This window comes from Vicugna pacos, unplaced genomic scaffold (assembly GCF_048564905.1).
Source record: "Vicugna pacos unplaced genomic scaffold, VicPac4 scaffold_19, whole genome shotgun sequence".
In the NCBI taxonomy this organism is placed as follows: domain Eukaryota; kingdom Metazoa; phylum Chordata; class Mammalia; order Artiodactyla; family Camelidae; genus Vicugna; species Vicugna pacos.
In genome coordinates, this window is record NW_027328740.1 from 34,263,139 (window position 1) to 34,335,227 (window position 72,089).

Below are 72,089 nucleotides of genomic sequence, written 5' to 3' on the forward strand. Positions count from 1 at the left end.
GGCCTCCCAGATTCTCCTCCAGAAGTGCCCAGTGCTGGCTTGGTGCTGCAATGAGGCTATATTTGTTAATAAGGCCCTTTCCTCATCTCTTCTGAGACTCTGTTTCTTTCTCTGCACAATGAGGGCTTAGACTAGATAAGTGCTTTTCAGTTTCTTTTAAAGCCATGTTTCCTTTGAGAAACAGAAAATGCAAATCTCTTCTCTCAAACCAACCCTTTAGATTTTGATAATTCCTCCAAGGGGTGACATAGCTCTTTGTGGAAAATTGATGTGATTGTGATTCCAGGTGGCACAGAAAAGACTCTTCAGAGATTTATTGCAGGGAGAGGGCAGGAAAGGGGCAGTATGTCACACTTTCTAGTTTGAGCACTGGAGCAGGGGCTTCGATTTAAATACGGTGTCTGACATGGCCTCTTTCTAATCTTGTACAATGAGATAAAGTTCTCTACCTCTGTTTCTTGATGTGTCAAGTTGGGGTGATAATTTTTTAGAGCTTTTTTGAAACATTATACACATAAGCCATTTGTGTCTTGGTAGAAAAAAGACCTGCTAGGGATCTAGGGATTTGTTTAAAAAAAATAATCTTGTCCATAGCACTCTGTCGGTGTGTATTTTGAAGTTCCTGGAGGGTGAGGGTTGAGTCTAAAGTCCATCGTGGGACAGGTGGCCCATAGTTCTCCGTGCCTGAGATTGCCCCCTCCTCCCCAGTCCTCTTCCTCAGTCCAGGATGAAGTTCCCTAGTAGATTTACACAGAGATCTTGTGGAAATGGCTTTTCATTTTATTGTTTCACCAAGAAGGGCTGCCATCATGTTCTCTGTGGTCAGGTTTTGAAGGGCTGCAATCATGATATCTGGTCAGGTGAAGGCTATGCAATTGGGAGTTTCTATTTAATAAAAAAAATTACAAATAGAAGATTAGAACAAGGGTGGTGACAGGGGCTCTTGGTAGTGGGCACCATTAGCTTTCTTAGCTTCAGGTGCAGTGGCCTATTGCCACGAGGACCCATCCTTGTGCTCTGAAGTTGAAGGGACCAGTGGGTTCAGTGGGAATGTTAACCGAGTGTATCTCATGGGCTGGGCATTGTCCTATTTGTACTGTGTGTTCATTTTTTGAGACAGTGAGCTCACTTAACCTCAATAACCTCTTTAAAAAATTATACTTTTTATTTGAGATGTAATGTAGATTCCCATGTGATTCTAAGAGATTATATGAAAAGGGCCTATGGACACTTTGCCCAGTTTTCCTTAATGGTTCCATCTTGCAATGTTGGGGTACAATTCATTACTGACTCACTAACAATTTGAGGTTTGTGTTATTGCCCTCATTTCTATTCACGATTAAACTGGGGCTTAGAGAAACACACAGGGTTAGTGTAGAGTCGGGTGGAACGTGGGCCTGGGATTTCCAGGTATTACCATTATGATGGTCTGTGGCAGGGAGCAGCATTCACTTTTTTTGTTTATTCATTCATTCAACAAACATTTATTGAGTAACCTCTGTGTGTCAGATGCTTTCTTAGGGTTATCTGATTCTTCAGCAGTACTGAGAATCAGGTAATGTTTGTTTTTTAATCTGAGAAAATTAACTCTGAGAGGTTATAATCCCCCCAAAAGGAAATATAGCCCATAAAGGAGAGATAGTAAATTTGTACAGTCCCTCCTTTTTATGAAGGTGGTACCCTAGGCATTTTACATTTGCAAACTTGTGTAATCCAGATATATTCTTGTAAGTCAAGGAGTTTTTTTTAATTGAAGTTTATTCAAGTTTACAATGATGTGTCAATTGAAGGTGTTTTTTGAATTTTTAATTAAAAAAATTTTTTGAGAAGGATAATTAGGTTTATTTATTTGTTTAATTTTTTAAAATGAGGTTCTGGGCTTTGACCCCAGGATCTCGTACATGTTAAGCTTGTGCTCTATCACTGAACTGTACCTTCCTCCCCAAGGAGAGTTTTCTTATCCATTATTCTGCAGCTTAGGAGTTCAAATAATTTGGATAGAAATCCAGATCTTTTGATCTTTATATTTCTTTATATTCTGCTGAAGGGGGTTGGGGAAAGCAGTTCCTTTGTTCATTTATTTATTCAGCATTTTTGAGCAGTGATTTTCCATCAGGGCCTTGCTAGGTGCTTGGAAACAGAAAACAAGAAATGACCCTTCTCTGCAGGGGCAGGAAGCCTGGACCAAAAGCTGGGTAATGTGATCCGAGCTACGGTAGCCATGTGCAGACTCTGAGGACAAACTCTACCCCCGGATTTGCTTTGGCTTCCCTTGCCTTGTGACTGGTACACACCAGGTCACCGCAACCCAGATGGGCCCACAGCCCACAGCACAGTATGTACCTCGATCTCCTCTCCCCTCTCAGCAGGGCCTGCAACATCAGCATCCCTGACTACGTGCAGTGTGCTGAGGACTATGAGACTCTTCCCGTGGTGTTCCAACCCGTGGGGATCATCTCAGAGGAGAATTTCTTTTGCATCTATAAGCGAATCTCCTCGGTGAGCCAGACCAGCCCGTGCGGCTCCCAGTGGGCACTCTGTATCCACTACAGGCACCACTATGCGCCCGAGAATGGGTGGAGCGACTTCCAGACCCACTGCAAGGTCGTGGGCCTTGTCACCATTACTGACTGCCTCTCGGCCAAGGGCTTTGAGAAGCTCCACATGCAGAGGAGCTGAATGACACCACGCTTAATGACTCTCAGCTCTTTGTCTTTGTGTTGCATGGGGAGGTAGCCGAGCAGTCGCTCACCAACGTGGCCTTCAATCTACGAGGACTGCAGGGTGGTGGAGAAGAGGATCGAGGACTTCACAGAGTCACTCCTCATCTTGCCCAAGTCCAAGTAGCTGGATGGGGCCCCCGACATATCTGGGAACAAGATCACCCTCCTCTGCATCCCGTTTGAGAAGGAGGACGTCATGGGACTGAAGACAGACAGCAGGTAAGTTTCCCTGGAGACCAGTCCACCCTGGCTGTGTGCCAGGTTTCTTCCCTACATCCAGAAAGGGATCAGCAAAGAAGAAGACTGTCTTGTAGCCAAGGGGGGAGGGAGGGGCAGCCCGCCGGTTTACAGACATTTAAAAGTGAATCTGCCTTTGTTTCAGAGAGATCCTTTTAGGGTTAGTGTGGACACTTACTCCCGCTTTTCAGCCAGGACCACTGGTGGGACCCCTGGAGTTGCTGTCCAATATAGTAGCCACAGTCACTGATGCTAGGAGCACTGGGGAGGAGGCTGGTCTGTGTTGAGATGTGCTGTAGGTCAAATGCACATCAGACGCTGAAGCTTGTCTAGTAAAAGAATATTAACTATCATGTTACTTCCTATATTGATTACATGTCAAAATGTTAGTATTTTAAATACAGTAGATTAAGTAAGATCTGTTCTTAAAATCTGTTTCTAGTATTTGTTTTTTGTTTGTTGGTTTGTTTCTTTGTTTACCGTTTTAAATGTGGCAACTGGGAAACTTTCTTTACATGGCTCTCATTTCATTTTTGTTGGGAAGCCTGTCCTGAGACAGTGTCAACCCTTTGTTTATAGATGAGATGCTGAATCCCGAGAGGCAGAATGAGGCGCTGGTTGAGCTGGGGCTTTAGCCAGTGTCTCCTGCCCCCCAGGCCCAGCACCTGTTAGGCTCAGGCCCTCTCTTCCTGCCTGACAGCCACCATGCCAGGTTTGGATATCAGAAACACTGCCAGGGACTTCCGAATTAACTCCTAATGCAGGGAAAGGCGTATCACGGAGTATGGTAGAGAACAGAGAAATGCTCATTCTCACTTTGTCACTGTGATTAAGTCAACGGCCCCACTTTGCCTTGGAAGTGCAGACGAGCTCTTCTGGGCTTCCCACCTTCTGCTCTGTTTCCCCGTGTATCTATCGTGCTGTCCCTCATGCAGAAGAGGGTGAGATGCCTTTGCCGAGAGGTGGTCCCCCTTTGCTGGGGAGAGTGAGAGAAGCTGTGTCCCCCCAGCCTACGGCCTCGGTCCTTGAGTCTGGAGATCGCTCATGGCGGTCCCACAGGTGACAGTCGGAGGACCTGGTACATGCTGCCGGGCCCGCTGTGGAGGCGGTGCTCTGTGATTCTTGAACTTAACTAAGATCAGATTCTACTTTCTGGTTGTTGGTAAGTTGGAGGAGAAGATGCCAGATAATTGATAAAAAGAATGTCGAGACCAGCCCTGTGAGTGATAGGCAGAGGGGACCCGAGTCCCACCTGCGTGAGGTGCCTATTGGGCTCTGGATGAATTTTCTGTTCCTCCCGAACATACCTCTATGGCTTAAGGAAGGGGCAAGTCATTTCGTGTCCATGATCTGTGCTTGTCCTCACAGGGCCCTGTGATCTACATGCCCGCACTCCCCTTCTTCTCCTTGGAGATGAGGTGTCAGGTTTAGGAACCTGGGCACTGCTGAGAGCATAGCTGCCAGCACCATGGTACACCAAGGCTGGCTCCGTTCACCTCACCTGTCACCACCTGCTGAGTCCCAAGGCGTCAGTCAAGGTAGGTGCATCGGTGCAACATAAGCAGGGACCACCTTCTCCCCCTGGACAGACTGGTGGGTGAGCAGTCGAAGCCCGGAGCCCTTCCCCAGCCCCCAGGCCAGTGCCTCCTCTTTTGTCATAGGAGGCACTGGTGACATTTTTGCTCAGCAACTGCTTTGCTCTGAGTCTAAAAACACACCAGAGAATGTCAGCTTGATTTTGACTTTTGAAGTCTGCCCTTGGGATTTGGCGGAGTACCTGGATATGTGCTTAGCCCATAGTGGAAGACACTGTCACCATTGTTTACCCAGAACCTCGTGTACCATGCATGGCTCCAGGCATCAAATACAGCAGCGCATTAAACCTCCCTCCTTGTGGGTCTTTCTGTTCTGGTACCATAAGGGCTCAGCCAGCATCTTAATGTCAGTGAGTTAACGCGACCAGTGAGCTCGGGTCAAGCACATTCTCTTCCAGTCATTTTATTCCATTGTTGCTTTTTCTATTCCACAGTCATTAATTTATAAAGCAATGCTTTGGTTCAGGAGAAGAGCCTAATTCTCTCCTGCTACTCGTGGTGGAAGTGAGCCTGAAATGTGACCACAATTTGTAGCTCAAAAGCTGCCTAGATGCATGTAGGTGGAGTTTTGGTTAGGGGCGCTGACCACACTTGGGTCCCCCGGCAGCGCCGCTCCCCTCAGGCCCCTGCCTCCCCTGGAGCAGGAGGTGAGGGTGGGTCTCACCGTCCCCGCGTCCCTGGCCTCACACACTCTCGTAAATTCATGTACATGCTGTAAAAATCATTTTTCTTCTTGTGTGTTTTTAATTATCTCTTGTTCCTCTTCTCCTTTTTCTTCGTTCATTTTTCTCTTGTACTGCCCAGTGAGCATGTTGTTGCTTCTGAAAATGTGGGCTGTGCACACGCTGCATTGGGAATAGCCAGATCGCCCTTCGTGCTGTCTCCATCGCTTTAAAAAGCAAAAACTTAACAGATGCCTTGATCCGTGTATTATCCTAGTCATCTTTTTAATTTCTAATTTTTTGGAATATTTGCTTTGTTAGCACATCACCCACTGGTGTTTGATACCTGTTAAAATCCTTGCTTTGAGGGACATGTTTGGTCCTCCTTATATTTGGTGACAAATGCGCCCTTATTAAACTTGTTTGATTGTTTTGAAGAAGTGAGATGCGAATTGATTAAGGCGGCTGCTGAGGGATTCTTTTCATGGAGAATTTAAACTTGTAAGGTCAAACTCTGCAGCATTTTGCTCGATTCCTGCTTTTACACAAACGTGCTCGGCACGCGGTTCCTGGCTGTCGCTGTGTGACGTGCGTGACGGCGCTTCCTGGCCGGCGGTCACTGATGAGGAAGTGGCAGGCTCGGGATGGAACAGCTGCAGGGGACGCTGTTGGAGGAAGCAGTCAGTTTTTTTTTCCTTTGCATTCAACTTCCCCGTGCCATTTACCTTACTTTGCCTTCATAAAGGGGCAGAAGTGGGTCTAAAATCCATGCCACTCTTTTGTTCCCTTTATGAGGCTGGCTTTTCTGAGTATCAGGACAACATGACCTTCTCCTAAGTACCTGGCTCACCTGGATCTTTTGGACACAGGGACTGCAAAAAGGGCCGTAGCTTCCTCTCTGCTCCAGCCAGTAGGCATTCACAGCTGGGTCTGTGGTTTGCCTCAGCAGCCGTGCAGACCTCCCTGTTGTGGCCTTTACTTTTAACCCATGTTGGCAGTAAAGAGCTGAATCCGTGTCTGTTGCAGTTGGCGTCCACCACTGACGGCTTCTTTTAGTTTGTGGTAGTCAGTCTCCAACACCCCAGTCAACCGTGAAGGAAGATGCTTTGGCTGACCTAGGACCTTGGATTCTCACCCCCACCATGGTTCTTCTCACCTGGTGGAAGGGTTTGGCCACCACCATCATGCTGACCATGAGACATTGTTGCTCCTTTCATGCTCTGGTCCAAATGTGGACACTTCATTTTTCACTGAATTTGTCTCGCTTGGGTCAGGACAGATTATCTGAATGAGTCCATCACATTCTGGGTGGGGAACAGAACAGAAGTAAGTGTCGCAAGTAGATGGAGTCTATGCTGTCCAGGTTGGCAAATGCAGACTGGTATCTGTGATGGCCGGGCTGTACTACCCTGGACACAGGCACTTCCCGTGGCTCCCGAGAGCCCAGGGGTCGGAGTGAGAACAGTCTTGCCTAAGTTCCTGCATCCTCACCTGCTCACTGGCAAATGTGTCTGCTTATTAGGAGCTCCCCCGGACCTCGGGCCCTTCAAAGCTCAGACCACATGAGAACTTCTCCTGGGCCTCCTTTATGAGAATCCAGTGCCTTCTGAGGTGACCCGTGCCAGGAGATGCCTCCCCCTCCAGGGAGTAACCTACGGAGGACTGTGACTCACTGCACCATGCTGTGAGCTTGTGGGGTTCCGGCCATGGTCCCTGCAGAACTAGACTTGAGATGGGCTTAGTGAAGGAAATTACATGACAGATTCCAGGGCAGGGCCGGGGGGAGGGAACAGGGGAAATTGAATGTGACCTCAAACACATAGATGGGTACTGGGGCTGTTACTAAAATGGGGAGTCTGGGAGGTACATGCCAGGAATCAAATTCCAGAGTAAATGGTGGACATGAGGCATTTTTAAGGTGCCATTTGTCATCCAAGTTAGGACTTCAAAGAGACACTGGTGTCTATGAGACTGGGGCTCAGGTGAAGGAGCCGGACTAGAGACACACTTTGGGGGTCGTCATTCTTAGCTGGTGTTCACAGCCTTGCATGTGAATTAGATCATCTTGAGAGGTGCAGAATTAGGCTGTGGGGGGCAGGGCTGTGCCTGGTTTGGAGGAAAGCCCAGACCATGCAGCTTTGCTGTGTCAGTCAGCGGCGTTTGCGATTTTTCGACTAATGGCATTTATCCTTAAGGGGCCGGGCGGTGGGCAGGGCCAGCCAGGAAGAAATCTGAAGGGAGGGTCGTGGCTATGTGTGTGTCTTGGGAAGGTGCAGAGGCTGCAGGGTCCGGGAGGGTAGACTTCTTAGAAGCTGGATTTGGAGTGGGGACAAGGTAGTCACACTCACCTGTGAGGGAGGGAGGGAGGCCTATGGAGTCCCACCCTACCGGACTTGCTTTCCCATGAACAGAAGGCAATCATACAAAGTATCTGAGGTGAGAAGGGATGGGCGCTGTGAGGGGAGCCAACCTGGAGAATGGTGCTTGGAAAGTTCTCGAATACTCTCCCTGCAAAATAGAGTAAAAAATACCCAGACCCTTAAGAACATTGATAGTGTCTTGGGAGGAGGCAGTTGTTTTTCTTGGCTCCTAAGGGTAAAGCATGTATCCGGGGATACACAGAAGATACGGGCAGTCTGTACCGGGGGCTTGATCCTTACCGGGGGAACAGTGTAAGTTCAAAGGGGGAGAAGGGCAGTGGAAGGCAACTAGCCAGGCCCCGTGTCAGGTACCAGTCGGCCGCCCTACTTGCGTGTTGCATTCACATCCATGCCTCCCAGGTGGCGGTGGCAGCCCCCTTTTGCGGATTGGGAAGCCTTCTCAGAAGGGTTCAGAAATTTGTCCATTTAGTGGCTAGTAAGTGCTGTAGCCGAATTCAAGCATGGCCTTGTCAGACTTCAAGAGCATGTACTCTCTATTAATTCCGGTACCTCCCTGTTGAACCTGGAATGGTGAAGTGGGTCAGTTTTGGAGCCTTTCAGAAAAAGTATGATTTAAGTGCCTCAGGACTGTTTCACAAAGCTCAGTGTTCTCTGTTGGTTCGGAAGCACCGCAGTGCTTTTCTCCCCACAGATGTTAGGTTAGGTCTTACTCCTAGGTCGATGACGTGGTTGCAAATGACCTACAGGTGCAAAACCACACTTAGCAGCTTCTGAAGGGAAACTCTCCAGTTCTCCCTTGATTGGCTTTATTCCACGGGCTGTAGCTGTGCTGCAGCATAAGCCTGAGCTTTACTTATGGAGTGAGGGTTTAATATCCAAATTTAGCATAAAACGATCAGATGAAGAAAATCGACATGACAATTTATTTTTGGGTTTCATTAGTCAAGATATACTATCAGTTAATGGCCCATATAGCAAATGAAATTGAGTACAGGACATTGCATTTCTTCCTTTCTATTTAGTGTTCTCTTACAGCATAAGGCTGCCTGCTTTGGAACATCAGCTCCGCCACCACGGCACCTATCAGTGTGTTGGTGTGATTGCATTTACACAGTGCATGTAATCTGGGCTTCCTCAGCCTCAAAAACTCCAGTGCATAATCACGGGCTGTAGCCATCTCTTAGTCTCGCAAATACTTCTAAAATTATATGATGCCAGAAAAGAAAGAAGAGAGAGAGATTGTCTTTATCAAAGTTCCTTTCAATTCTAACTGCAAACTGTTTTTGAGCAGCTCTGGTTTCCTTTGGATATGAATGTATACATTTCTTTGCATGAAACCTTGGTTCTGGACTAGAACACCAAGTTCTTGCTGTCCACAAGCCACAAAAATATTAGCCAAATTGCACACGTGTGAAATAGTTTATATTTTTTCTGAGAAATTGTCCTTGAATTTGGGACTTGGGCTGTGATTTTTGCTTTTTGCTTCCCCCAGCCCTCTTGCAATCTCTCACTCCTTCCCACGTGGCCCCCAAGATTTCGTGGTCTCAAAGGAGGGGGCAACTACCCAGTTGGTCACCATGTACTGCTGCTGTAGACGGAGCCCAGCCAAGACCTAAAGGACATTATCAGAGAGGACTTCCTGGAAGAAATGTGCTTTACATTCAGTTGTGATGACAGAGTAAGAATCAGCCAGGAGAAGGAGTCAAGAATGTGGCTCAGGTCGCAGGTGCAGCCCGGGCAGGCGCTTGGAGGCTTTTGGCGTGGGGACCTGGGGAGAGTGCCCTGTGTGGTCCAGAGTGGAGGGTTCCCCTGCTGGGGAGGACACTGGAGAGAGTCTGGGGTGGAGGGCTTTGGAAGAGGTTGGGTTTTACTAGAACTGACACAGTATACAGTGAAGGGTGTCATCAGAAAGTGACCCTTAGGAAAGGTACTTCTGGTTTTGCTTCTGATATTCTACAGACAGAAGGGTCGGGACGGGCGAGAGTAGCTATGTCTGTCACTTTGAGACTCACCCCGTCATTTATTTATTCATAACACACGCACTTCTCTGAGTCTAGGGGAGAGAGGATGTAGCCACATTAGTAAGCAAAATGTATTTGCTTCTTGAGAGCTTAGCATTGTCAGAAGTTTACTTAAGCCTATAATATTCTAGGAACAGAGGAACAAATTGTGGATTTTGGAGGGAGGGAAGGCTTCCTTGGGAAACAGTCAAAATGAGCCTGGAGGCAAGTGGGAAGTAGGAGCAGGTCAGGGGGCCCCTGAGGTCACTGGGGACCTGGGTACTGAGGTGAGGCTGGGCGAGCAAGGTCTGGAGTGGGGATAGAATTCCACCAGGGAGCCTCTGAATGGTTTGAAGTGGGGTGATGTAATCAAATTCGTGATTTGGGAAGGCTGCCTTGGCTTTGTGTGTGTGTGTAGCGGGGAAGAGGTGGAGGGTGCCACCAACTGGGGGATCATTAGAAGACCATTCACAGGCTCGGAGAAGGGCGTCGGGGCTGCTTGGGGACGTCAGGGGCAGTGTGGATGCCGGATTTCCTTATGGGGGGCCTTGTTAGCGGGGCCGCCCTAGAGGAACCTTGTGGCTGCAAGAAAACTGATGGAGGCCGCCAGCTGGACTTCCCTCTTCTCTCTTTCCCTGCCTTGTGTGATGATCTTAGCTCAGCCAACATTTGGAACTGATAATTTCCATTTGGAAATTTGGAAGAGCTAATTTCCAGGGTAGCCCAGGATGCTGTTGAGCTCGTTCGAGTGAGATCTGATAGGATCTAAGTTTGTGTTCAGTTCTGTATGTTCACTTAGCTAGAAACGTCCTGTCATTTTGATTTCCAAAGGGGTTTTTATTCTTGATAAAGATTGCTTGGTGAGAGGAAATTTAATACAGCTGTTGTCTTTTTCAAACAAATCATATCTTTTAAGAAATTTAATATTCAAAAGAATAGGAATATATAAAATTGTTTAAGTAAGTTTTTGGTGTAGTTTCTTTGCTTTCTGAGCTACTGTGGAGTTAGAGCCTTTGCATTACTTAATAGCACATCCTTGTCAGTATTTAAAGAGCTGTCAGTGAGCCCCCCAGGCCTCACCTCTCAAAGAATCGTTAAAGTTTGCTCTGAAATAGTGAGATCATAAAGGTCTTGTTTGCAGAAATCAAACAGTTTGTTTAAAATCCGCAGCATAGCCCCATTTATAAAATAATAGTAAGTTCAAAATTAAGAAAGTGGAGGATAATTGACTTTTTTTAAACCTGAAGCATAAACTTTCTTGTGCTAATTTTGCAACTGGAAATTTTGAAAAGAAAAATCCTACTGCAATATCATCTACGTGAAATACATATATGAGTTTCACATTTGAATAGTAAATGCGCAGTGGTTTTCGAAGTCAGGAGCATTCCAGCTCAAATACTGGCAGTGATGGTTGCTGGTTTTCAATGGAAGAGCCTTAATTTTCCTTCTTACCTTTTTTTTTTTTGTACTGAGAGGGTTGAGTACTGCTTTGCCAGCATGATTTTGGGGCAATTTGAGGGCAGATGTCGTGTATCAGCAGTGAGATATTTCCATGCATTTTATTTTCCGGACATCACCAGGGCACATATGGGGTTTGTGCCTGCATGCTGGAATGCTGCAAGACTCCCTGATCCATCACCGTTATATCCTGGAGCTGCTCTGGTCCGTGAATGATTTTCTGTGGCTTGGAGGTAATGCGGTCTGATGGAGATGTTCAGATGTGCAGTAAATTGCTATTACTTGAAATAAGAGTAACCTAGAAACATTGCTCTAACAATACAGGATGAGGGAGGAGAATTGGTTGAGCTGCTTGCAGTGAGGAGTCTTCTCAGGTGACTCCCACACCGTGATTCCTGCCAATATCCGCCCCAGCCCTGCACGGTAGTCCTGCCGAAGCAAGCATGCACTTTGCTCAGAAACGCAGTGAATTTCCTTGTGCCTCTGTTGGTTGGCTTTTTTTTTGAAAGCACATTTTGCCCTTTGCTTAAATGCCATCCCTGCTAGTCACCACTTACACTCATTCTTCTGAACCTCGTCCATACATAGCTGTTGAATGGATGAACAGAATGTAGTATCTCCATGTAGTGGAACATTATTCACACGTAAGAGTGAATAAAAATGAAAAAAAAAGAGGAAAATGAAAAGGGCCACCTGTTTTGGAAAGTCCACCCTGACTGTTCAACCCACCCTTTTCCCTTTGAAACCCAATCACTTATGCTCCACTCTACTCTTTTTGATAGTACTTACCACCTTCTAATAATCTTTAACGTTTTCCAAAAAAAAAAAAAGAGAGAGACGCTGATACCACTTCAAAGTTGACAAGCCTTGATAACAGCACATTAAGTGAAAGGAACCAGACACAAACGGCCACATACTGTTGAATTCAGTGATCTGAAATGCCCGGAATAGGCACATGCAGAGGCAGAGAGCAGATGATGGTTGCAAGGGGCTGGGTGGAGGGGGGTTGTGGAGTGACTGCTAGTGACAGGGGTGTTCTATTGGGGTGATGAAGTGTTCTGGAAATAGATGGTGGTGAGGGCTGCACAACCGTGAGTGTGCAGAAGACTGCTGAGCGCTGTGTCTGGTTGTGCCTGTTGTAGGGCGGCTTTAATTTGTTCTCATCCTGCCATGTCAAGAGTCATCTTGTGCTGTGGCCGTTCTACTCCTGTGAGTGGTGAGGGCCAGAGACTTTGTAGAATCATGTTTCATTTTTCCCCCTTGCTGAGTGTAGGCAAAAAAGATTTAAGCCTGAAGAAGTGCTCCATCTGCAGAAATGTCTTTTAGTTTTGCATGGTGTAAAAATCTTGACAGCTTTTAATCGTTGAGGCCAGTGTGTGTGGGGAAATAGCCCGTGAATCCTGGGTGAGACCGGGAAGAGCCACGCTTCCCTCCCGGACACGGGTGGGGATTTCACCCCCGTTCAGACAGTGAAGGGCCCAGACCCATGAGCGGAGTTGACAGTCGTGAATATTTACGTGTATCCACTGCTTCATCTTGGATATTAATTTCTAGCTGAGTCATTTTGTGGCGGCAGCCTCATCCTACATCAGGAATTTATAGCATCTGCTCTTTGAGGTGAAGACCTGACAGACTTGATTATTTAACAGTCTCCCTTGAATTGATATCTCAGGTTCCTTTGTCAAAAGCAAAACAGCAGAAATACAGACGTCCTTCAATGCCAATGTGACCTGGAACGGGTTTAGTCTCTGTGCCTCAGTGGCCTTGTATGCGGGTGGGGAAGATGATAACAGTGCTTCCCTTAGAGGGAGTGGTGAGGGGAGAGTGAGAAACGCAAATGGAGGACTTACATGAGATGCTCATGTATGACCGAATTTAGTGCTCTCAGCCTGGTGAGGCCTCAGGGGCAGAGATGTCAGAACAGAGCAGTCCTAGCCGGAGCTCGATCCGCATTGGCAGCTTTTATGATCAGTATCACCACTGTGGGTTATCAGGTAGTTTTAAGACTTGATAATATGAATTCATGAATAATGTTAGAAGACTAGACATCTCAGATCCAGGTTACATAGTTCTCAAGATTTCTTCTGAGAAATGGATGGTTTCTTCCCAATCTAAAATCTGAGATGAGTCTCTAAAAATTCTGTAATCCTCCATCTTTTTGCTTTAATTCTCCATTTCTTAAAAAACTTAGTTTTTAAATGGAGTTAATGGGGACTGATCTGAGGGCCTCATGCATGCTAAGCACATACTCTCCAAAATGAGGTATAATCTCCCCCGTAATTTTTTTTAAACTTTATTGTCTTAGTATTCAGAGGTTAGAGGCCTCTAATTCTTTTTCTGGGGACTTGTCATGAACCTGTAAATCTATAATTAATGGACAAAACTTGTTTTATTAAAAAAATCAATAGAATATTCTGCAATCCATCCAAAAAGAAATGCTCATTGACATAAAATGTTTCTCCTTTAAGGTGATTTCTCCTTTTTGGCCTAGCTTAATTTACTAACAGCCATCCTCATCATCATAATGACCAAACTCGCTCTGAGTGGACACCTACCTAAGTCTAAAATGCTATCCTCGTGTTTTACTTCATAGCAGGTGTTTGACGGTAGGTATCAGTGTCTCCTTTTTTGCAGCTGAGGGATTGAGAGATGGAGCAGTTTGTCCCGAATCATGCGCAGCTGGCAGTGGCTAGCTCGGTGCTGGAATCCAGGCTGCACACTATGCATTCTCAACTGCTCCTCTAATCAGCCTCCCATTAAGTGGTTACCCTTATTCCTGTGGCTCCATAAATGGCCGATTTTAGTTATCTTAGCCAGATGAGGACTTCAAAGGAGAGACACCATTGAGAATGTGAGACAGAGTGGCATAAATTAAAATTGTACATTTTCACAAATGTTTAGTTCTCAGGTAATTATATAAAAAGTTAATTATTTTTTTTTTAGTGCTCTGTAAGCACTAAAAACCCAACATTAAAAATACTTATAGTGAAAAAGAGAAGAGGGCTTTGAAAGTCCAACCAGTGCTAAGGATGTTACTTGTTTTTCTCTAGTGGCCCTTATTGACAGAAATACTTACAAAGACTGAGTTGCTTTATGTAGTCTTAATATGGAAGAAAAGATTGTCAGTGAATATTGTAAGTAAAATCTTTACTCTTCTCTTTCCTGTTGATGAAAATGTAAATTGTTTTCATGGCTTAAGTACATTTCCTCATTTGTGAAATTTGAGTAATATCTTTTAAATTGTCTGACTGTGAGAGTTAGGAGCCTTGTATACAAAGAACCTAAGAGGTGATTAATAAAAGTGTGCTGTCACAATGACAGATATTTTAGAAGGATCAACTCTGAATACTAAAGAGTTTTCCTTATTTCTGATGCATATTCAATATGTATATATGATATATTTGAATATGGTTTAAAGTAACAAGGATTCAGTTTTTTTTAGTGTAGTATGAAGTTTTAATGAAATCTGTATCATTCTAGTGAGACAGGGACTAGTTAAATTGCCTTAATCAGATGACCTTGAAGATTAATTACACTGAATATGTATTGTTACAACTGAGAAATTATGTTGCCGTGTAACCATCCACTCAGACATTTAAATTCGTGGGATTCTGACCAGATCCATTAAGTTTAGTAAAATCCACATTGATCATTTTTAGGGAATAAGCTTCTCTCTTTTGCGATTAAATTTTGATTTTATTTCCTGCACTCTTAACAGGTTTAAAATATCAAAATATTGATTTGACATGTCACTTTTCTAATAGAGAGAATAAAGCTCATGCTGTTTTATTATGCAAATAAATGTTTCTGTATTTCAATAAACTTGTATGATATCCTGGCTCTTTCAGAAGTGTTTTGCAAAATACTTAGATAACCTACTGTTGGAAAAATACAAACGTGACTTATGAATATAGTGCCTAGTACAGTGCTTTTGCTACAGTGCAAGACATGAGGCCTAGGAGAGCTTTGCTGCCGATTGCCAGGAGGACAGATCCCATGTCTCAGTTTCCCCTCCTGTAAAATGAAGTGGCTGGACTGGATTCTTTCCTTTTCTAAGACGAGTTTCCATGAGCCTATGTCTTTTGTTTATATTCAGGAGTATTAGCAATATCAGATTAAATACTGAATACCCCTCCCTTCCCCGGAAGCAAAGTGCAGTATGTGCTACATAAGCTTTTAGTTATCTGATTCTCGTTTCTGATCCTACAGGCAATTTTTTTGTTGCATCTTTCCCGGCAACCTGGAAGGTCTTTTTAGCCATAGGTGGCGCTGTTGCACTTTCTTACAGTCTTGATTTTCCTGTTTGTAAAAGAAGGCTTAAACAACGTTATTTTATTTTGATTTCTTTGCTTAATGTTTCAGAATAGCCCAATGTCCATTATGTCTGTCTACCTGGAAAAATTATTCTGCTTATATCTTAGTTTTATTCTGTCATGTCACTGTGAACATTTCAGACTTGCTTTGCAAACAATGGCAAAATTCGTCTTGTCTTCCAGTGTTAGAAACCAGTGAGCTGGGATTTTATAAAGCAGCTAGAAGCGGCCTCTGGAGCACGTTAAAGCTGAAAAGTGTACTGAGTTCCCTGAGTATTGACTCCACCCCTGTGTGTTAATTGGTGGTAGGAGATTTGGTGCATTTACGAAGGGGTGTAGTTTTTGACTTGGGTTTGCGTGCACGCGCTGCCACTGAGCCACGTGAGCCTGAGTCAGTTCATTTTGAGATTTTCCCTCATCTGTGAGATGGGGACATTCATATCTGCTTTGTAGAATTGTGAGAATTAGAAATTTTGTAAAGTGTTTACCACAGTTGGTATGTCAAGAGGGCTCAAAAACTTTAGCTGCTGTTTTGTGTGAAGCCATCATTTGAGAGTCTTTGGCAATTACTAAGAAACAGGAAAATAAGAAAAGCTGGTTTTATGATGAGAGATATTTGAGGAGGTTCCATATTTCCTATACCCATAATTAAGCATCAGCATAGTAAGAAATGTTACACAGTCGTCCTGAACCAACGTTAAGCCACAGAATTATTTGTTACTTCATATATGTTGGGGCCTAAGGAGATCCAATACTTATACACATGTTCTCTCCAGCAGCCAACTGAGAGATGACACAAAAAAGTAGGCATGCTATAAATGTCTTCTTTGTTACTGATGAAGCCACATTCTCCATGAACTTCAGGGCTGTGGGAAATGCATGTCATGACACTGTGTCCCAGAATTAGAGACTCACGCTGTCCCAGATATCTCTGGGCCACAGCGAGCCTTCCCTTGAGAGGACCTGCCCCTTCATGCACAGGGCTTTACTGCCATGGAACTGAGCATCCCGGGTGCTTCCCAATGGTAACAAACACTGGAGGGAAAGGAAGGGTTTCAAATGCTCTGCTTGTCTTCCCAGACTCACACCTCACTCTGTTACTGTGATGAAGGCTAGCTGTGGGCCAGGGGCCAGGGGTGTGAAGGGAGAAGCACTCTCCATAGCCCAGAGGAGTGGTTAGGAGGCATCCCCTCACACGGTTTTAACAGGTGGTGAGATAGAAGAAAAAGGTGCTCCCCAAGAGTTTATAAAAGTAGAAATAAGGATTTTCTTTGTGACTTAGACTAACCAGGAAACACATAAATGATTAGAAGTGAGACTGGTAAATCACTTTGATATTAATTTAACATTTGTTGAGCACCAAAAGTGTGCCACATTCTTTTCTGAGAGTTTTACAGAAATGAATCCTTCAATCTTCTCAACAAGCGAGTAAGGAAGATTTGATTGTTGTCCCAGGTTTACAATGTGAAAATTGAGGCATACAGAGGGTAAGTAAGTTGGCCAAAGTCACAGAACTAGTAAGTGGCAGAGCTGGTATTCAAACCCTGGCTGTCTTGTTTTGAGGCTACCAGAGATGGGCTTTGGGTGTTTAGCGTTATCTGTATCCCTGAATCTATGTACCCCTGTGCATATGTTAGCCCAGAAAGGACAGGGAAAGGAGAGTTACACAGGTGCTCATAGTCGTATCTTGGCCACTGTCCACGGAAAGTGCACTGTGATTAGCGTTAATTGTTTTCCAGGCAGTATATCAGTTCTTATAACAGAAATCTAGTCCATTGAGTTAATCTAGAATCCCTTCCTGCTCTGCTTCTGTCCATGTTTGCCATGTGACTGCCTGCCCGTGATTGGGCGGTGGAGGAGAAAATGTACTCATGGTTGAACTCTCATATTTCAGTCTGGTTCATAGTTTCACATCTTCTGTTACATTAGTAATTTAAGTTTCTGGTTTTCTTTCATCAGTGTGTGATGAGTTTGGTTAATGTGAAATCAGTCCATTGGAGCCCAGGGGTGCTGACGGTATAATTTCTGAGAACGTGTGTCACTTCAACTCGAGCAGACCTGGCTGGAGGATTTTCACCAACCGCACTGATTTCCCCCAACAGCGGGGTCCTCTCCCACCCCCGGATGTGAGGCTGGGTGCTCTCTGAGTAAGCCAGTCAGAGGCCAAGTCCACCAATCAGAAAATGATGAAGTACCTAGAAGTGGGTTTAATAGAAGAAAAGGGCTTCCAGGTTGTCTGATGGGATGTTCGAGTCCGTTTGGTGAAAAGCTGTCCACTGTCTGTGGTTGAGCTGCTTCTTTGCTGTTGAAAACTCTCGATTAGATGAAGGGATTTTAAAAAGCAGAAAGGAGTGATTTCAGGTCTTACGTCCACACAGGTGAGAAGTGCTGGATGACCGCCCATGTGAGGCATAGACAGAGTCTTACAAACTTCATAAAATAACTTTAAAAGCTCTTCTATCTGAGTGCGCTTCATATGGGGTCCAGTTCATCACTTGTGATGCTGAGAGGGCAAATAATTGATGATGGCAGAAAGGACACGGAGGCATCAAAAAGGTCTCAGTCATTTTCCCTTTTTAAAGGATGCGGCACAGTGTAATATATTTGAGCTGGTTTTCCACTGAACAATTTTTAGTGTTTTCTGGGGCCCCCCAGTGCCCCAAACTTCCGTGCAGCTGGGTGTCCCCTCAGTGCAGCTCTGTCAGCGCTTGCCCTGGGCTGACGCGGCGTCACGGGGAGCAGGACGGTCAGCGTCCCCGGCTCCTCCGAGCTCCATCTCCTCATCCGCGGAGCCGGGTTCCTCATCCGTGTCTACTTAGTAGGGTTGCTGAGAATCACAAGTGATGGTGGTCAGGTGTGATATGTGGTTGTCTCTGTGATTGGCATATAGTCAATATTTGATACAAACACTTTTTTTGTATAATTGTAGCCCATAGATTGCAGTGGTTTTTAGTCTGCATTTTTTTTATAACTTTATTATTTTTAAATATGCACTTATTTTTATTTATTTTTTGGAGGTAATGCAGAATGAAGCCAGGACATTGTGCATGCTAAGCAGGTGTTTTACAACTGAGTAATACACACCCTCCTTGTCTGCACTTGAAAATAACTATTGCAATAAACAAAATAGCTCTTAAACACCATCAAGGTACCTAGTCTCGGTATAGACAATTGAACATGTATGCTATTTTAATAAGAATAATTGTTGTTGAGAAATAATTTCTGAATCTGTTAATGTGCTTAAAAACGATCATAGGTAGTGATAAACACGAATCTTTGATCCAGTAATTCTTAGGGTCTGTTTTGCCATCAAGGGAAATTACATTCTACAGAGAAGGCTAGTTGGGTCTCTTTGGTATTTGGATGGTTTAGCAGATGATCAAGTCTTTCAAAAGCTGACAGTTTTGTATTTTAAACTAACTAAAAAGTTATCTTTTAGAAGTTGTAAGGACTAAGCTTGTGAAGTGCCCAGTAATCCAGGGGTAAGTGTCTGTGTCTGTGTGAACGTTTGTGTGTGTGATTTCAGGAAGGTAGAAATAAGTTCCATATAGGCTTCGGATACCTTTCTCCTCCAGTTCAAGGTTTAGGCATATATATACACAAATAAATTGATATTGTTTGTCATTTGGCATATTATTGGGAATAAGAGCTTCTCATACTTGTTTCAGAATGTTTGGGGAGAATGAGCTTAGAAAATGGGAGGAGAAAGAGTCAAGGAGGCACTACACACTTTGTGCAGGATATGAGAAACAGTAGCTTTTCATTTCTCTTTTCTTCTAAAGCAAATTGGTACTGAATTGTAACCTAGTATTACTCAGAATTGCTTTTCTGATCAGATACAAGTGCCTCAGATTTTTCAAGGCAACATGAATGATGAAATGTGTTTTAGCAGTTATCTTTAAAAGTAGTTTTATTTTTCAAGTAAAAGGCTATTGCCTGTTCTTTCTTCCAGCAGCACAAGAAATTCTCATTGATCTATGTACATGATCTATGTGCTTAGTTTCTATGGCTTTTTTTTTAAGGGCTTGTTTCATTGTGGTTTGAATGAATGTTTAAAATTTCTGGATTTTGATCTTTAGAACATGCTGATTTATCAGAACTGTTAAAAACCTGATTGTTATTTGGTCCTTGTTTGTTGGGGCAACCTATTGATTTCTTTTGTCTGTTATAGAGGGAAATTCTTCCTGTAGCCTGCAGATCATTAAGTGAATGGTTAGCAGTGTGCCTTTAATATTATTTGAATGCATTGAGCATGTCTGTCCAGTGAATTTTGAATTGACTCATTATAATGACTTTGCTTTGGTTCTGTGACTTTTGCTCTTCTCCACAAGAATTTGAATTCTCTGTTGTATTTTGTATACGTGTTCTTAACAAGGGAAGAAATTTTGCATTTTTTACAGAGGTGGGTTTTCCTACCCCTCTGAATGCCTTCTTTAATTTATACAATAAATGTCTGTTATTGCAGTGCATAATTATTTCATAAACTACTTTTTGGCATAATCAGAAGCAATGACAAAGAATTATAATAAAAAATACGAAAACCTTCCTTCCTTTGAAGAAAAAAATCAGGTGGTCAGGCTCCCGCATGCTTTGTGCCTGACACACTTACTCTCATGTCATTGTGTATCATGATTCGGAGATGGGGTTGCTTCAGGTTTATAGATTTTTGTTTTAACATTTGTGTTTAATTATTTCTCCAAGCTAATGTTTCCTGTTGGGTTTGTGGAAAGAGTAGAAGGGAAAAAAATTCTTTGTTATGTTTTCAGGAGGCCTGAGTTGATGAGAAAAGATTTGAGGGTGGGCTGAGGAAGAGAGTGACACTTCCTCTCCTCCCGGCTGAAATTGATAAACAAAGAAATCAATTACGTTTATCGGAATTTGACTAATAGGAGTTAGCGAGCCCAAGCTGGCTAGATTTGCCCAATGGGAATTACTGAATTCACCTGCAGAATTAGGTGCTTTACTAAGTAGAAACAGCTTAGAGCAATCAGAAAAATCAGTAATATGATGAGATATAATGGGATTATAATAACTTTTATTTCTGAAACTTTTCTTCGGTAAGTTGTGTAGAGCTACTATTAAGTTTCAAGCACCAGGAGTTAAGTGTGTCGGTGGTTATGTAGGATCGTTATTCACGGATGTGTCTAGTCCCTGCTAGAGTGGCTGCAGCTGGCAGAAAAAGACTGACAGCCAGGATTTGTCATCCTAGGCTGTCCTCCATAATGGTTCCATGTGAGAGCCCATGATTGCGTTAACAAATTGTAACACACCCCAGCCGCCTGTGAACTTTAAGAAGAGAAAAGTATGCTTAGAAACTGCTTAGTAAGCAAGTACCTGTGCATCCTCACTGCAGTCTCCTTGCCTTAAAAAGCAGAGACAATGCTTTGTTTGAATAGCTGAGGTTTTAGATAGCACTCTGCTGGTTGCAAAGCAAGGACCGAGGCCCTCAGCTATAAACGCTGGGCTTGTGTGCTGTTAGAAAGTCAATTATCCCCAAAACAAGGACCTGGCTGGTCTGGTGGTCTGCTTTGTAATTCACATATCTAAAAATGTATCTTGTTCCCTTCACCCCATTACTTCCTTAAAATTAAACTAATCCTTTGTACTCATTGTGTATTCTACAATCTCTGCCTCACCCTGTCTTTCCCGAAGTTCCTCCTTACTATCACACAACTGCTAATGAATTTTCCTTTGATTATACACAATAAATATGGGAGCATTTGAGAGTCTCTTGGAGTTGACTCCCTACTCCCTCTCGATTTCTTGACTTTTTCCACAGAGTCTTGAATAATCATTCCATATCGGTAAGACTTCTGCCAGCCAGAACCCACAGTTCCAGGTGAGAACGATGCAGGCTTTATCTCTCCTACCAGATGAAGACAGAGAAGAGAATTGAGATCTGTTCCCTCGTGGTCCCTTCCTGCCCCAGGGCCACTGCAGTTCACCTTCAGCCTTCTGGCCTCTGCTCAGAGGGCCTCTGTCCCAGGACTGACTGCAGCCTTTTCTTCCCTTTTCAACATTTCCTGTGCCTTTCAGAAGTTGGTCTCTTCTCTGTAATACAACGCTGGCAGATTTGATGGTGGTCAGCGTGCTGATGGGCAGTCCTTTGGGGACTCCCAGGAGCCATGCTGATTTTCCTGAGTCTTTCAATCGGGGTTACAGAAGAGTCTAGCACCAGAGGAAGCCCATTCACGTGAGGTCAACAGAGAATTTCATCAGTTTCATTTTATTTTTAAATTTTCAGTGGAGAAATTATTTGTAGCAAACTGTTCCAGATTTTCGGCCGCCTGCTTTCCTCACCACGATTTCCTTGATGGCTCTGGTGCTTGTTTTAAGAACCAAGTTTCTTCTCTGTACTTTTGTAGCTGCTGGGCTTGTCCAATACTTGATCTGCATTTGAAGCAGAATGTTTCTTCGTAATGTCAAACTGATTTTCGTATTTCTGAATATTTCATGTACACTCAGCTACTGTTTCAAGTGAAATGCTCTTGTCCAACTCCGGTTAGCTCACATTTGCTGATCTCCTGCTATCATGCTGAGGACAGTTTCTTCTTCCTCTAACAAAAGTTAGCAATTTGCATTTACTATGGAAGGTACTGGCCAGAGGTGCTTTTTTTCTTAACAGTTTTAATACAATTCACCCATTAAAATGTACAGCGGTTTTTACTCTATGCCCAGAATTGTGCATCCCATTCAATCTTAGAACATTTTCATCCCCCCAACAGGAAGCCCCATATGCATAAGCAGTCATTCCCATCTTCCCCATCCTCCCCCAGCCCCAAGGAGCCACTTTTCTCTCTGTGGATTTGCCTGTGCTGGACATTTCATGTAAATTGAGTCACTTCTTGTAAGTGGAGCCGTCTATTGTGACTGACTTCTTTCACACTGAGTAGCGTTTTCAATGTTTGTCCAGGTTGTGGCCTGGGTCAGTGCTCTATGCTTCGCTATTGCTGAATAGTATTCCACTGTATGGCTGGGCCCCACTGTTTACCCATTCATCACGTGATAGGCATTTGGGTTGTTGCTGCTTTTTGGCTGTGATGAGTAGTGTTGCCGTTAACATTCCTTTAGGAGTTTTTATGTGGACATTTGTTTTCAGTTCTCTTACGTGTGTGCCCAGACATCAGAATTCTGGTTCATTCAGAAACCAAATGTTCAACTCTCTGAGGACCTGCCAGGCTGTTTTCCAAAGTGGCCACGCTGTGTTACGTCCTCACCAGCAAGGGCTGCGCATTCCGCTTCCTCTGTGTCCTCATTGGTGCTTGTTATTCTTTTTTTTATTATAACCTATTGTAGTGAGTGTGAAGCGGTTTCTCCTAGTGGTTTTGACTTCATTTCCTTTACAGCTAATGATATTGAATATCGTTTCATTGTGCTTATTGAACATTTGTATATTTTCCTTGAAAAATACCTTTTCAGATCCTTTATTCACATTTGAATTGAGTTGCCTTTTTAGTGTTGAGTTGTAGGAGTTTTTTTTTTTTTCCTTACATTTGGAGATACAAATTCCTAATCAGATAAATGATTTGAAAAAGTTTTCTCCTGTGTGTTGTTTTTTCACTTTCTGGATGGTGCCCTTTGAAGCAAAGTTCTAAATTTTGATGAACTCCAATTTATCTCTGTTTTCTTTGTTCCTTGTGCTTTTGGGGTATTATTTAAAATCTGAATTATTTTATTTAAACTTGTATATCTAAAATGACTTAATTCGTAGGACCGTTCTAGGAGATGGGTGTGGTTGTTCTCCCCAGTCTATGGATAGAAGACTGAGATGCAGAAAATTTCACTGAAATATCAGTGTCACAGCTACCCAGTGCTGTGGGAGTTCAGACCCTCATGTTTGTCCCCAGCAACTGTGCTCTTCACCACCATGCTCCACTACTGCCTGGAATCGTGAATGAAAACGTCTTTCCTTTTTTGATTTCTTGTTAGTTTCTTTTCTCATTGGGGACCTCATCTCCTCATTTTCCTTTCGGAAACCAGTGTAGGTTTATTTTAGGTCTCATGTAGGCAGAAGCATTGCTATCAGTTAACTTCTTTATTATTCACTCTCCAGTGATGATTGTTGCTAGTTGATCTAATCAAGTCATGCTTAAGTCTTTCCTGCTCATGACACTAAAAACAGTCATGACTTACAGAATGCTCAAAGAAGGAAGTATTTGATTGATTTTATTTTGCTACCCAATCAAACCAATCAAATAAAAACCCCGGTGTTGACACAGATTATAAGCCCTCCAGAATAGGGTCACTGTCTTCCTTGTGTTTCATTGGTTCGGTCACAGTGTCTGGATAGTGCATTTCAGTCCAGCAATTTTGTGAGGATACGGTGCTCGTGAATCATTGTAAGGACAGAATTTTGACAATAGACTGTGTTGTTTATTTTATAAGGGAATAGATAATATAGAAATACTGCTCAGATCTATTTTAAAATTAAGCTTGGAATTTTGAGAAGAATTCAAGGAACCATACAAAGATCTTTTTCAATAATTTTAGATCTATCTTAGACAATTTGTGGTTATATAGCAGAATAACTTATCAAGTAGATTTGGCAAGAGGAGTGTAGTATTGATTATTTGTTTTAGTTGAAATATTCCAACTGGGATAATTTAATCAGTGCCTATAAATGAACAAATATGTTTGTATTTCTATGCAACATGAGAGAAGGCTTCATATGTTTGTATATAATATATATGATTGTGTGTTTTAATCTGTCTGACAGTGTTTTTATAGTTTTTAAGCAATGTTGTAACTTTAGAATTCTCCTGAGAAATACACTCCCCTAATACAGCAGTTTGTACTGTGTATCCTGCCTTATGAATGGGATTCCACTGTCCCCTCAGTGAGGAATTTCCTCTCCTATTGAGTTAGTAGCAGAGTTAAAGGAGCTGTGATTTCTAGGCCTTTGCTCTCCATGTGTTTGCAGTTGGCTGCCAATTAGGATTTTGCCTTTCTTGAGATTTCATTGTTCAATTAGAATTTTTGAAAATAACTATTAGTATGTTTCACTGGTCTCCCTAGAAACTTGATGTGTTTGTGCTTTTCAGTTTTCAAATTATGAAAATTGTATATGCACACTAGTTTTTAAGTAGTCCTTTTTCACTTGATATTTATTTACCTCTTTATATTTAAAATAATTTTTTTCCCAATGAATCAATTGTTGTGCATGTTTTAAAATATATCTTACTTTTTATTTTTCTTATTCTAACAGGTATATTCATGGTACAGAATTTAGAAAATAAGGATAAACACAGTAATAACTTAAAAATGGCCTCTAATCTCACCTGGAGATACAGTTGTAAGGTTTGAAATTGAAAATTACAAGTCCTCTCACATTGTTCTTGTTTTGTTACTGAGACCCTCGAATTCCCATATGAATTGTAGCAGCAGCTAGTCATTTACTGCAGAGGAGCCCACTGGGATTGTGATCGAGACCACGTTGAGTATACGGATCGTTCTGGGGAGCACTGCCATGCCAAGAGCTCTGTCATTTGATCCATGAATGTGTGTGGTGTGTCTGTCCAGGTATTTAGGTCTTCTTTAATTTTGTTTCAAAAATGCATAGAGTTTACATAGTATTATTTTACTTTATTTTTTTACCTTTATACTGAGTACAAGTGTGCAAGGTACCGGGATCAGAATTGTATTATTGTCCCACCACTTGCTGCCACCATGGACGCTGCGGTCTTTCTTTGCCGTCTGTAAAATCTTGCACAAAATAGGATGTCAGTAACTCTCTCTTGAATGAATGATTATATGATTGTTGGATGATGCTTGAGAGTCCTTGTGATAATGTCTTTTTCCCAAAATTTCCCCTCTTCTTATCTATGCCCTTTATCTTCCTTTCCTCCAGCCTGGGTTTCAGCCTGCCTGTGGCATTGATTTTCCCTGCCTGAGGACTCTTCCTTTCACTAGTTCACGATAATGTTACATATGGGCTGTGGAAATATTTAGATATCAAGAAAGAGCAAATACATTGCATGCTAGTATTTTTAGAATTTGGTATTCTTTTATCGAATGAAATTAAATAAACCTGACCCCCTGAGCCCTCCCCTGAGCTCTTTTTGCCTTCCTACAGATGATACTGCTCTGGTTGCTGCATGTGCCTTTCCCCAGCCTTCATTTTCGAGTTGAGTAAGTCACCATCACTGGAGCCCTCTCTTTAAAATGAAGAGAATACTTGCTCCTTCTCCAAGGTTGGGGACTTGGATGAGATGAGGTAACAGATAAAGAATGGAGCCCAAACTCATTCTGACACGTGCTCTTTCCATTCTTTCTCCAGGGGAAAAGAGTGCAGTTCAAAAATATAATGATTGTGAGCTAATGAGATAGACAAAACAACCGAACATTTATTACATATCCTTTCATGCCAGAAACAAATGTATTATACACACAAAAAGGACATAATGTACGGTAGTACTGTGGATACAAATGTGGGTCCGAGTTCTAGTCCTGCTCTGAATTGACCAGTCCTGTGAGATGGAGAACTGGTAGGTCGGCTTAGCCTCTCACGGACTTGTTTTCTGTCCTGCAGAGACGGGGCTCGCTAGGCGTCCCCCCCACCCCCGTAGAGGTGCTGTGTGTGATAAATAACGCGCGTTGGCAGCCCGAGCACACCTGCTCGTTCCTCGTAAGTGCAGGATAGCATAGCTTTTGTGGTGACGGCTTTGTGACCGTCCCGTGTTGACTCTCTGCTCCAAAGGGATGCCTTGTGGTTTGGAGATGGGATTCTCATTTCTGTGAATACCCAATGATTGTGTTATTGGGCCCTGCTGATTTTAATCTATTCATTATAAAGTACATATTGTAGGTATATTTTTCAACCATGCATGCTATTTTTCTTTTATTATTTATAATTCTACCCTCTCATCTCTTGGTGTGACTTTTCATGGAATCCAGGAAACAGTCCTAAGCTACCTGCCTCTTCACAATTCTCCATGGTGGTTTCCTTCCCTGACTAGAAGAGGGTTTTGCATAGGAAATTTTCTTTGTTCCCCTTTCCTTTCTTCTTTCTGTTGACCTTTCCTTCAGTCCATTTACCTACCCACTGATTCTTCTGACTTGTTCCAAAACACATTTCAGGCAGCTTACAGAAAAACAGATACCAAAATAAACAGGTGAAAAAATGTGGCCAAGTTCAGACAGTGAGGCTAGGAGGCGAGCCTGTGTGAGGGTTGCAGGCATGAGACACTCGCCTCTGCCCTGTGACTTATAAGATCGACAGCAGCAGTGTGCCTCAGCCTCCCAGCAGACACAGGGAAACAGGGTTTGTGGGAGACGCTCACTGGCTGTGAAATTAATAAGTGGCTGAGGAGAAGCCCAGCCTTTCCATCTACTAAGGCTTAGGAGAATATTTTGACTGTGTTCCAATACCAGAGTATTACATCTTTTCTTTTGTGAGAGTTCTATGTATAGTTGGTTACATTCTATACCTGGAAATTTCTCCAAAACTGCTTCCCACGTGAGTCCCATGGCTCAGGAATGGGGTGGTTCTGCTCATTGACGGGTGTTGGCCAGAAGCAGAAAATGACAGCCTCCAAGGAGCCTGGGATTTGTCAGTTATGTTTTGTCAGTGCTGTAGATTTCAGAAAATGCTTTCACCGTTTCTCTCCATCTGAGGAGGCAGCGTGCTCTCTTACCAGCATCAGGAGCTCAGGGCCACGGGATGATGGGGGATGCCTGCACTGCCGTCAAGACAGCTGAGCTAGTCACTGCAGGCGCGGTGGTTTTACATAGTGCATTTCATGTTCTTTAATGGGTTTCAACAGATAGTTAATTAACTGAGTTAATTAACATTTAATAAATATGATGCTTTATTGAAAAGACAGTTTAAAAACTGTTTCATTACTGAAATTTCAGTAGGGAAGATTCTTTATCTTATTTAAGCCTCTCTTTTAAAGTAACAAAGAAACAAGACAGGAAAAGCAGAGGATGATTTCTGTTCTTCCTCTCGGCTTGAAGGTGCCCTCACCTCCAGTGGCATCCATCCAGATACCAGCACTGACACTGGCCGTGCTCAGAACTGCCTCAGCCCTGAAGACACAACTGACAACTAGAAGGGGGCCACGCCCTGTTACAGCAGGTGCTCTTACTTTGTGGGTCCTTATGTAACTGTGTGGTGTTATTCAGGATCGCCCGTTCTACATTGTGTGACGCTGCTGTGGTGTCTCCTAGTTATTTGTTTCCGTAAGTACTCGTGCATGTTTATCAATGTGTTTTACTAGACATCTAAAAATGCTTTTTTCAGATGAAAAATAATGTGTATTTAATATAAAAGTCTGAAAAAAGGGGCAAAAGTGTCTATCATGGTCCCACTACTCAGAGATAATAATTAACAGTTTAACATCTATTTTCTGTTCTTTTCATCAATGTGTAATAACTCTGTCATAAAAACCAGCGAGCACTCTATGCCTGATTACTATGTGGAGACCTCCATTTTCCATTCGGCTTATTACACGTTTTTCTACAATATTCTATCTCCCCTGGCATGATTTTTAATGACAAGTATAGCATTCTGTCTTGTGGAGGCATCGTCCATTTTACTTCGGACTAAATAAACTTTTAAATTCCAAGTATACTTAACTGATATACTGAAAAGAGAAATGTGGTTGTACCGAAAGGCCCCTACATCACTTCCCCTTTTTTCCTGAGAGTAAAAACTGCTGACAATGTGGAGTATATATTTCATGACCTTTATGACAATGTCATATATATATACACATACATACAGACACGTATATGAGAAATCTATGTATATGTGTGTGTATATATACTTTATTGAAAAATAAAGCCATACTATATGTTTTCTGAAGCTCGGTTTATTCACTCAGGTGTATATCATAAACGTCCTCCCACTCCAGACTCACCTGGTCCTTTCAGATAGAGGGGTCTCCTGATGTACAGGTTTGGTCTCTTCTGCAAGGACAACTTTGGTGGGAGAGTGCTGTGGACAAGGCCTTGGGCCACGCCGAAACGCCGGCCCCTTAGTGCCCACAGCTCGCCTTTATTTGCCACATGATTTTCTTTATGGTGGACACTTAAGGTTTCTCCAATTTCCACTGTCAGAAAGTATGTTTGACTGGCACCATTCTCGTACAAACATTCCTGTGATATTGTATGAGTATTCGTTTAGTTAAGGATTCTGAAAATTTAGTCCCTGGATGTGACAATTACATACATCACAGGCTTCTTTCAAGTGACTCTAGAAATTCCTTCTCCAGTGGGGAATGAAAAGATGTAAAATAACTTATGTAACCAATTCTCTATTGCTGGATATGATTTCACTTCAGCTTTTCTTCCCACCATTGTATACAGTGCTGTGTAAATGCTCTGATGAGTACATCTTTTGAACTGATTTTTTTCTAAACGAAACGATTCCTAAAAGTGGAGTTGTGTCTGTGTGTACACACGTTTTTCAGAGTTTACATATCCATTGACATGTCATCCTCTAAAAAGATCTCACACAGTTTTTTCTCCCACAGATGGACACTAGCTAGAATATGTTTGAAAAATGTTTGGCAATATGGTGAGCCAAAGTGCTTTTTCATTGATTTAGTTTGCATTTGATGACCAGTGAAGTATTGAGCATTTTTCACTCATTAGCCTTCTGACTTTTAAAAAGTGAATGATCCCTTTTGTCCTTTGCAAACATTTAAGTGAGGGAGCTTCTGGTTGCTTTGTGACAGCTCTTTGTATGTTATCAATATTAACCACTTGTCTTCATCAACATGTATCACAGAGATTTTCCTTGTCATTTCTTGCCTTTCATTTTGTTCAGTAGGTTTATTTCTGTTGTGGCCCAAAATAATCTTAAGCTAGTAAATGTCTTCTTTTTGGTTTTATCCTTGATAGTATTCTTAGAAATACTTTCTAATATTTACATCAATATCTGTAATTTTTCTAGTGGTCATTATGACTGGAATAGAATTTGCTTTTTCCAGGTGATTCTCTGATTGTCCCAAGACAATTATTGAATTCATACTTTGCTCTTTGATTTGAAATCCCACCTGTAAAAAATACTTATGCATACTACAGTCTCTTTTTGAGGTCATGGTTTATTTCTGTCAATCTTACTTTCTTACTCCAGTTTTATATCTCACATATTGTAAAAATTTATTTAATATCTGACAGTGTGATTTTTTTCAATTCTTTCTTCCATCCCTAATTTTCTTGGCTAGTATTATGACTTTATTATTCCTGAAGAATTCTAAAATACTTTTTTCAAGCTAAAAAAAAAGGATAAGGGTTATCATAGGATATTTTAGTAAGTTTTGAATTATCTTTAGGAGAACGTACATCTTTACAAAACTGCTTTCCTCCACAAAATATGTTGATGTCTCTAAATTCACACATCTTTCTTTACCCCACAGTACAGTCCTGTACTTTCTCCATGTACAACATGGGCATTGTTTTTGGGTGTATTCCAGATTATTGTTGATGTTTTTGTTAATTTTGTAAGTGAGAATTTTTTGCTATTATATTTTGTAAATGTTAAAACTGACACATAGGAAGGCAGAATCGGTTTGTAAATACTCACTTTGTAACTTGTACTTTAAAATTGCAAATATTAAGTAATTGTTACAGAATCCTTTCTTTTCTGTTTTTAAAAATTTGTTTCCAAGATTCTCAAAATGGTCTTAGCTAAGTAGTATAGGTGGGGAAACAGATGGAGCGAGGTAGTGGGGCTCATGTACAAACTGTGAGCAGTTTTATGGCTGTCTTTTCGCTGGAAAAGCCACGGAAGATCCCAGGTCAGACCAGGCGTGGTTTTGTATGCACTTGAAAGCCAGCATTCCTGCATGTATGGTGAAGCCTGGTGGGCGAGGCTGGTAGATGATCAAGGTCGAATGGAGGTTATTGGCTGCAAAATGTGCTGTGTCTGAGAACTGGAGACCATCGCCATGGGAAATGCTTGGTGCTGGAAACAATGCAGGGGAGCTGGGGAGCCTGTGTGTTAAGGATTTTCGAGCCCTGGGAGTGGGAAGTTCAGACTCTGCATTCAGATCTGAGTATGAATTCATCCTCTTTAGTTTACTGGTCCTCTGACTTTTGTCAAGTTATATACCCTCTTTCAATTCCTGTTTTCTTGTCTCTCAAAATAGGAGAATTACCGCCTGCTGCTAAAGTGTTTGATCAGGGTAAATAATTTGTTTCTATAAGATGCCACGTACAGTCACAATCTCAGTGAGAAATGGGCTGTCGCCTCTTCTTCTGCAAGTTAGTGCTTGACAAGACATGGGGGAAGCCAGCCCCTAATTTTTGTGTGATGCAAGTAGGAACAAAATTAACGTCTTGCCTTTCCCTAGCAATATTCTTACTCCTTTGCTTCATTTACCTCTTTCCTTTTTTCCTTTCCCCGTTCCCCTCCTCCACCAAAAGAGAATGAGACTCTCAGAACACTAGATTCAAATTACTTTAAATGTTGGCTCATCCCCATGAAATGACAGTGACATTAAAAAAAAAAACCTGTACACATCCCAGACTTGATTGTATTTGATTTACACACACACACACACACACACACACACACACACACACACACACACACACAATCAGGCTACATTCCACTTGCAGAGGGAGAAGGACTACTTTTTCTGAGTTTTCATTCACTGAGCATGAGGACAAAGTCTCTTACGCAGACTTTCACCAGGCTTCGTGCATGGTGTTTTTAATTGGATTTCTGCTTTGTCGCCATAGATATAGTCTCCTAATAGAAGAGAGAAAGTGGAGACATAGAGATTCTGGTGAGATATTGGTGTCATCATATTTGAGTTGGAAAGGGCTTAAGAGAGCATGGAGTCGTAACTATTTATGGGTGAGTATCCATGATGGTGTAACTTTGACAAGAATTTGGGTCTTCTGCCATTGTGTCCACGTAGTTGAAGAGGCAACTGGGCAGGGGATGGCAGGGTTCCTTCTTGCTTGAGTTCCAGGGTCATGTTACTTTTTATTGCTCAGCTGCCTTTAGTTTATGTCCATGAGACCTCTCATGGGAAGGTCACTCTGTCCTGATAGAATGAGTTTGTTATCAACAAAAAGCTCTGGACCCACTCATATTTCCCAGAGTTTTCTGCTGACCTGCTGACACTTTAAATAAATGAGAACTAAGAAACTACTGAATATAAAATCCTTATTGTTATCATTTGCCCTCGAGTTCCATAGGAATGAGGTGCTGTCTTAGGCTGTCTAAAGCTAGATCTGAACAGAGATAAGGTGATAGGCTGTGCTGCTGGACCTCTCCAGTCGAAGGGTTTTCCACCTTAGTTTTTAGAATCAGGCAGATGAGCTCAAATCTTGCCTTTACCAGTTATTATCTTTGTGACGTGGGGGAGAAACTGTTCTTTTTTGTGTCCAATTTTCTTTATCTGTAAATAAGTTCTGTATGTATTTTAAGGTTTCTCGTTTAGAATTGAATGAGGTAATTCCCTCATTTATACCTGAAATAGTGATCGTGTGGTTCTATGCTGGTGATTTGTTAGTTGATTACTAAGGGACTCGGCAGTGAGAATGGGGGTGGGGGACCCCTGGATAATAGAGCTTATATTCCAGAATATGCTTGTAAAAGACTGGATGTGCAGTGGATTTTTAGTAAATATCCACTCATTTCCTAGTCTGCATTGATTGTGTATATATCTTTATACTAATATATGAACAATTTTTATTGTAATTTAAACCTTATCAGTATTTAAATATGTAGCTATAAAAATATGTGAAATAAAATGATTTGTCTTTTATTTTCTTTTCAATAAGCAACAAAATAAAATAGAAAAAATTAGTTTTGAAGGAGTAGAAATAATTTTATTTCCGTGGAATCAATTCCGTATAATAGGTTTTTTGGTCGTGTTGTTAAACAGCATGTAAAATTGATAGGGTGTGACATACTGGAAATGAGGAAACAATGAAGACATACTACCTCCAATGCAGTCATTTTGTTACCAAGTCCAAACTCGTTCTGCTTGCTGCATGACAGGCCAATAAATCGGGAGTTAAGATGTTGGAGTTAGGAATAGTGACTTTATTTGAAAAGCTGGCAGACCCAGAAAATGGCATACTGATATCCAGGAGAACTCTCTTCCCCAAGTCAGAATTCAGTCTCATTTTATAGTAAAAAGCAGCGGGGTTGTGGTAGGTTGTTGCAAACTTCTTGCTGTACCAATTGTTTGTCCTTGAAATCCTTTGATCTTGCAGCTGTCCATGTGGGTCAAATCATGGTGTCCCCGTATTACCTCTAAAAAAAAATAGGTTATTCTCTATTTTGCAACTTTTCATCTCTACGTAAGTGTAGAAGAGCTAACATCCTTAAAGATCAGAGCCCGGAGAATAGGCTCCCCTGGATATTTCAGGCTAAAGGCAACTATCTTTTACAAAAGGTTCAGAGATAGCAAGTCTGAGCCTAGAAAACAGGGTACAGGTCTAAAGCCAAACGAACATATCTAACATGGAGTCAAATTTGTTCTTTTGTATTACAACTTCTTTTTCCACCTCATAAATAATTTTAGTAAGAAACATGAGCAATTTTTTTGTTTTTGTTACTTAATTACGGATATGTGGGCCAACTACAGTTTTATGAGCAGGGATTCTGTGCGTGCCTTGGGGTCACAGCAAACTCTTCTTGGGGGTGGCCTACCCTGCAACATGTCTGATGCCCGATGAGTGTTGGTGAGGGTCCCCCTAGCCAGGGGCTCTCTTCAGGTACCAGCATATAGGCATTGCCCTCTGGAGACCTCTTTTTCAGCTGCAGGAAATTTTTTCAGATACTGTGATGGAAAAATCACTCCAGCTGGGGATAATCAGGGAAAAAAGGAAGAGGAAAAGGGCTGGGAGTAGAGTAGATGAGAAAGACAGAAGATCAGGGAGCCTGGGGACCTGGGAGCGGGCCCTCGGGAGAGAGAGGAACATAGGTGGGGAGGGGCCCGGCTCCGGAACCAGCTCCTGCACCTGTCCCCGCACCCAAACCACACAGGCATTAATTGGGCCCAAGACTCTCTCCCGGTCTGGATGTCACCCTGGGCAGAACCTTGAGAATCGAAGGTAAGGCGTGAGAGGCACTCATCTAGGGGGTCACTGAGGACTTTGGTCAAGTCCACAGTGCCTTTTCTAGTCATGTGCCTTCACCGGTTCTTTATCTCAGCATCTGAGAAGCAGGAACAAGGAACTCATGGAGAGATCTAGGAAGACATCTGACTGTGTTAAGAGACGACAGTCACAGCGACACGGGGAGTGAAGACACTTGCAGCAAACTAAAATAACTTCACAAATATTGCATCACAGCTGCAGGTGTGAGAGAGCCTAAGCCTGTCTCAGAGTGCAGGGGACAAGAGGAAAGGAATGGTAAAATTAACACTGACAATTGAAATTTTGTTTAATAGCCTGCTACTGTTAATTGTATCACTTGAATGTATGCAGGTGTATTTCAATGAGCATTTATATGTTCACACAACCACACCAGCCCCTGTTGCTCCCATCGGAGATGGGATTTCTCAAACACAGTGCCCCTCCTGCTTGGGTGGGCCAGGCTGCGGGTCCTCGCCTGGTGCCAGGCTGCTACAGGGCACTGACTCCCCGAGGCACGGCCTGGGAGACATGACAGGAACATCTCTGCTGTTGAATGGGGGCCTCCTTTTCCCCCTGCAGTGCAAGAATGCCGGTGAGTCAGTTAGAAGCATGCATCCAAGCCGTCCTACCATGTCATCACCATCTTGAAGTGGTGACAGAATCTTTTGAATTTCTCCAGAATGTGGTTTACAATCACCTTCGTCAAGTGAGTGTGTGTCCCCTTACAAGTAGAGGAATTACTGCCGTTTCCCTGGAAAATACTCACCACTAGTCCTTCTGATTTTTCTGTGCTAGGATTCAGTATGGCATGCTAAAAATTCTTCAGTCAGATCTTGAAACCCTGATGAAGAGGATTATTTATTTCATGTCTTTATATGATAGAATTTTACTTTCAAAATTCAGAGTTTTCGGTTCTTGGAGGAATTTTTTCGGGGGTTGGAGAAACAACTTTTTTCTTACCATGTTTGTGACCTGTTTCTGTATGCCTCTCACCTGTCTTCCGTCACTTGTGAGGCTGTTCCATTTGTGACCCTGTCCGGGATGTTCATGTTATAAAACATAAAGTTTGTAAAAGTACATTCCCTTTACTTGGAAGATATTCCACAAATATTATCTAAATCTGGGTGTGGTTTTAAGAAGACAGAATCATTAGAACATGTCCTTGCAGGTTGCTAGTGCAAAATCCTCAAATCAATAGTCTAGCTCAACATCTAAAATCTTTCTAATCTACCTTGGATTTGTATGGATAAGTGAAGCAGTTTGCTAAGAACTCAAAACCAGGTTTAGAATACAGGCAGGTGTAGCTCAGCAGGTCCTCCCAAGCTGATGCTCTGCCAGAGGGTGGGTCCGAGGGAAGAGGGTGTGTCCTGCCCTCCCTGAGCTGACAGTTTCATAGCAAAGACCTTCACCAGGTAAAGAAATTGGAGTTTCTTCTAAGAAGAGTGGGTTTGGAAAGACACCAAAAAGCGCGGGAGTGACACAATCCCATTTGTGTCAAGTAGGGGAGAGTGGCTGTGGGGCCACTTGGGAGACTCGTGAGTCCAGGTGGGCAGTGTTGGTGGCTTCCACTACAGCGGTGGGATGGTCAGTGGGTAAAAGCGAACAGATTGAAGGCATGTTTAGATGGTAAAAAGGAAAGAATGAATGCTGTGTCTGAAGGTAGGATGGAGTAAGACCCAGGTTTCTGGGTGGATTAATGAGGTAAATGATGGTCCTGCTGTGCTCTGAGGAGGGAAAGCTGCAGAGGGATTTCTGGGGGAAAACTGATGAGTTCAGCTGTGGGTAAAGTGAAAGGTTGTTAGATGTGTGGTCTGGGATCTCAGGTGAGAGCCAGTAGTGAGTAGGGGGAGGGGAGAGAGACCTTCAAATCATTTTGTCTTGTGAACATACAAATAAGGATGAGTAATGACACACTTAACATTTCTATATTTTGGATTAAAACCCAGTAACATTTTGCTATATTGACTGCAGAGGTTCTTAATTATTTTTTAATAGAAATAAAATAAATAGAAACAAAATAGTGGATTTAATGAACATCTTAGAGTTGATGTGTGTCCTTATATTTATTTTGATACCTCATCTGTTTATAACCATAATCTACAAAAAGTTACCTTGCTTATCATAAGTGTTAAACAGAGGGAAGTGACACACACTGTTTGGGGGTTGAAGCTGATCTTCTTGGGCAAATTATGTAGCCTCTCTGTGCCTTAGTTGCATCTTCTGTGACTGCCCCAGGCCCCCTCATCACAGCTGATTTCCTAGACTAGATGTTGGGAGGGAGGCTGCTGAAGGGAGTAAGAATAGGTAACTGCTAGGGATACTGAAGAGAGAGACAAAAACAGATTAAAGCCGATAAACTGAGTACAAATACCCTCAAAAAAGAAAAAATCCTGCAGTGCTTTGAGCCACTTAGCGTAAGGGAAACAAAATCACGTGGACGCAAATCTCTTGAGCATGTGAATATTGTGGGTGGGAGGATGTCATTAGAAAAGTGTTGAGAAAAGGACTTTTGGTTTCCCTCGATGTTTCCAGTAAGGATGGGGAGCAGAAGCGAAAACCCCCGGTTCACAGTAGAAGGTGCTGTTTTTTGCAAAACTGACCAAAGTTTGGAGACCAGTCATCAGCGGTGCTGGCAAATGAAGAGGCTTCTGATTGGGTGGGGCACTTGCTGTGACTTCTAGGTGACCTGCTGGCTGGGGGCTGTGAGGCGGGCAGTAGGTTTGAACGGTGGCCCGGGCATAATCCCTGGGTCTGAGGCTGCTGGTCTGACTAGCAGACCTGGGCACCCGCAGTCCTAATGGGGCAGCTCGGGATGTGGCGTGGGACACCTGCCCTGCTGTGGGCGAGAAGAGGGCTTCCCTGAGGGGGTGTCCCTGCAGAGAGTGGAAACGTCCCCCTGCAGGGGAGGAAGAGACTCTGAGCAGGAGGCCGGATGCACAGGCAAGACCAGCCTGAGCACAGAGGTTTTGGGAAGCCGGAAGTCATACAGTGGCCCGAGCAGCCTTCTTCCTGCCAGACTGGAGGGAAAAGGTGCCGAAAAGTCAGGCTAGGATCAGACACTGTGGTGGGTTATGAGTGACAGGGAAGGACTGGTCAGGCAGGCAGGAGATAAATCTGTAGGCCTCCCAGCTGGGGCATCACGCCAGAGGGAGGAGCAGAGTTATAGACTTTGCCAATTATTAGCTGTGTGACTTTGAGCAATATCACCGTCACCCCACATCTCTATATATATATATCTTCATCTGTAAAGTGATAGAGTGACAAGCTCATGTCATCAGAGGCTTAGTTTAGCTATGATCCTTTTGTCTAGTTCCGTCAGTGCTGCCCTGCAAGGTTCTGCTGCGGCTGCTCTTACCCTGAGATGGGAGGGCGTAGAGGGACATTATAGCACCTGAGGGCAGGGGGGGTGCTTTAAAAATGGACATGTAACCGCCTGCATCTGCAGACCTGCAGTCAGTTTTGTTGACGGTCGTGGAGAGGACATTGGAGGCCTTAGCATCGTCTTAAGACTTGTTTTCCCTTGGGGACCTGATTTGACTTTGCAGATTAATGTTGAAGATTTGGGCTTCTGGCAAGGCTGTTTTCCGAAATGAGTATATACGTAACATAGCATAAAATAAAATGTTTTTATTTAATGTGTGGGGCTTTGCAGCTGTTGGAGCAATTCTGTTGGCCTGGTCTCCACGGAGGACACTAGGGGTCAGCAGAGCGTGCGGGAGGCAGGCAGCCCGCCGTGCTGCTGCGGGGGGTTCTTCCCAGCAGGGCGCTCTGTTGAGTTGACTCTTCTCTGAGTTTGGTTGCCAGAGGAGCAGACAGCAAAGTAATGAGTTCTGGTGGGATTGTATACTGACAGGAAGAAAGAGGAAACCGTAGTTTTTCTGGACTAGAACACGCGTTTGGTTCTTGATTCAGTGCGTTCCATTACAGAATTGCTGAGTTGTGTCTATTCTGGCAGTTCATTGAAATAATCTTTCAGACTAAAATTTAATAGTTATGTTTTATTTGGCGGGAGGGCTCGAGCCTGGAAGGCAGCCCCTCAGATCACTCTGGGGGAATGCTCCAAGAGGTATGGGAGGAGCTAGGATAAATAGTAGCTTTACAACAAAGACCAGGTACTTCGAACAATAAAAGATTGCTTGTTATCTAAAGAAAGCCAGATATCTCAAGTTCAAGTATTTAGTGCTTTTCTATGTATGGGATGAAGCAAACATATGGGTCATTGAATTCATTTCTTTGGCAAGCACCTAGCTGTCTAGGGACATTATCCTGTCCTTCCTTATTCTGAGTCCACTCAGAGGGCACCACTGTGAGTTGTTGAGAGGCTGGGCTGCAGGCGTGTCCTCGCTGCGGGTTGACAGCAGCCGCTGATGACTTGGTTTCAGCATTCTTTATTTACTGACATTGTTGTAGTACTTTCATTCACATTGTAGTATTTTCATTCACAGTGCTCCCCCTTTTTCCTAAATTCGACCAATATTTTGAGAGACATTTCATGACGAATTTTGTCCCACGGTGCTAGGATGGCTCATTCCTACTACAGGTGAAGAATTTTCTGAGCTGCCATTCAAGGTGTTAGGTTTTTTATCAGGCCCTGTTGATACTAAAAGTTCTCTGGATCGCCTGTCTTACTAGTCTCTTCTGATCCAGGAAATGTTTACCCTTCGTTGCTAATTCCCATACCCAGAATCACACTATTACTGTTATTTTATGCAGGGTTATAAATTTTATCTATTTCTTCAAGATGTTTAGCCATCATCAATCTTGTAGGCCTAGTTACACATTGGGAAATGTAAGAGACAACAATTTTATAAAATAGACAGTATATAAGTAATACAGCTAGTAACGTTAATGAAGTCACGAGTAAGAATTTAATAGTCTAGAAGCTATATTTTTGGGTTAAAATTTTGCTTGTATTTCTGATTGAGTTTGAGTGCTTTTATGAGAAATTTCATATTTATGGTCAGGGTCAGAGCAGGTATTAATTGGCCAGATGAGGTCTCTCACCTTGTAAGATCAACATTTGCCTAAACATAACTATAATTTCTTTTAAAATAACGTTTCTGAGGGCTATCTAGTTGGAGCGCTGGAGTAAGGAAACCCACCAAGGTAACACAGAAGTACTATACATAGGTAATTTACCATAAACTTAACAATTGGAGTAGTTCATAAACAAACTTAGGAGAAATTGTCAAAGTAATTGTTATACAAACTTGGTCTGGTGTCTTGGGTCAGCTTTCTACCTCAGATCTCGTCTCCTACTGATCCTGGCCTGGTAGCTTTTTCTCCATTTGGGCATTGTTTTAAGGTGAGCAGTGCTCTATAGGCCAGTGCACTGCAGGGGCTGTTTCTGATAGGAAATGAATCCGAAAGTCCGTTTCCTTCAGCTTTGGTGTGTATGGTCTAGTTAAGAGTACCTGAAAAAGTGTCCTTCCGTTTAGGTTGGAGACAGTTCTTTAAGTCATGCCTGTTCCAGTGTGTATAATCCCCTGGCTGCAGGTCATGGGGCATTGGAACTTAACCCAAGGATAGATTACTGAGCTTCAGAAACAAACCTAGTGTATCCTTTTCATAATTCAATTAAACTGTACAGCAATGTGACATAACAGCAAGGAATGATTTGGGAAGTGTCTTAGTAAATATAGACCTCGATTAACAGAACTAGAATTTAATATTCACTAAAATAAAGTCTTTTTCTCTCTCTAAAGTTACACTCATTTTTCTCAAATACAGCTAAATCAAGATTAATTTCTTTACATGTAAAGTCTGATTATTTGATCATATAGGGTTTTTAAAATTGGCTGTGTTGGAAGTTTTAATACGGTGTCTCAGGGTAGAATGTTAATAAGATTTGCTAAGGCCAGGAAAGCCATTTCAAGTGCTTGTCATGGATTTCTGCCTTACAGATTTAGGTAAATTCTTTCCTCTTTAAAATCCTTAAAATAACTTGAGATTCCTATATCTGTTAGGAGATGATCTTCCTCATTTGTCTCATAGAGCCACTGGGGACCTAAGAGTTTTTAGTCTCTTGAGGGATCATATAGAGAGAAAAGATAACTGTTTCAAGTCTGCTTACATAGGTATAATTTATCAAATTTCTGTGATTCATAACTAGCCTAAGAGGAAGAGTTTCTTTATGAATGGGAAACAGGTTAAAACCAGTAGTATTTCAAACAAAATCAAAAACTGTAACCATATTCATCAGTTTACTCAGTCCCACAAAAGTAATCCTTTTAATCATAGTTTTCATTGCATATTAAAAATTTCTTACCCTGTTTAGTTCAGTGCTATAGTTTGAAATTTATTAGAAATCAGTAAATCTCCATGAAGAGCAAGCATTTTCAAAATCATGAGAAGAAAACAATTAGCTGTCTATATATGACAAAAGATTTAAAAGCATGGTTAAACACCGTTACACAATAATCTATAAAGAAACCTCGTCACTATACCCAGAAATATCACTTTTAACATTTCAGATATACCTGAATTTTAGGGAGTCCATATAATTTCTACAGTATTTATATTAATAATATTTTCTCATTCAATATAACCTTAGAAGATTTATGATTCATTTGACAATACCATGATATTTAACATGGCAAATGAAACTTACTAGTTCAAAATCTCTCCTTGGGATGTTTCAGGGGCCCTCTGTAGCATCCCAAACTTAACTGGAGATTAAAAGAACTTTAATTAGAAATTGATACTTGGGGATCTTTTTAAAGACTTCAGAACACTTGGTCAGATAAACATATAGATCACTGTAAAGTAGTACTTATTCATTAACAAGAAAATACGTCAAAGGTAAAGGCAGAACATACCAGCTAAGTGGTATAAGAAGTTTTACAATCTGTTATTGAAGGTGGATTAACATTTTAAGAAAAATTTTTCCTCTTAACAGAGAGAAAACCAAATCTATTCTTGTACCAGCTTACTTCTAAGATTCATTTACTTTGCCCAATTTGATTCTAAACTTAGCCAATTCTAACCACGTACAAAACTCTTTCCTCAGGTTTCCTCTTCCACAAGCCTTCCACAGATTTCTATACTCATATTAGTGTGTCCCTTATTTTCTCTTCCATTCAGAAATAACCAGCTTCAGGAGAAATTCACTATGTTTCATTAACAAAATATAATTCCATTGTTATGTCTTCCTTTACACATTTACATTACTTTGGTAGGAAACTGAGATCATTCCCTTACTAATAGAGACTATTTCAGGGTGGCACCAACCATTTATTAATATTTCTAAACACCTTTAGTTTCACTGTAAGAGGAAGTTAAATGTTAAGTAATTCATCTTTCAATTTTATTTTATCTGAAAATGGCATAGCTATTTAATAAAATCCTATCATTTAACTTAATTTAGCACAAATCTAGAATTTAAAGATACCAAACATTTACAGATTATCTTAAGCATACATTTTAATGATATATTTTAAAAATTTACCCAAAACTCTCATCTCATTTGCATTTAATTTCCTTAAAATTTTACCACACCCCATTACTGTTATTTTTTTTTTGACAAATCTGCAACAGATATAACAGGATCTTATTTGACTTTCATTTAACCTAGGTACAGTAAAGTTATTATACTTAATATTGATGACTTTAAAGATGTCTATATTAATTAGAACATACTTAAACTAAACAATATTAAATATTACCTTAATATTGAATATTTTCCATTTCACGTGATGCTGAAAGTGAATTTGTTCAGTTTTTATTTTAAAAATACTTAACTTTTAAGCTCTTATTTTTTACATCAATTAAGCAGAGCTCTTTGACTTTGATTTTTCTTTTTTAGCAGTAGAAATATCTCACATCTATAATGTGTACACAGGCTTATAAACAGACAAAAGCAAGAGATCTCATAGCTTAACTATTAAACTTACTTATAAGATAGGTGTAATAATAGTTGGAGTAAGCTGAATTTGCTGGCTCAAATCACTAAGGCTTACTATTTATGAAATAGACAGTTAAGATTGCTTCACAAAGTCTGAAGGACCCGTCAGAGTTCTGAGTTCTCAAATGCCAAAAGTTTCTTGGCCTTAAGTTTTATTTTGTTGAGCTAATTAGGCTCAATCCTAGGTCACTGTTTGTTGTATTTATATTTCTGATCTGCAAGACAAAGACACACGCGTCCAGGTCCCCAGAGAACTGCTGTCACCCATACCCAATTTTATCTCCTTAATTGGCATTTTAGTATCAGTGAGAAGAGCAGTAAACGAAGAATTCCATGTTTTAAAACTTTAAGGTTTACTTTATCATGTCTTCCAAAGCTTGCATAAGGCATTTAGTAAGGTCTCTTTTCCTTGAGTTATAAGTTAAACCCAGGTTAAAACATTTATTATATTTTTTATTAGCCACTGAATATTAGATTTCAGTTTTATGTTATATTGAATGGCTCATGTAACTCTACTGGTTTCCTTTACTTTGTTCAATTAATATTTTCTGAGGGACAGGTATGTGCCCAGCCTTATAATACCAAGAAGGGGAGGCATATTTCCATTGAAATATATCTATCCCACAACATAATTAAGCAAAAGTTTTATATAAAGACCGTTTAAATATACCAATTTTACAAAATTTATCTCAATTTTATTAAATCTTATACCTTTAATTTTTATATTTATTAGGTTTAATCAATAATTCTTATTTCTAGAAGGAGTGCCAGAAGCATTGTTTTTTTTGTGCATTGTATCTAATTTTATAGAACAGTCTCTAGGATGCCCAAGTTTCAGCCAAAGAGCTTAGGCCCTTCTCAATTTTTAATTTGATTAATTGGTCTGTTGTCCCAATCATTGATCAAGTATGTCAATCTATATATACATATATTTTAAACTGTGGTAAATAAAACGGACTTGTTTAAACTTTAATGTTGGGGGCAATAGTTGATCTCTTTGTCCCTTTTTTTTTTAGCTTTAAATAGTGTAGTATCAAAACTTTGTATCTAAATCCAAAAATATGCAATTTATTTACCTCATTCAAAGTAACCATATAAAAATATTTATCCATTTGGGATAAGCCCTGTTCTTTTTTTTTTTCAAAATTTTTACGATCCTTTTTCCAGTTATTCAAACTAATTAACATTAATTATTCTAAGTTTTTATTAGCATCTCTAGAACCATTTATCGGAAAGGAAAAACATAAATGTAGCTTTTCAAACCAGGTTTATTTTTTTAACTAAGTTCTTAGGTTAACCATTAGATATAATTTTCTACCTTTAAACTTGATTTAATAGGTACCAATAAAACAGCTGTTTATAATGAGATCTCATTTCAACTTTCACAAATTGAAAAGTTTTTCCAAATTAAAGGATCATCATATGGCCATCAATTTATATATATATAATATATATATAAATATTTTTATATATATATATTTTTTTCTATATATATAGAATATATATATGTAGTGATTGTTTTAAAATCAATTGAAGAGGCCCTTCCACATGAGAGTGGGGTGTTGCCTAAATAAATTTCAAAGGTTTACTCTCCAAAAGCTAAAGGCCTTTGTGGTCCAGGCTGATGCAACAAAGTTTAAGATGGTAAAATATCTGAATATTGGTACAAAGAATTGCTTAGAATCCAATTTATTTGCGTGGCCACCATATGTACAATATACTTCTACGTTTTGTATGGCAGAGTCCAAGGTTTCCTTTAAAAAAAAAGTACACATATATACACATACATACACACACTTAAAACACCCAGAGAAAGATACAACATTTACATTTCAAGGACACAGGAAGAGAAATCCAAGTTCCCCCTAAAGGGGATTTTGTTTTTATAAGTTCAGAATTGCGAAAAATGTTTTTATCGGGCCTGGTTAGGTACATTCAGAGTGAGTTTTTATTTTTTCTAATTCCCAATTAATGTTGTAAGTTTTGTACGTATATAAACCTGGCTGGGGTAACAGTTGGAGCCTGGCAATCTGTCATTTCTTTTAATTACTTTTCTGTTCTTCTTTTTTTTTTCTTTTTGAATGTTCTATTCCCCATTGTAAGGTCGGGTTCTCAGAATAAATTTGCTAGTAAGATTTCCCACAGGGACAACTCTAATGGCATGAAGTCTTTGCATATACCACTCCTGCAAGGTTCTCTGTCACCCGAGAAAGCTGTTACCAGCCAGGAGGAGGGCCTCATTTTTGGAGTTGAAATGTTCCTCATAAGAGTTTTACTTTTATCCTGAAAAATTCAATGGATGTAACCAAATTGAGGAAAACATTAGACCAGGCTCTTACCTGACCACTCAGTCCTGAACCCAGTGTCTTTCAACTTGGACCCACTCGGGATGTCTCCACTTGGTGAGTATTTTCCTCATATGTTTCCAAAACCCCACTTCGGACGTCTCCTCAAGGTGGGTTTTTCCCATTATTGTACAACCAGGGCCCACCCAGTATGTCTCCACTGGGTGGGTAATTCACCCCAGTTTCTTTCAACTGGAGGGCCATGTACCTGGATACACCACCAGATGAAACTCAGGATCATCAGCCAGTATGTGAGATCTGAGAAACAGGAGAGACTCACCCAAATTCATCTGGACTCCCCGAGGAGGCTGATGGGCACAAAGGGCCACTGCTGGTACCAAGGCTTCAGTTACTCGGAGAGTCCAGGTGGAGAGAAGTCTGCCGTGGGTCCCTTCATGGTGTCCAAAACTGTTGACTGAAATACATGTGCAGCCTAAAAGTTAAGAGTTATGTTTTATTTGGTGGGAGGACTCGAGACGGGATGACAGCCTGTCAGATCTCTCTGAGGGACTACTCCAAATGGGTTGCGGAGGAGCTAGTATATATAGGGGCTTTACAACAAAGACCAGGTTGTTGGAACAATAAAAGATTGCTTGTTATCTAAAGAAAGCCAGGTATCTCAAGTTCAGGACTTTAGTGCTTTTCTATGTATGGGAGGAAGCAAATATTTTGGACTCACTGAATTCATACTTTAGACGAGCACCTAGCTATCTAGGGCAAGTATCCTGTCCTTTCTTATTCTGAGTCTGCCCAGAGGGCACCATTGTGAGTGGCTGAGAGGCTGGGCTGCAGGCCTGTCCTCGTTGGGGGTGGTGGCAGCCGCTAATGAGTTGGTTTCAGCATTCTTTGTTTACTGACATGGTTGCAGTATTTTCATTCACATTGTGGTATTTTCGTTCACAGGCTGATTATGGATAATCTGCAAACTTGGAAAGCAACCGAGATGGAATTACTGCAGGTACCTTCTACTTTAGTAAGCCGTGTGCATACATAAACATGGAGGAAGCATACAAAAGGATTTAGTGGTGTAGGGAAGGGTTTCTGCACATTACAGGAGAACGCAATGCAGAATTCCTTAAGTCCACCTTTCTTTTCTGTAGTGGTTTCTGAGAACAGTTTATGGTAATTAACCAACATTGAGAAACGTTGGCACACATTGCATTTAAGAGCTGGCCGGCTGCAAACTTGTGTGTTGGACAGGTGGAATTCATAGGCAAGTGGTCAGGTGGATGGGAGAGAGTTGGAGCCAAGGCCTGGGCCCAGATTCCGGTTTAAATCGCCATTTCACCAACATAGGGCCTTGGACTAGAATGTAACCTCTCTTAACCTGTTGGTGAATATGTGAAATGGGCGTGATAATATTCGTTTCTTCCTGGGATTGTTGTAAATTCTAAAGAGTATTATAGCACACATGAAGCACTTAACAAACTGGCACTTAGCAGTGTTTACTGTGTGCGGCCGCCACGCTTGGCGTGTGTCAGAGCCGAAAGGCAGCATTTGTCTTTTGAGGACGCACTGGCAGCCCCTTGGCTAGGTTGTGAATTTGGTGATTTCCTTTAATCCTTGAAACTCTACGTGCCATGGGCAGTTATTTTCATGGACTGATGAGGAATCTCAGGGTAAAAACACTGTAGTATTTGTCCAAAGTCAGACCATAATTTTGGGTGCAGGGGCCTCAGTTCAGCATGGGTCCCTGGGCCTTCTGCCCTCTCCGTTCAGCACCAGAGCCAGATGTGGGTTCAGCTGTCTCCCAGCCCAGAATATCCGGCAGGTCACAAGAAACACCTTGCCCTGCGCTGTTTGAGCAAAAACTCCGGAGGAGAGGCAGTTAGAAAAGGGATTAACATAAAAACAGACGACTGCAAACTGTGATCAACTCTGAGAAGGAAAGAAACAGGCCTTGCCGTGCAGAGCTGGGGGTTTTCCCGTCAGGGCTGCTCTGGGGGCGTTCATCTCAGCTAAACAAGTTCTGCTGCTGCACCAAGGCAGGAAGGCAGGGCGCATGTGGCCAGGTAGACAGGGCCTTGTTAATCATAATCACTCCCCATTCAGCTGCAGCTGTCACGGGCAATTACCTAGTAAACACATGTCGGCCATAATCATCACGCACTTTGCTTGGTAGTTTTATTGCCCCACTTTTGAGATGAGGTAATTGAAAATGGGGAGTTTGCTGCATGCCCGTGATTTCCTTGGAAATACCCCACTGGTCTTTCCACCTAGACTGGTGTGGCTGTCATATCCCAGCCATGTGAATGGCATCGTGTAGCTTCTCCGAAGCGGCCCAAATGACTGACATTGATATTCTTAATTCGTAGGAAATGGTATGTGACAATAAGAGAAAAAGGTAGTAAGAAATTGTTTTGAAAGCTAGAAAAAAATCCAATTCTTCCCCAGCTGGGGGAGCTTACCCTGTGTCCCTCACCCCACTCACTTCCTGGCATCTCCTCCCTGCCAACTCCGCGTTCAGAAACCACTCTGAGCGTTTGAAGAACATTTTGCCTCATGACACTGTTGACAACGACCTGCGACCTCTCTGTTCCTGGTTAACTCTCTCTTCAAAGCCATTTTAATTTTATGCAGGCTCCTCCGCTCAGATGTAAGACTAGCCTCTTTAAACTTCTTCATGCAGCTCCTTAATGAAGATCTTGGGAAGGAAACCCAGCCAAAACCTGGGAGGTATTTACAAAGTGACTGCAACCTCAGTATTTTGTGAAAGTCAAATCAGAGGAGTGGGTGACTCAGGAAAGGCTTTTTTAAGGTAGAAAGGGGAAAGTGAAAGGACACAGGGTGTGTGAGAATGAAGCATCTCGGGTCCAGCTAGCAAGGCACCTGCGTTCAGGATGGTGTTTGGAGAGTGCAGAATTCTCACAAAGAAAGAAGTGGTGGGATGGGAGGGAGGACAGTTGGGTACTTTACTGGGGAGGGAAAAAGTGGGTTGAACATTTCCTGGTTGAACAAAAGGATTGTGACATGATATGCTTGTATTTTGGAGAGAAGGGTTTTGTGAGGACAGGCCTAGGAGAACGCTCTCTGGCTGGGGTGTCATCACAACAAACACAGAGAACCGGGCCGACCCCCAAGTCCCCTGCTGGGGGAGAGGCTTCCCGCCAATTGGAGCCCTGTTGGCTGCTTCTGTCCCTTAGCTGGGGCCTGAGAGCTCCCTTCACAACCCAGTCCTTTTGATACAAGAAAAAAAAGTAGGGCATGAGAAGGGCTGTGTCCCAGGCTTTGATTGAGGCCCTGGGATGTGCCCAACCAGATTTTGTTCCTTGGCTTCATGCAGTTAAGTATTCAAGAGCAAGCCAGTGTTGAGTAAAGGTAGATTTATTCAGAGAGATACATTGAAATGCAAGAGAAACGTCACGACGTGTGGGGGTTTGATGCTCAGATTAAAAGTGTGTACACACTCCACAGACTGAGTGTGGGCCTTCTCCAAAGAGGGAGAGAGATGGGTGCCCGCGAGGTGGCACTGTGTTGCTCATTTTCTTGGGCTTGGTGGCTTCATATGCTAATAAGTAGAAGGACCAGCCTTAGGGCAAGGGGCCGGGATTCCCAGTGAGTAAGCCATTTCCCACCCTGTGACCTTTTGTGGCTAGCCTTGCAATTGCCCTGGTGCCTGGGGCCGGGTTATTCACAATGTTACTATTACAATGGGTGTTTAATGAAGCTCAAGCTCTGCTAGAAGTTAAATCTCTTCATCCTGAGCCTCAAGGCCTATTGGGGGGTTGAATCCTTCACCATTTTGTTGTTAATTGCTGTGGCCTTCCTTGAATGGCTGTTCTCTGCCCCCTTCCATCCTGTCTCACTGTGATGACACAGAGAGGGCAAAGTCCGGGCCCTGCCTGTTCTCCTGCATTTAACAGTTGGAGGTGTGGGGTTGGCTTATGATGACTCTGAGTGGTGAGAAGGATGTTTCAGATTTTCCCACGTGAGACATGGGGACCTGCCAGCAGCCACCGCAGATTTATGTCACGGGCATTATCGCTTGTGTTGTTGTGGAAAAAACAGACCAGCCAAGACACAAGCACCACTCGGAGGGTTGGAGTACTGAGATTTACAACGCCAGCGGGCTCAGAGCGGCTTCTGTTCTGAAGGTCTGAGCACCTCCAAGACCTGCACATGAGGTTTTATAGGCTTAATTACAAGTATGGGGCTCTTAGCCAATAAGGCTCAAACAAGAAAAAGCAAGGAATCAGTGCACTGAAGCTTATCAATTTGGAACAGATCACGTTACTGACAATTGTTGACCTTGGATTTACGAGTTAGCCCAGCAAAACTTAGGTCAGTAAACCGACACTTATCACACTTGGATATGTGACTTAGCTTGTTAGCCCAGCTGGGCTTTTCCTTCACTGTGTCACTTATCTTTCCTATTTTTCTTCTTTAAGTATTTAATCCAAATTTAATATCAAGGTTTTTTCGAAAAGAATTTCTCTTTCTTTTCTTTGGGGCTCTTTTGGGGTGGTAGGTAATTAGGTGTATTTATCTGTTAGTGGAGGCCCTGGGGCTTAAACCCAGGACCCCGTGCACGCTAAGCACATGCTCTACCACCAGCCCTATCATCTTTTTCTTTTTTCTTTAGCTGCCAAGAATTTTACAGGTGAATTTCTAGTCGGCCTATAACACTTGCCCTGACTTCATGGAATCCATTTTTATGACTTTATCTCCCCCTGGTATCATTAAAGCATTGAATCTCCATTTTCTCTTCACTTAGTTTTGCCTTTTTGTTGTTATGGTTGTTAAGCTGTGTTGAAAATATTTGATTAATTTCTCTTTTAGCAGGAGGCTCTAAGTAAATAATATGTAAACAAACAGCACACTTAAATGGTTTTATACATTCTAAGCTGTTTAGTAGTTATTTAAAAACCGAATTGGCTATTACAGTGATAAAATTTTTAAAATAGTTTTTAAATATTTATAATTATATAGCTGATTTAATATATGATATATGTTTCAGCTGTACAATAGATGCTACATTTACAGTTACTGAAAAATATTGGCTGTATTCCCTGTGTTGTATGATACATCCCTCTAGCGTGTTTACATTTCATGTTGCAGTTTGTATAAGAAATTTGGGTAACGCAGAGTCTGGGACGTGGATGTGTCTGACCCAGGTTCACACAAACCCTGCCTGTCAGAGCTCAAGCCCTCACAACTGTCTGCAGGGGAGCGAGTGGAGGCAGCTCTCATCAGCGCTGGCACCACCCTCTGAGTGGCAGTGACAATACTGACTGTCTGTGGACGTGCAAAATGTTGTTCCAAAGCTTTACATGCATTTCTGCATTTAACAATTAAAGCCCTCCTGTGAGGAAGTGTTTTATGTTTTTAATGAATAATACATTTTATTTTGATATTGATAGAATCCAAACCTACGGAAAATTTACAGGAGTAGTACAATAAACACTTAGATACTGTTCACCTTAAAGGGCACTATTTGGCCTTTTGTGTCTGGCTTATTTTAGTATAAAGTTTCAAGGTTCATCCATATTGCAGCCTGAATCAGTACTTTATTCTTTTTGTTTGATAATATCCTTTTTCTTTTTTTTCGTTTTTGGTCTATTTAAAAATGTTTTCATTGAAGTCTAGCCAGTTTATAATGTGTCAGTTTCTTCTGTACAGCATAACACTTCAGTTAAATAGGAATATTCGTGTATTCATTTTCATATTCTTTTTGAACATAAGTTACTACAAGATATTAAATATATTCTCCTGTGCTATACAGTGTAAACTTGCTGTTTATTGTATACATACTCAGCATCTGCAAATCTTGAACTCCCAATTTATTCCTTCCCACACCCTCTCCCCTCTGGTAACCATAGTTTGGTTCCTGTGTCTCTGTGTCTGTTTCTGTCCTGTAGATAAGTTTATCTTATTGTTTCTTTGGTTTTTTTGTTATGTTTTGTTTTGTTTTGTTTTGTTTTAGATTCCACATGTGAGCGATCTCATATGGTAATTTTCTTTCTCTTTCTGGCTTACTTCACTTAGAATGACATTCTCTAGGTCCATTCTTGTTGCTGCAAATGGCATTATTTTATTATTATTTTATCGGTGAATAGTAGTCTATTGGACAAATATACTGCAACCTCTTTATCCAGTCATCTGTCACTGGACATTTAGGTTGTTTCCATGTCTTGCTATTGTAAATAGTGCTGCTATGAACATTGGGGTGAAGGTGTCTTTTTGAATTACAGATCCTTTTGGATATATGCCCAGGAGTGGGATTGCTGGGTTATATGGGAGGTCAATTTTTTGTCTTTTGAGGAACCTCTATACAGTTTTCCACAATGGCTCCACCAAACTGCATTCCCACCACAGTGTAGGAGGGTTCCCAATTCTCCGCAGCCTCTCCAGTATTTATTCTCTGTGAACTTCGGAATGATGGCTATTCTGACTGGTGAGAGTTGGTACTTGATTGCACTTTTGTTTTGCATTTCGCTGATAATGATATTGAACATTTTTTCATGTACCTATTGGCCATATGTATGTCTCATTGGAGAAATGTTTCTTTAGGACTTCTGCCCATTTTTGAATTGAATTGTTTGTTTTTCTTTCTTATTAAGTATAAAAGCTATTTACATATTCTGGAAATTAAGCCCTTGTCAGTTTCATTTATTGCAAATATTTTCTCCCATTCCATAGGTTGTCTTTTAGTTTTGCTTACTGTTTCCTTAGCTGTGCAAAAGCTTGTATGTTTAATTAGATCCCACTTGTATATTTTTGCTTGTATTTCTATTGCTTGAGTAGACTGCTCTAGGAAAACATTGCTGAGATATATGTCACATGTTTGCCTATGTTTTCTTCTAAAAGTTTTATAGTCTCTTGTCTACATGTTTAAGTCTTTATCCATTTTGAATTCATATTTGTGTATGCTGTGAGGGAGTAGTCTAACTTCATTGATTTACATGCAGCTGTTCAGTTTTCCCTACACCATTTGCTGAAGAGGCTGCCTTTACTCAATTGTATGTTCTCACCTCCTTTGGCAAAGATTCAATGACCAAAATTTGTCGGACTATTCTTGGTAAATGTGTTTATCCGTTCATTGATGGATGGATATTGTTAGTAACTTTTGGCTACTCTGAATGATACTGCTATGAATATTGATGTGAAAGATTTTGAGAGAATATGTTTTCATTCTGTTGGCTGTACAGTTGGCCCGCCACTTCTGTAGTTTCCTCTTCATGGATCCAGATGGCTGATTGTAAAGGGACTCGAACATCCTTGGATTATGGTATCCAGGGTGGGGTGTTCCTGAAAGCAACCCCCCGAGGATACTGAGGGATGACTCTATATGTAGGAGTGGAATTGCTGAGCCATATAACTCTAATCTTTTGAGGAAACACCAGGCTTTTCCAAAGAAGCTGCACCATTGCCGCTTTCCAACGGCTGTGTATTGAGGGTTCCCATTTCTCTGCCTCCTGACCGACACTTGTTATTGTCCAAGATTTGATTATAACCATCCTAGTGTGTGTAAAATGAGATCTCATTTTGATTTAGATTTCGCTATTGATGCTGAGCATCTTTTCATATGCTTATTGGCCAATTGTGTATCTATTTAAATCCTTGGCAAATTTAAAAATTGGGTCGATTTTCTTTGTATTGCTCAGTTGTAAGCATTTGTTTTATATCCCGGATACTAGCCTATTATTAGATATATGCTTTGCAAAATTTTTCTCCTATTCTGCAGACTGTCGTTTCACTGTAATTTTTTTAAACATTAAAACAATTTCTTTATAGGGGAGGTAATTAGATTTTTTTCTTTGTTCTTATTTTTGTCTAGAACGCACTCTATCACTTGAGCTACCCCCTTCCTCTTTCATTTCACTTTCTTGATTATGTCCTTTGTAACAAATGGTTTTAATTTTGATGAAGTCAATTTTATCTGCTTTTTTTTTTTAATTACTTGTGCCCTTGGTATTGTATCCAGGAAGCCATAGCCTATACTACGACCACAAAGATTTATACTATGTCTTCTTTTAGAAAATTTATACATTTAGTTTTTACGTTTCTGTCTGTGATCCATTTTGAATTAATATTTATTTGTTATATAAAATACAGGGGTCCAGATTCCAGATTCATTCTTTTGCCTGCAGATACCCAGGTGTCTCTGCACCATCTGTTGAATAGACTATTCTTTCAATGGAGTGTTGTTGGCAAATTTGTGGAAAACTGACTGTAAATGTAAGTATTCCCCCTGGATTTTTTATTGAGTCTCATTGATTTATGCTTCCAAACTTATGCCAGTACCATAATGACTTGAGTACTATAGATTTGTAGTAACCTTTGAGTGAGTCCTCCAAATTTGCTCTTCTTTTTCAAGATAGTTTTGGCTGACCTGGGTACCTTGCATTTCCATATGAATTTTGGGAACAATTTTTCAATTTTTAGAAAGAAGTCAGCTGGAATTTTGATAGAGATTCCATTAAATTTGTAGATCACTTTGAGGAGTCTTAACATTTTTGACAATATTGTATACCATTCCATGAACATGGGATGCCTTCAATATATGTAGATCTTTTAAATATTTTTTGGTGATACTTCAAAATTTTCAATGTACAAATCTTGTAAAATTTTGTTAAATGTATCTCTCATTTTATTTTTAATGCTGTTGTAAATGGAAAGGCTGAGCTTCCTAAGGGTGGGACTATATATCAATTTATTTATTTCTAGGATTCCTTCACAGCAAATACCCTAGGTTTGTATTTGCTACATAAATCTATCCACAATTCTTCCCATCCCTGTGTTATAAGAAACCAAGACCTAGGTTAAGCTGCCTGAACACCTATGTGGACATGAGAAATGAGACCCTTGGGTGGGGCTTTGTGCAGATGATACTGAGGTTATTCAGGATGGTTCATCTTAATTACTTTTAAATAATCCTTTCAGTGTATTTAGTCAGATACATTAAGAACATGCCCTTTTGATGTGCAGAGGATCTAAGAGTAAAATTTTCAAATAATTTCTAGTGTGTGTGTTGTACTTGAAACCTAATTTGCATCAATCTTTGAAGATTTATGTTTCAGGAGCTTTGACTAAATAATACCTGTCTTTATTCAATAGCTACAACTAAATGCTCAAGCAACATGTAAGAGTTTGAGCAAACTGCCCCCGCCCCGTATTGCTGGTTGGCTGCAGCTGTAAATGGAGTCAGCGTTTACCTCTCCCAGTACGCTTATGCTGATCTGCTCAAAGAGGTTCGCCCAACAGTTTGTTGGTGGTCTTATGGACAGAGCCATAAAGCATTGATTGAAGGTTGCTAGAATGGAATCTATTTTTATTAATATTAAGAAAGCACATATTGAGTGCTTACTGTATGTTGGGAATTGTCCCACAGCCTCACATGAAAATTATTTCTCTTAAAACCTCTCATAGTTCCTTGTTATTTGCACTTTACAGATAAGGAGACTGAGGATTAAGTCTTCTCTCTTTTGTGGGGAGCTCATTATCAATGATGGAAAGTTGTAAAGAAAAAGATATTGATTCATCCTGAGAAAACATTTTTCTGAGAGTCAGCATTGAAGAGGGTGACCACTGAAGAGGGTGATCATTGTTTGAGTGAGACGAGCCCCGGGTTGAACGGAATCAGCATCCCTGTCTGCACACGGCACATGTAGAACTACGTGGTGGGTGAGGTGGCGTGGCTGAGCAGGGAACGCGGATGCCGGGCCGTTGGGCTATGCTCAGGCCCAGTGGGGCTTTCTCCTAAGGGCAGTGGACCATCATTGACAGATTTTATGTAGGGGAGTGGGGTGCTCTCGTAGGTCACTTTTGTCTTGTAGAATGCTTAGAAACATTTAGAAGGCTCGGCAGGAGATGATGTTATGAGTCAGAGTACGGTGGCTGCGAGGTGTAGCAGTGTTCAGTTTTCAAGTGATTTTCAGTCCCAGGTTTGTGGCTCAGTAACCGTGACACTTTGGATGACTCACTCAAGGAAGTGAAACAATTTACCTAATCAATTGAAGCAATGATGTACCGACTTCCCAGGACTGCTGTGGAAATCCAGTGAGATAACGTGTGCACAGTGTGCAGTGTGGTCCGCAGCACAGAGTCAGTGCTGAGTGAGTGGCAGTGAGTACCTGGTAGGTCAGGTGTGGGTGGTGGGACTTGGTGACTGAGGATATATGGGCCCTGAAAGAGGGGTCCAGTCACATCTGTGAGTGATGGGCCTAAGCTGGGAGAGGCAGGGAGATCTTGCCCCCAGACCAGGGGCCCTGGGCAGGACGGCTATTGGAGGAGAACCGTGAAGTCAGTTCTTTACAGGTGGAGTTGGAGGTACCCTTGAGATATGTAAGTGCAGTGTCACGAGCTCACAGAGGAGGTCTGGGCCCGGGCTGTGCATTTTCCTATAATCTCAATCCCTGAGGACGCCCAGGTATTGATCACTGAGCATGAAGTCATACTTGACAGGACAAGTGAATAGTAGTGTCATCTCTGTCATCAAAGCTCACGTCTCTTTATTCATCACTCACTTTGCTAATTGGGAACTTACAGAGCTCACTTCACCGCCCTTCCCTGGGCTCAGGCTCCACAGAAAAGAGCTGGTGATTCTCCCTCTTTTCCAGAAGAGGACACATTTAGCTGGTAGACTTCTATACCTCGCCAGACTTAGAATTTTAGTTTGTTGGTTTAATTCTATTTTCTGTTGGCCATCTCCTGACAGGAGAGACGTTTTACCTCATGGTCAGGTTTCAAATAGCTGTTACTGAGAATTGCTGATCTGATCCATAGTGTATGTATTCTATTTGTAGATTACTTATCATTTTTCTGTCTTTGCCCTTTAATTTTGTTTGCCCCTTCAATTTTCTATCCTACTTGCGGCCTTAATTTATTTTTTAATTAAAAAATGTCTGTTAGCAGTTAAGAAAACAAAAGCAAAGAAAAGATGCACATGATAGATAAATTTAGAAAATATCTAGTATGTTTTCTGTCTCGGCGATGGAGGGTTCTAAAAACTCGTGAAAACCTTCATTACATAAGTTCCTTAAAATGCAGATTAAGAAATAAAACCTTCCTTCTTCATCTTTCAAGCTGCAAGGCTAATTGTCAAGAAAATGAGGGGAAATCCTCAGAAGCCAAGACAAACCAGAAAGTAGGGATTCTGGGAGATATGTGTGCCTTAGAAGCCCTGGGGTGCAGGTTGGCTCCTGAACTGAGATTCAGTTGCCCTGGCAGGAGGGCAGGAGGTGAGCCCGAGGCCTCTCACACTGGGTGTTGGATGGCTGTTCTTATGTAAGGCCAAGTACATCCTGAGAATCCTGCTTTACAAAAGGGTGAATTTGAAATAAAAGAAAAAATACATTCCTCAAGGCAAGGAAATAAGGAAAGTCAATTTTTTTCGAAGAGGGAAAAAATAACATATAAAAAGTAAGGATTTAGTTTAAAGCTGTTATGGCATGAGAGTGGCCACAAACTCCTGGTAGAAAATCTCAGCTCCTCCCGGAAAGAGAAGTTGTGTTTTGAAGATTCAGTGGACAGCCATTCCGAAAAAGGCCTCCAGAGTCTTCTATATCAAGATACTGGACCCAAATACCTCCCTTCCATGGTCTCACTTAAATAACCAGAAAGGTTTTAAAGGAAAGAAGCAATAATCATAGTTCTATTTATTGACATTATTATATGCTAGGAATTCAGAGGTGACTTTGGAGTTGTCTCCTCTTTTATGGACCTTACTTTCTATTTGACATAGTTGGGGAACTTGGTGGAGGGTGTTGTTGGTCTGTTGCAATTAGCCAGGAGAGGAGATTATGAAAGCAGTGAAGGGTGGGTGATATTTTTAGCTGAGGACAGTCCTGTTCAGTTGGCTTGTAATTGCAGGCTCGTTGAGTTGTCACTGGAGGGAATTGATCTTATGGAAGATGGACTTAACTCAGGCCTCTTCAGAATGGACAAGTGAACCTGGAGAAAGACAGTCAAATCTGTGCAGACATTAAAGTCCACGTGAACGTGCTGTATCCCTGAGCCAAAGATAGGAAAAGTAGGCAGCACTTCTTGAGGACAGAGGAGTGGCTTTTAAGGTTCTCCAAGAATGAATCCCAGGGAACCGTGATGGCCAGTTGTCAAACTGTGACTTTGCTCTTTGGACGGTGTACCAACCAAGGGTATTGGCCTTTTATATGTTTTCATTTCTCTTTAATACATGTCAGGTGATGAGGACGTGGGCATAAACATTTGATATCTTGTCGAGGTGAGTCTTGGTACCTGCCTAGAAGCACGGGCACAGCTACTGGTGCATCATACATCTTGCCGCCCATCCCTCTCCCAGGCTCCGTGATCACGGCAGAGTGGTTCCTTATTAAGCTGTCCGTCTCCTCTGTGACATCGTAACCAAACAAAAGGCTGGAGCGTATTAGCTTGGCTTTGCTCTTTTCCATCCTTCTCTTCGAATGATGATGACTGGTAGTGGACTCAGTTACGTTTGCAGATGACTTACAAGTAGGGCTGTCAGTACAAACCTTGTAATCCCCACTGTGTGATCTAGAGAAGAAAGTTACATTCTTTCCAAATTGTTTTGATGCACTTATGTGGGAAAATGATGTACGTTTGAATGTGTATTTCCTCTCTGAATCATCATGGCTAGAGATGAATATTTGTAGACATGGATTGAGTTTTCAGTATTTGAACTGTATGGTCCCCTAAATTCTCCCCAGCTTTTTAAAGTCATCACTGGAGTGTTACCTCCAGAGTGCCCCAAATCATCCACCACTGCCTGCTCTTCGGACACTGTGAGTTTCCAAGTTGGAGAAGGCTGCTGGCTGGTAAGGCATTCTCTGGCACATCTCTGGTTGGGTGATGTGAGCTTAGAACACAAGACTTGGCAGACAGTAACTAACCACGATCACGTCCATTTCTGGAACACTCATGGAGGATTTTACACCTATGCTAGTGGAATACGTTATTTCATTTAGTTTTCCCAACAGTCATAATTAGACTTTATCACCTGTATTAAAAAGGAAACTGTCAAAGCGAGTGACGTGCAGACTTTGGACTGGAACACGGGTCTTTCTGATCCCTGTCTCTGTTCCCTCCCCGGCCTATCCTTCCAAATGGCCTGGAGACTCTTCCTCAGTCTTGAGTTTCCCGCTGATGTTAACACTCTCTTTGTTTCTGGAGAGGAAAGCAAGTCTAAACTTCCTTTCCAGTTGGAAATGGAACGAAGAGTTAGCGTTGGAAGCCGGGAGAGTCTGTCCTGTGAAGAAGCGCTCTCCGAGCCACTTCCACTGGGACGTCATGTCCCTGTCTGGGCCCCTTGCTCAGCCTGTGCACAGGTGACAGCACAGATGTGCTGAGCAGTCCTCTCGGACAGAGCAGTGGGTTGGAAATGAGTTTGGGGATTTGGTTTCATTAGATAGCTTCCTGAGGGTCTTGGCCTGGCACTTCGATTGGGAGCATTCCCTGTCCCACAGCCTCGTGCTCTGGGCCCGTGTAGACCTGACGTGGCCTCAGCCTGGGGCTCAGGGCCCGTGGTGATGAGTAGCATTTTAGTCCATGGTCTGCCAGAGGCTCTGACAATTCTGGGCTGTGGGACATTGTCCAGGATGATAATAATTCCTCCCTGAGTTTCAGATTCCTTGCCTGTGAGCCGGGGTAGTAATAGTTTCTGAGATGATTATAATGATTCAGTAACGGGCGCAGCGTGTGCTGGCAGGTAGCTGGTGCTTAAGGAGAAGAAGTCGCAGTCACACTGTCAGCTTCTCACTGTGCGCTCTGTGCTTTGAGAGGTTGTGTGTTTGGTGAAAGTCCCGCCCAAACCCTAGGGTCTAGATGAACTGTTGTTCCTTTTCTTTTCTTTCCTTTTCCTCTTTCCCTTCTCGGTGTCCCATGTTTAGGTAGCAGATTCCTCTATTTCAGGGAATACGGGCCTTTCTAGTAAAATGACAGGCGGAACGCGGAGAGGTGGGACACGGAGGGGGTCTGGAGTGTCTGCACAGTGCTGCTTCCCTGCTTTTCTGCATCCGGTCCCGTCAGTGCACTGAGTCAGCCTTCCTCTTCCTTCCTGTGTCATCGGGTCTCTGTTTTAAGGGAAAGCCTTTTTTACGGGTGTTTTTTCACTTACGTGTTTCGTTCAGATGCTTGTTGCTTTTCTCCCTGTGCTTCAGCGTTCCGAGGAGGGAATTCAGCAGTGCAGTCTCCTCTCCGAGCTCTATGAGTTGATCGGCTTCCACTGCAAGTCCGCCTCCTTCAAGCGGGTGGCCCCCGTGCGGCACGCGGCCCCCGGCATCCCAGAGCCTGGCGGGAAGGCCTGCTACCGACTACTTCTGCAGACGCTTCCTGGCTACAGTCTGTCGCTGGACCTGCAGGACTTCAGCAAATGTGTTGGAACTAAAACATTGCTTCAGTCCCATTAACCATGTCTGGTTTGGGCCCTGCTGTCCTGTCTCATCAGGGTGAATTTTGATTTGTTTAGAACAGGGCTCAGCAGACTTTTTCTGTCAAGGGCTTGGGAGTAAATATTTCAGGGTCTGAAAATCTCCTGATCTCTGGTGCAGCTGCTCAGCTCTGCTGTTCAGACGCCAGAGCAGCCGGACAGTCCACACACCCACAGAGCTTTATTAACAGCAGTGGCTGGGGCTGGATAGGGTGTATGAACTGTAGTTTGTCCCCACAGCCTCCTCACTATTGACACCTGCAACAGAGCGTGCATTTGTGACAATGGTTGAACCTACACTGACAAGTCATCATCACCCAGAGCCCATACTTGATACTCGGATTTACACTTGGTGGTGCGCACTCTGTGGGTTTGGACAGATGTACAATGACATGTATCCACCATCACAGCATCATACAGAGTCGTCTGTCTTAGTGAACTTAAAATGCTCCGTGCTGCACCTCATTCATTGCTCCTTCCCCTCTAGCCTCTGACAGCCACTGATCTTTTAGTCTCTGTGGTTTTCCCTTTCCCAGAATACCATACAGTTGCAATCAGACATTTGCAGTACCTTCCCAGATTGGCTTCTTTCACTTAGTAATATGCATATAAGGTTCCTCCGTGTCTTTCCATGCCTTGATAACTCATTTCATTTTAGCACCCAAAAATAGTCCATTTTCTGCATGGACCACAGTTTATCCATTCACCTACTGAAGAACAGCTTAGTTGCTTCTGAGTTCTGGTGATTATGAATAAAGCTGCTATTGACATCTGTATGCAGATTTGTGTGTGGACATAAGTTTCCATTTCGTCGAGTAAACACCAAGGAGCACAGTTGCCGGATCATATGTTAGGAGTACGTTTAATTTTGTAAAAAATTGCCAGACCGTCTTCCAAAGTATCTGGGATATTTTACATTCTCACCAACAATGTATGAGAATTCCTGTTGCTCCACAGCCTCACCAGCATTTGGTGCTGTCAGTGTTCTGCGTTTTGGCAGTTCTGACAGGTGTGCAGTGATACCTCGCTGTTTCAGTGTGCATCCCCTTGATGACAGATGCTGTGGAGCATCTTTCCATAGACTTCTTTGGCATCTAGATTTCTTTGATGAGGTGTGTGTTCAGGCATTTTGGTCATTTTTTAATCAGGTTATTCATCCTTCTTGTTGAGTTTAAAGAAATTTTGTATATTCTGGATGTCAGCCCTTTATCAGTGTGTCCCTGCCCTTCACCTGTAGCACCGGAGTTGTCCTTTGGGTCTCAGTGGAGAGTCAGCTCTTCATAGGTTCCCTGTCTTCCCTCAGCCTATATACTGTCCTTTTCACTTTCATTGACTCATTTTGTTCTTTTTAAATAGCATTTCCCATAATTTGTAAGTATATTAAAAAAAGGGCAATGATTGAACACCGCCTCCCCCACCAGGCTGTGTGCCCTGTGAGAGCAGAAGCCCTGTCCCCACTCACCGTTTCCCATGAAAGCACAAGGCACATGTCCATGTAAAAGTGTGTAACGTGGGGCCAAACCTGATGAGCAGCTATAACGACATGTGTTGGCTGCCATTTATTGAGTAGACTTTGTTTCTGATTTTAATTATTAAATCACATGAATGAAACTTGTTTGTTTTGAAAAATAAAACAACAAAGCTCACCTCCATGTGATTGCTACTTTCTACTTCGCCTTCTGAACCAGGAGGGGATGTTCACCATCATTTTGTGGAGGAGGTTGGGGAGGTAAAGTAAGAGAGTGAGATCAAATAAAGTAAAAATGATAACTATCAGTTGGCTTTATTTTCACTAAGACATAAAAGTTACTTTAAACCCTATCTCAGCTGTTGTTCTGTTGTTTTATACATTTCTCATAGAATTAAATGAAAGCCCATTAAACCCTGAAATGAAAATTGTGTGCTCAGGTCCTGAAAAGTGCTTATGTCTATTTCTTTAAATGCAAATTTTCCCTGCTGGTTACAGAAAGTCGAGGCGGGAACACAGCAGTGCACTGTGTGTGTCTGCCAGCTTCTCGGGCTGCTCGCTGTCATTTTCATTTTCTTGTGTTGCAGTTTATGACGGTTTTCCATGAGATATATTGCTCAGCCTTTTCCTGAATGAAGGATTGAATTTTCCACAGAAAATCTTATGAAAGAGAGTGACAAGGCACATGGGTTTCCCAAAAAGAAATAGTTGATGTAATACACTCTCACTATGGTGAACTTTTTTATTACAAGCCAGTTGAAAATTTTATCACTAGGTAATATACCACAAATCTGTCTTAAGATTAAAAAGATTCAAATTTTATAGAAGAAGCAGTTTGAATCAAGTAGAAATTATGATTTGTACACTATTTGTTGGTAGAATTTATACTCAGTCTTATTATAATTGCCCGTGGTAGGAACTGGATCATTATTTATTTATTAAAAATAAAATCCACTAGGTGCTATTTGCTCCATTCTTGATGCGGCAGTGCTGAGATTAGTGAAGTTCGGCCATTTAGGATTCTTAGCTAGGTTTTCCGGACATTGATTTTAGCCTCTTTATCTTTTCTGCAATCTCTTCTTTTGTGTCGGCCTTTGGTCTTTTGACAATGTGGAAATACTGCACGGATCTGCCTTTCCCTTTTTTCCTGTCTTTGTGGGAAAAGATTTCTGTAAGACAGACTACTTCGATATTAAGGATTTTGTGTGGGGTAAGTTTGGTCAGTTCCAAGGATTTCAATTAATAAGTATTAATACTTGCTATTCTGCTAATGACAGTAAAATTATAAACTAACTTAAGTATACATCAGTAAGTATAGTAGAGTAAGCCCATCACCCAGATTAAGGAATTCACAAACTTTTCCATATTTCCTTTATTCAGACCTTTGTTCTTTTATTTGTCCTTTGTTGAGGTATTTGACAGCAAATCCAAGAAGACATGTCATTTTACCCTATGTACTCAGGTAGGCATGTCTGAAAAATGAGGGCCTTTTCTTTAATCAGGTTTTTCCATTTGACCGATGTGCTCGTTAAGTACCAGCTGTATCAGGGATCTCACTAGGCATTAGGGATCCTTGAGGCAATGAGACAGTCCTGGCTCCCAAGGAAGTTTAAGGGCTGATGGAAGACACCAACACAGGAGCTTGGGTGCCTCACTTAAGGTCCCTGCTGGATGACACCATTTGGACAAATTTGTGCACAATACAGTAGGATTCATAGAAGGGACTGGTCAGACTTGTAGGGCAGGCCATGAGAGAGGCAGTCAGCAGGGCTACAAGAGGTGGAATCATTTGATAAGAATCTGAAATCCTTACTGCCAACCTTTCTACCAAGCCCCCAGGGCCCATCACACACCACCCTGTGTTGTAACTGTTTTTGATTCCAGTTACCACATCTCTTTCAGGAAAGATTTTAAGGTAGAAAATATTTAAAATCCGTAATTGTTGCCAGAAGGGACATAGAACAAGGAACATGTAAACAACAGAAATGTCCATCAGCACATGACTGGATAAAGACGAGCTGATACGTATATACAATGGAATACTACTCAGCCATAAAAGATGCCATTTGCAGCAACATGGATGGACCTGAAGACCATCATTCTAAGTGAACTGGGGTTGAAAGAGAAAGAAAAATGCCATATGACTTCATTTATGGGGAATCTAAAATTAATAGCAATAATAAGACCACAAATGAACTAAATATTTTGATTTCTTTATTATATGTAAGCACATCAGACTGTCCTTTGTGATTGGATTACCATATTCTGTTTATTATTCTTTTGTAAATATCCTTATTCCTCTGGTAACTGTAATTTTAAAAATCTAAATTTCTAATCTGTTCTTAGAAAGAGTAATTAGTACATATATGTAAACTAAAAAATGCAGTATACTCTATACATGTATTTACATGTAATATGTGTATGTGAAGTTGAACTGTAATAATTCTACCTAATAAAACTGAAAAAGGAAAAAAATAAAAAATTTATTTAAAAAATCACCCCTCTTTAGATATTAAACCTTACATTTCTGAGATTCTGTGAAAGACAGCATGGAAGTAGGTTTTTAAGATTTTCTCCTTGCTCCTCAGTGAGCAGCCTGGGCTGCACAGCTTGGCTGCCACAGTCACCCAGGACTTGCCTGCTTGCTCCTCACTTGTTAGGAGGAAGTTTAGCTGCTTCAGGAATATTTATGCTCTTAGAAGTTGCTGAAAACCCCACAGAGCTTCTGTTTACATGGAGAGTGTCTGTCAATATACCCCATTTTAGAAATTAGAACAGAAAATTTAAACCCGAGAACTGACAAGCATTCGCTGTCCCAGCACATGGTCAAAGCAGTGTTGCCACGGTGGCGTGTGTTGGTTCTAGGAAAAATGCACCGTACACTCAAGAATGAGGGTGAAACCACAGATCTCATCTCAGCAATGCTATGAAGAGGTGGGACCCAAAGAACCTAAAACAGTGCTGAAGTCCCCAGATGTCCCAGAACACACAGAGCCATGGGACCATGAATCCAGTGTCTCGTGGATCATCAGCCGTGGAGACCGCGTCCTGGGTCAGGAGGAGCAGAAGTAGGGATAGCAGGCACACAGTCCTATTACGCAAAGCTTTAAAGGTGTTGAATTGACTAAAAGAGTGGCAAAGATTTGCATTTAGAATACTACATTTCCTCTCCTGGAGACGTTAGAAGGATAACACTGATTAACAGAGGATGATTGTAATGGATTAACTATGTTACTGATGACATGAGCTGCTCACACTAACCCTGCACTCAGTGTAGACTAAGCCTTTTATGTACACACTTCATTAGGTCTGTACACCCCTGCAAGGTGACATTAAGCACTCATACAACCATGAAACCAGTGACTATAAAACAGTCACAAGGCTTCCTCTCCAGCATGAGGTAGCAAAACCACCAAGGATTTTCAATGACAAAAGCCAAAATCACATATATTTGGGAAAGAAAGCAAACAAAACACTGAAGAACAATAAACCAAAAGAGCAGATGGAATGGAAACTTTTATTGAAGAAAGCAATGATTGATTCAATTAAACAGGTAATGTCCCTGGTATAATTGAACCATCAATCCAAATTTTTGGAAGAGTGGGTTGTGAAATTACTATCTCACTTAATATTGGAATTCCTAGTTGGACCAATTTGATATGCATCACTGGTGCGAAGTTAGCTATTTAGGTAAATAACAATATTCATATTTTGTAAGTTAACAGGAATCATAACACAGGACTCCAGATTTAGGGAGACAATGCAAACAACTACTATCATACTCCATCCAGTAAGGACACATGTCCCTGTGTCCCCAAAGCAATGAGAATTTGCACACAGAAAACAGTTCTCCAGTTGTGACAAGTACGAGACCGTGAGCCATGAATTACGAGAACAAGCAACTGTTTAAATGCCATGGGCAAATTTTTTATCATCTTGAAAACATCACTGATGCACTAAGTAAGAAAAAAGAATTGTTTTACTAACAAATCTAACTGACACAGAGGTTTTTCCAAGTGAGAAGGTAATTCCAAAAAGTGCAGTAAAATGAGTTAACATGATCTGTGCAGTGACGGAGCTGATATTAGACTGACCAGCATCACGATTTCTGGTTTTGCACTTGCTCTCTGCTCATCACCTCTGACACAAGAATGATTCATATGATTTTTTTCTTTAGGGAAAAAACAGATAAATAAAATCTAACTAGAAGATGTGGTATTGGAAAGCAGTAATGAAGTTGTCTAACCTAATAATGCATCCAGTGTAATGTAGCACTAATTCGGGCACTAGAATTTTTTAAATCATGATTTATTTTATATCTTATTTCTATTTTAAAGGAGGCACTTAAATTTTCCTACTTTATTCAACATATCTTGTGGGGGTTGTGATATACACTGGTATGGCAGTTTTCAGAGACTTAAAATCACCTCTGTGGTTGTGGTCAGGAAAGGCAAGGCTCCCTCAGAGTTGTGACGGAGAAGGAATCCCCGGAATCGGCCTCTGGGCAGCTTCCGAACTGCATGTGCTTGCACTTGGCACAGGACACCATCAGCAAGTGTAACTGTGACAAGGAGATTTCCCCGAGGATCTGGGAGGTGCTCTAACATTGTGAAGCCACTTGTTTCCCAGTTAGGTAAGGCTTGGAAAAATAGTTTATTAGAAGTGACTCTCTTTGTATGTGCCTTTTGTCCTGAGAGGTCACTAATTAGCATAAATATAAAATACCCCATAATATAAGAATTGAGGTACCGCATCTTTCCATCTACCTGTCTATTTGTTTATCATATTTATACTTAGGTTACACTTTGTATGATGTTCAATTCCGGGCACCAAAAAAGAAAGGTTACAAAATATTTCTTATAAAAAGCGGGAATGGGTCTAAGGGTTAAACACCACTACTGCTAACAATAAAAGCCAGATAATACTTTTAATCTCAAATGCATCAGACCTTCCCGAATTCCTCCCTTAAGTTCACTGTTACAACAGTAATGGAATCTCTGTCCTTCCAAGACTCAGGCCTGTTCACCACCCACCCAGATATCTGTCTGTGGTTCCCTACTTGTCCTCGAGGCCCCCAAACACACCTTACGGGTTGAAATTTCTTCAGTGTTCCTACTGTAGGGGAAACCTTGAAGTCCCAGGCACTGTCCAGGAGTCACACCTACCTGCAAAAATCAAAGTCATGTTACTGAAACGAGACAACCCAGGTTGTGTGATAGGGCTGAAAGCTCACCATAAACAGGTTTGGGGGCCTAACCCAAACCTTCCGGCTCGTCTCATGAAGAAGGACAGGGAGGCCCAATTAGCCACGAGACTGGGGGGCTTCATTACTCCATGAATAAAGGATTTGTGCCAGTGCCACCTTTAGACAGGGAACCCCAGAACCGAGACTTGGAAGCATCCTGTCCCCTCCCCCCTGAACAAATATCCTCTCAAGACACATAGTGAGAGTTGGGAGCCCCGGTGAACTCTGGAATAAGATGCAATCTGAAAGACTGCTGGTAACAAATGGTGTGGGGCTCGGACAGCCCCCAGGGCCACCAGCCCTTGTGGTATCACTGATGCCCACATTTCCATCAACAACAGTTTCTTCAGGACATTTATGCACATATAACCATCACACAAAAATGATTGCTTAGACATATTATAAGAGAAATAACATTATGAGAATGCCAGATTCATGACAAGTCTGAGTCAAGACCCCAGAGTGTTTACTGGATGAGATCTCACGTGTGTGCCACAGTGAGCTTTAAACCCTTAGGACACAGTCTTGAAACAGTAGGCATTTTCTTTCTTTCCTCCAAGTTGGCTTTGCTGGAGAACTCTGTAGACACAGGAAGACTCTGGATCCCACCTCTACTACTTACACAAAGGGCTCATCACGTGGAGAGGGATCAGCACTGTTGCGACCGGCTCCAATGTGAGCACTCCCGTGCCCAGCTGCCCGAGGAGCAGAGCTCCCACCACAGGAGCAGACACCCCCAGGAGCAGATCTCCCCCCACGGGCACTGCAGTGCCTGCAAGAATCAGCTGTCTGATGAGTGAGCCTGGGGCGGGCAAGACAGGAAGCAAGCACCGCTCCCTCAAGCTCTGCAGGTGATCTCTGTGTCATCTTGAATAAATGCAGTCAGCATTAAAGATGTTTGACAAGAGGGTAAAGGGTAAGGCCTCCCCAAATCTCCACGCATTCTTTTAGTGGGAGTCCTGTTAGAACACATGGTGACAAGAGACGCTGGCTTTACATGCGCACGTTGCCCTCAGGGCTGCAGGGGAGGCCACGGTGCTGCCTCTGCACCACTTCCTGCCCTCGTCCCCCAGACCTCACAGGGGCCGCTGACTCGTTTCTCTGACTTTCTCTCCATGGTTGTGCTGCTCTTCCAGCATTTAAGAGCTCATAAAATCCTCACCAGAAAAGCTTTAATAATGAACCCAAGTCAAACGAAATCAACCAAAGAGACACACTGCCTTCTTCATTACTTTATATTTTAGGAAGTTATTCTTGAAGACGACTCCCTGACATGAAGGGGTGGATTAAGGGGAAAAGAAAAGAAGACAACCATTTGGGCCCATAAAAAATGAGAGGAAACCAGATGGTGTCTAGTCTTCATTGCACCTCTCTGCCTGCCCCAATTTCACATGCCCCTCCCAACTGAACTCATCAGAACTCGACTGAAGGAGACGGCTGTGCAAATTTATTGGAAACCAAATCAATCACTACGGAAACAGTCTCCCAAACCCAGCGAGAACACAGTAAGCTGACCAGTGCCAGGATCTGAATACGTGCAGATCCAAATTCCGCCCCCCTCCCTGGTGGGTGTACTTACAGTGGGGGTGTCGCCGTGCAGTTTGTCTGCATCCAACATATAAAAATGAAAGGGACTCCAGTTTTCAACATCACAGTCCCTCTGAAACAACTGGTGGTCAATTAGCGTTTGTCGCCAGCAAAACTCGATTTTCTCCCCTGCACGTGGAGGTCAACACACAGAAGTGACTGATGATCCCCGCTGCGAGTGTAGCTAAGCGTTTCTAAGCAAACTGGCTCCATCGCCCTCCTGATGATCAGGGGAGTGTGTTAGCCACCGGGCTCTGCACACTAACGGCCAGGCAAGGAGGGCTCTTCCTTACATTGGGGAGAAAAAGGCGGGAGCAGCACTCGCTGGAAATAAATTCTAATTAAACCTTCAGGTGTGGTTCCTGCAGCAGAAGTCACGCCAATAGATGAGGCTCCCTCCGTGCTGTCCAGTCATGTGAGCCAGGCTCATTAATATACCTGTGTGTTTGGTTTAGCAAGTGAATAATGTCTGTTTTCTGGAAATTGCATGAGGGTGCAAAACCTTCCAAACATGTTCATTTATTTGCTGTGGAATTTGTTTAATCCTCTTAAGAGCATTTAGAATGACAAACTTCTTAAATTAGCATGTTTGCCTGAGAGACCTTTCCAGGCACATGGGCCGAAATCTAGGAAAACCTTGAAACAAATTCAAAACCGTTTCAGCTGCACAGCACCGCAGAATGTGTCCAGTTTGAGAATCAAGAATTTTTTCTCCACACACTTTTCCTCCTCTGCCCAAATTAATCAGCCTCTGCTGCTCTTGTATAATGAGTATCGTATGACTCATCTTCTCTGCATGTAAAATGGAAATGGGAAATACTTCTGCCCAATAAAATGTCATAGAACTAACCCAAAAAATTATATATATTAAAAAAAAGGGCTTTACGCTGTCCAGGGATATGAATAATTAATTTAATGTATCAATTGTTATTAGAATAAACTTTTTAGAATGTAACCCCTCCTCAGAAAACTTCAACTAGTATTCAATAAAAATATCACAGGAAATTTCTGAAAAGAATTTAAAGGAAAATCATATTTAACTGAATCATATTCTAGGCACACTGAATAAATTCTCTTTAGAGAACTTCTACTTATTTTTTTAATAAACGACCTATAAGAATACACCCAGCATTAATCAGTATATCTTCATTCCTTTTTTTAAAATTCTGAAGGCATGCTATTTTTCTTAAACCAAATGAGGAGGTATTCACAAGCCAATGGACAAAGGAATTACCTAAGAAGACATTATAAAGCAGCAAGAGCAACTAGCACTATGTCAAACATTCTGCCTGTGAGTCACTCGTACCATCTCATTTTGACCTGACGGCTTGGAAGTGAGCTCCATCAGCCCATTCAACACATGAAGAAACTGAGGCTATGGGTGGTCATGTTTCCGGTACTTGGTGGAGCCAGGATCCAAACCCAGATCTTTTGTCTATAGAGCCTGTGCCTTTACCAGATCACACTACATTTCTCACTCTTCAAATGCACTCAGTCCCAAAGGTAACACACCTTCCTTGTGTTTCTAGGAGTTTTAGGAATTACTGAATTACAAGGACTAATCAGACATTTGTGTGGGCTAATTTTATATTTTCTGGTTTTACTGAATATGTTCAGGCCAAATTCATTCTACTTATGAGAAGTCCGGAGGCAGAGGAGAGAGGGGAACATAAGCCAGACATAAACAATTTCAAGGGATCCACTTCATGAAGGAAGGAAAGTATTAAGTAAACCACTTCAGCAACATGCTTGTCAATAAACCTTGGTGTCTCTGTCTCAGCCTGAAGGAGCGTAAGCCCTCCAGCCCATCTGCCTTCCTGCCACATACCCTGGATGTTCTTGGTTCCCTCACCTGTGACACGTGTGTTCTCCTAGGACTCTGTAGAGATTAAATGATAAAACTATATGCAAACGGGCTACCTCATTGCCAGACAGTAGGCACTGAACAAATAATAAAATTATTTTGTTTCATGAAAATGGAAGACAAGTCTCCCAATTAAACATTCCTGATAGAATCCCAACAAGCACTTTAACTTATCTGCCAGAAATTGTAAAATAGCATTACTTTTTTGAAGGCTGTATCCATTCTCCCTACTTTTTACCAATCCTGGCTGTTATCCTGAAAATCTATTCCCAGAACTTGGCATCCATCTCCCATATTTAAATCCTTTAAGTTTGAAATTATGATGAAGCATGGGCACATAAAGTTTCACACCATTATTCACAGAATAAACAAAGACCACAGGATCAGGGCCACCTCCAGACCCCATGTGCTCAGGACAGGCTCCAAACTTCACAAAATCAGAAGCATGCTGTTTGAAGAGAAAGGAAATTGAATGTGATCAAGGAGGCTGACATAGAGCACCGGCCGGCTCACGAGACGACTCTGTCGCCCCCTCGTCTGACCTAAGTCATCTAACACAGTAATTCGTTGATCTCTAACTAAAACTAGAACACGGGTAGGACTGGAAAGTAATATTTTTTCCTACAATATATACATATTGTCAACTAAAAATTGGCACTTGTCATCTGCCTCTGATTTGGTTAAGTCATGAGCCACTGCATTGCTGGCCTCCAACACCCTCTGAACATCAGGAATGGGGGGCTCTGTGCTCTGGGAAAATGGGCAGAAAAGTCTTCAGATAGTTAGACATTTTCAGGAAATTTTATGAGCCCAAATTCTTGCATCTCCTCCTATCTAGAAAAGCACTAAAATCATTAACAGAGACACCTGCTCCTTGACTAGCAGCAGCCTCTGCCTAAACGTGTACTGGACCGCACGTCCCTCTTCACTGAAATCTTATATAATTCTGAGCTCCCCCTCATCTTCAGAGCAGTTTCTCCGAGCTCTCTGAGATACTGTCACCTGGACTCTGGTCCTCATTTTGCCCCAGATAAACTTTAACCAACATCTCTCAAATTTTGTGGTTTAACGACAGTACCACAGAAATCAAGTTTACATACTTGAACTCATAATAAACATCCAGTATCAAACATTTCTTGATTTAAATTCCTATTTAAATGTAAATAATTATTCCATTTCTTAAATATAACATTTTTAAATATAAATTAACAGATATTTGTGAAACTTCGAAAAATATAGTCTAGAAAAATTTTAGCAACTAAAAAAGCTATTGTGTGGAGCTTTAGAATTTCAAAAGTGGAAGAGAATAGTATTGTAACTCAAGTTCTTGTTTTAAATGCAGGGATCCTGAGACCTCAAAAGACATATCAATTTGCCTGATTTTATACACTGTCCTATAACAGAAAACCTAGAACTAATTTCCTGGTCTTTGAGAAACCAAGGCTTCCTCTGCTGATGCAGGGCTGAACTATATGAAAATGAGTCGTGAGAAAGAATCAGAATATGGGGACCTGGGTGAGGCAGCGGAAGAAAGGAGGGTCTCACCTGGTCGTGGGTGAGAAATAGGCTCCTGCAGTGCTGGTGTGATGGGCATCGCTCAAGTGCCTGGAAACTACTATTTAGCACACCTGCCACCAAAATGTACACAAGCTGTTTAGCTAGAAGGCTGACAAGGAGGCTTTATCAGTGAGACAACGAGCTATTTTCACATTAATTCTACAACTACAGGAAGAGAAAGAATAGAAAGCTGATATTAATTTTTAAAAATTTACATCAAGAACCAAGGAAATTCCAGGAGAAATATAAAGAATTGTTGGACGTTTCATTATGGGAACTTACTGCCAATTCATTTGTCTTAAAAGCTGTGCTATAAAATATATTGTCCTTTGCTGTTCCAAATCACATTTGAAAGAAATAATATTTCTTAAGTGTGTTCCTGGAAATTTCTTCTATTTCCTAACACCAAATCTCAGACCCTTAATTAAATGGGGGGTTGGCATTTTGTCCACTGTTCTCTTGGCAATTTGCTGTTCCTTCAAAGAACAAGGGGGGAGTCACACAGAAAAGCATTTGAGCATCAGGCTGCTTACATTTCCTCCAGAAGTCTTGGAAAATAATGTGGAAATGAACAGCAGGACAGAAACCTGGCGGGAGGTTCCCTGGCTAGAAGGTGAGAACAAATGTGTTCTCCAACGTGCTCTGGTAGCAACTAGTTTAAATGAACCGAGCAATTGTTCCAGCATACACGCAGCTCTACATGAAAATCTCAATCGTTACCAGCCGCTCAGTGCAGCCCGAAGCAATGGACGGACTGCGGAGGCCCCTGGCGGCTCATCGTGGTGCCTTACACCACGTGCAGGATGAGAGGTGCCTCCCCGCCCCCTCCCTCCCCTCCCCTCGAGGGAGATGGCTGGTCCTCAGCTGAGCTTACCTCATAGCAAGCTGTCTCTCAGCCCTCTGTCTAAAGCAAGATAAAAGCAGGAAAGCTACCTGGGACTTTACAGAACCATCCCAAAAGGGAAATGAAGCACCTTTCTTCCCTCCTCTCAGCTGCCTGGAATTTGGACTTGATGGTTGACCCTCAGGCAGCCACTTTGGGCCATCAAGTTGACGGGCTGAAAATAACAGGCATCTGGTTCTCTGACCCTGGGGCCTTCATGCAAACCAGCCCTGCGGTACCGATTGCTTGACTTCTTTATGTAAGAGGGAAATACAAGTTTAGCATGTGTAAGCCACTGCTGTTATCTGGGGAAGTAGCTGTTGTACATTGCCATGGTAAGTCCTAATAATAAAGTTAAAGTTTCACCAAAAACTATTTACCAAATAGTTAATAAATGATAAAGAGTTCCTGATTTTTGTTTTAATGCTATAAAATGTAAGTCAAGTTTCTGCATATGCTAGTAAAATAAGACACTGTGGAGGAAAAGCAAAACAGAGATTGTAGAACAGAGACCCAAAGCATCCTCTTCTCCAAGGCACAGGAGGACAGCCGTGACTCTACGTGACAAGGCTGGAGTCACATGGGCTCCCTGTTTTCCTTGTCTTGGGTTGTGTTTTGTTCCCAGCCATGGGAAAAATGGATAAGGCTGCTGGTCAAATTATTTCAGGAACAGCTTCCATCATGTAGAACCCCTGTCTCTTCCTTTCCTCTGCCTCTTGGGATGTTCTGACACAATTAATCAGTCCAGCCTTCTAAATTGAGCAAATGGATCTCAATCAATCTGCTTTTAGACACAGTTAAGAAATAGACATTAAAAAGCATAACTAGGAAATCTTATCTTCCAGAGGTCATCGCACAGATGAAAAAGGAGAATAGTTGTGAATCACTCTGTAAACACTAAGTGCAATACAAACAATATTAGTACTGGTTCTATGTCACATTCATCAAAAAAGGAAAACAGAACAGTTTTCTACCAGAAGGAGAAGGTGCTTTGCAATTTTCTGTCACTTTAATTCTTCAAAAGTTTCTATAAAATTGATATCTTTAAAAAAATCAATGCATATTAGGGACTAATTTTAATTCCTTCATCTCCCCCGGTTTAACACATATCAAGAATGATACAATTTCTAGACATTTTATCTAGGAATGTTTTCGGTATACATGAGGCACAGAGCATGACAAATTGTCAGTATCACTCAGGATAGGAAACCCATGTTTGATACCCGAACTTGAAGACATGAAGAAGATGTCTGACTTGTCCCACTGACCTTTCAAGCTATTATTTTTGAAACATTTGTTTCTTCTTGGTCCAGAACAGACACGCATTTGTTGATGTGAGACTTTTTTAGTGGAAATGTCAACCCATCATTACCACTTTAGAAACTGAAACCTTACCCTCCTCATCCACGTGGACATAGCATCCTTACTGATTCCTAATATGAAAAATGACGACGGATG

At 41.9% G+C, this 72,089-nt stretch overlaps 1 protein-coding gene and 1 long non-coding RNA gene across 4 annotated transcripts; both read left to right on the forward strand.

Moving 5' to 3' along the window:
* The first annotated feature begins 2,699 nt into the window (after positions 1-2,699).
* LOC140692941 (uncharacterized) lies at positions 2,700-31,136 on the forward strand. Of its 2 annotated transcripts, none has more exons than XR_012068580.1 (3): positions 2,700-2,942; positions 4,329-4,498; positions 31,060-31,136. It is a non-coding gene; the product is annotated as an uncharacterized lncRNA (long non-coding RNA). The 2 variants fall into 2 exon arrangements; XR_012068579.1 differs by lacking the exon at positions 31,060-31,136 and adding an exon at positions 27,325-27,478.
* Positions 31,137-34,038: 2,902 nt separating this feature from the next.
* Positions 34,039-58,086, forward strand: LOC140692923 (trafficking protein particle complex subunit 9-like). 2 transcript variants are annotated; one of them, XM_072957136.1, is made up of 3 exons: positions 34,039-34,123; positions 44,569-44,623; positions 57,759-58,086. In XM_072957136.1, exons 1-3 carry the CDS (start codon positions 34,098-34,100, stop codon positions 58,005-58,007), a joined length of 330 nt encoding a protein of 109 aa, XP_072813237.1. In that variant the 5' UTR covers positions 34,039-34,097; the 3' UTR covers positions 58,008-58,086. The 2 variants fall into 2 exon arrangements, 1 of the variants encoding a protein (XP_072813237.1); XR_012068550.1 differs by lacking the exons at positions 34,039-34,123; positions 57,759-58,086 and adding exons at positions 46,246-46,341; positions 51,721-51,826 and having other exon boundaries at positions 44,379-44,623.
* Positions 58,087-72,089: the final 14,003 nt, after the last annotated feature.

Excerpts from the sequence above, each read along its gene's own strand:
- LOC140692923 (XM_072957136.1), top strand. The coding sequence starts at position 34,098 with ATGTGGTTTACAATCACCTTCGTCAA. Across the intron at positions 34,124-44,568 it reads TTTACAATCACCTTCGTCAA|GCTGATTATGGATAATCTGC; the intron begins GTGAGTGTGTGT and ends TTTCGTTCACAG. Across the intron at positions 44,624-57,758 it reads CCGAGATGGAATTACTGCAG|CGTTCCGAGGAGGGAATTCA; the intron begins GTACCTTCTACT and ends CCTGTGCTTCAG.